This window comes from Megalops cyprinoides, chromosome 7, assembly GCF_013368585.1.
Source record: "Megalops cyprinoides isolate fMegCyp1 chromosome 7, fMegCyp1.pri, whole genome shotgun sequence".
NCBI lineage: Eukaryota > Metazoa > Chordata > Actinopteri > Elopiformes > Megalopidae > Megalops > Megalops cyprinoides.
The window spans coordinates 21,452,020-21,523,260 of NC_050589.1; the positions used below are offsets into that span (position 1 = coordinate 21,452,020).

General features: G+C 47.3%; 2 protein-coding genes across 2 annotated transcripts in view; one reads left to right on the forward strand and one right to left on the reverse strand.

The window, feature by feature from the left end:
• The first annotated feature begins 642 nt into the window (after positions 1-642).
• On the forward strand, positions 643-41,597 carry sema3b (sema domain, immunoglobulin domain (Ig), short basic domain, secreted, (semaphorin) 3B). Its single transcript, XM_036532515.1, has 18 exons — positions 643-731; positions 22,602-22,934; positions 25,331-25,488; positions 28,130-28,192; positions 33,613-33,732; positions 34,362-34,455; positions 34,723-34,842; positions 35,059-35,201; positions 35,412-35,526; positions 35,716-35,785; positions 36,139-36,283; positions 36,527-36,746; positions 37,023-37,114; positions 37,275-37,316; positions 37,811-37,968; positions 38,430-38,485; positions 39,250-39,389; positions 39,732-41,597. The coding sequence occupies exons 2-18, from the start codon at positions 22,757-22,759 to the stop codon at positions 40,230-40,232; spliced, it is 2,415 nt and encodes an 804-aa protein (XP_036388408.1). The 5' UTR covers positions 643-731; positions 22,602-22,756; the 3' UTR covers positions 40,233-41,597.
• A 15,982-nt stretch (positions 41,598-57,579) lies between these two features.
• The window catches only part of sema3bl (sema domain, immunoglobulin domain (Ig), short basic domain, secreted, (semaphorin) 3bl), a 38,107-nt gene continuing 24,445 nt past the window's right edge, over positions 57,580-71,241 (reverse strand). Inside the window, exons 5-16 of the mRNA XM_036532577.1 lie at positions 69,719-69,809; positions 67,883-67,999; positions 67,362-67,504; positions 65,126-65,240; positions 64,919-64,988; positions 64,622-64,766; positions 63,233-63,464; positions 62,075-62,166; positions 61,738-61,779; positions 61,389-61,614; positions 59,327-59,460; positions 57,580-58,555 (exon numbers count right to left, since the gene is read on the reverse strand). Coding sequence (XP_036388470.1) covers positions 58,061-58,555; positions 59,327-59,460; positions 61,389-61,614; positions 61,738-61,779; positions 62,075-62,166; positions 63,233-63,464; positions 64,622-64,766; positions 64,919-64,988; positions 65,126-65,240; positions 67,362-67,504; positions 67,883-67,999; positions 69,719-69,809 — 1,902 coding nt within the window. The 3' untranslated portion in view covers positions 57,580-58,060. The remainder of the gene's footprint in view (positions 58,556-59,326; positions 59,461-61,388; positions 61,615-61,737; positions 61,780-62,074; positions 62,167-63,232; positions 63,465-64,621; positions 64,767-64,918; positions 64,989-65,125; positions 65,241-67,361; positions 67,505-67,882; positions 68,000-69,718; positions 69,810-71,241) is intronic.

Genomic DNA, 71,241 nt, shown 5'->3' on the forward strand with positions numbered 1-71,241 from the left:
ACCAGAACAGAACAGAACCGATGAACAGGGAACGCACTGTGCTCTCTACTGTACTGATGGGCAATGGGAGAGGCAGGGCTGGCTGAACAGGGCTAGATTAAAATGATAGAGAGTGAGAGAGAGTGAGGGAAACAGATTGGGTGTAGAGAGAGAGAGAGGGAGAGAGAGAGAGAGTGAGAGAGTCACCTCTGGACAGTCTCCACCCGTTGTAGCCTACTGCTGAGGAGGGAGGGGCCGTGAGAGAGGGAGGGGGGAGAGAGCACTGTGCAGTTTGAGAGAAAAAGAGAGAGCCAGAGAGAGAGGGAGAGGGAGGGAGAGACAGTCAGAGAGTGAGTCGCTCTGGTTGAAAAGCTGCTTCTGTGAGCTGTCCCACCACTCAGAAACCCTGTTCTTCCCCCTACGCAGCAGCCTTGAAGAGCCAGAGAAAGAAAGTGGAAAGTGAGAGAGAGAGACAGAGAGAGAGGACACTGATCTTTCACATTGGGACCTGGAATTCAGAAATTCGGGAGTCACACTTACACGGGTGTTCCAGTATCAGACACGCCTGCTCTACCCCCCCCCCCCAACACCCACCACCTCTGCCAGATCTTTATCTGTTATCCTTCCCGTGACGAGAAGCAGGCAGAGCTGCCGTTTGTGACTGCCAACAGACAGCGTTCTCCGGAAAGAGCCATGGCACCTGTCGGAGAGAGGGGGGCAGAGTGCTGAAGACACAGGGAGAGAGTGCAAAGGTGAGGGAGCCTGGCTGCTCTTGCTTCTCTTTTTCCTCTCAGCGGGTGTATCGGTGGCTGATGTTTTGGTTGAAGTCCTTGCTTGCAGTGGCACTGCCTGTACCTGAGCTGGAAGCGTTGTGGAGTAAACGTGTTGTCAGAGCAGAGAAAGTGATGTTTTAGGCTGGTTTCTGAATTTTATTTTACTTCCACCCTGTGACCTAGTCTAGCTACCACAGGATTCAACATTTTTTCTATACTCTAGGACAAGACCAGTTTTGCATTTACAGAATCCAACAGAGTATTTATTTTGTCAAGTGAAGATTTAAAAAAAAAAAGGTTGTACCCAGAGAGATACATTTTTAGTCTTTTATGCCAGATCCGTCTACAGCATACACTATTGGTTGTACACATTGAAGCCATCTGATTCATTTAGCATTAGCTCTGGTTTTAGATGTAAACAGCAATTGTTGACTGGTCTCTCTGTCAGCTCCTCATATGAAATCTATCAGCCATCAGCACTTCCCAAGTGTTCCTCTCCCCGTTTCTGCTGTCATGAGTTCCAGTTCCTGTGTCACATCTCTCCTTGGCCTCTGTGAAAAGATGTATAAAGGCAAGTTTGAGGCTCACATGGCCACTGGTGGAGAGCTTTGTGGAGACATTGAGTCTTTATGATCTGGGCTTAGTGGGAACCTTTCGCAGCTGACCGAGGGAAAAGGCTTCCCTGAGTGAACAGTGATGTCAGTTTTCTTTGTTTGAAATATTTAATCTGTGCTGTTGTGCCTCTGAAATATTGACTTTGTGATTGCTGGAGGGAGGGGGGCTGGTGAAAGAGTAAAAAGTCTCTTTCTCCATCTTGTAAAAAGGAAAAGGATGTCATCATCAACATTTCATGGGGCTTTTTTTTGCCAGGCAATTGAAAAGCGATAACCGTCATTGTATGATTCCCTAAAGCACGGCACATGTTATCCTTTCGAATCTTGCTATGCAAACATTTGTTCATTGGATTTATTTCATTTAATCTAAACTAAAACCACAATAACTGCTGCAACTGTTGTATGTTGAGAGTGGGTGTCTATATGGAGAATAAGTGTAATCAGCCTCTCCACTGTACTTTATAATGAGACTGCAGAGGCCACTGAAGAGAAGAGGCCATTTGTTAGAATTCAAGGACTCCATCGCATTTGCTTTGAGTGGCTTTACTGAATCAAAATTCACAACAGCGTTCTCTATAAACATAGCTGACTGTGTGTGTGTGTACCGTTAGATGTGTGCCTTTTGGTGTGCTTCTGTGTGTGTGTATACCTGTGTACCTGTGTTTGAATATATGTTTGTGTGTGTGTGTGTGTGTGTGTGTCTGTGTGTACATACCTGTGTTTGAATATATTTTGTGGTTGTTTGTGTGTGTGTGTGTGTGTGTGTGTGTACACTTGTGTGCCTGTGCACCTGAATGTCTGTGTTTGTTTGTATGTGGAGTGTGTCTGCGTGTTTGTGTGTTTGTATGTATGTGCGAGCATGTTTGTGTGTGAATGTATGTGTGAGTGTGTGTTTGTGTACATGTTGGTGTGCGTGTTGCATGTGTGCATTTTTGTATATTGCTGTGTGTGAGCAGTTGTCAACGCATGGAGTCTTTATTCTTTGATTCTCTCTTTGCAGTATACCATCTGGAAGTGCTGTTTTCTGTAGATTTGAGTGGTGGCCTCTGACAGCCAGCCTAAATCAAATTATGAGTTACATAATATGTATTACATGGTTTTTACTCATAACTATTGCATTACCTCCTTGTTTAAACTTTTTTTGTAAATAAATGTTTTATGTTTTAGTTTTACATGTTTTAGTTTTTCAGCATTACATGTAGGTAATGTATGCATGTAATGCTTACATTACCTCTCTCAGGGAGACGTTAACAAAGCTAGTCTCTTGGCTTCTGGTGATGTTCTTATAAAGGATTTTCTGAAAACATTCCAAACTAGTAAAACTGATTGCAATGGGACACAGCTTTTTAATTCTGGCTTTTATATCAAATTTGATGGATAAAGACTCTGGGTTAATAAAGTGCAGATCTGCTGATCAACAAAGGCATTACTCGAGACAAAACATTGGTTCTTACCATCTTTATTCAATGTAAATTGTGGTGAGAGAGTATACATCTGTCTTCATCTTCTTAGCATCAAATAAATTCAACATGAGGGTGAGTACTTTCACAGAGGCGTAGCACCGATTTTAATGGATCTTTTTACTCTCAAATCTCACAGAAAGATCCAGTCTGTTGGAGCGCAGTTGAGCGTCACGCACAATGGCAAATTACTTTGACACAGATTTATAATCCTGGAAAGCAGTGGGTGAGAAATTAAACCACCTTGGCATGCTGGATCCCCGTGCCGGCGGCTCCCCTGGTTGTCTTGGACACATTCAAGGGCTTTTTTTTTTTATCCCTGCCTCTTTTCCTTCTTTTCCATAATGCGGGGAGCTGTCCATCACCAGCAAGCCAGCCAGCAGTGCTGTAATTGTGCATTTATTTTTCACTCTGGGGGGATGTCAGGTCACTGTCTCAGTGGCACGGGCAGAGCTGAACTGGGGGCGGGGAGTGGGGGTTGGGGGGGCTCCATCACCTTGAACTTGGAGGAGTGGAAATGAAATTACTGAGGCCTTACAGCCGGATTGGGGGGGAAACAAAACCCCCACCCACCCACCCCCCAAGCCCCTCTGTTCCCAGGGGGTGCGCTTACCAGGATTCCCGGGCTTAGTGGAAACGGATTTGGCATCTGCGGCATGCGCCAAAGAGATAACGAGACGGGGCCCCTGTGACGCGCTGGTGAGCACATTCCACCTGTCATGCCCCCCGCCTGGGTCACCAGCGGGGCTGCGGGTTTGAGCTCCAGGGCTGTCACACTCAGGGGCACTGAGCTGCTGGGTCGCCTGTTCTAGCCCACGGGCTGGTTTAAACCCACATGCATTAAGGTTGTCCACACATTTAGAGCTGAGACAGGGTTACAGATGCTTCTATCTAGCATGTATTTATGCAGCTGCTGCGTCTAGATGTTGTGCATCCAACCTGCCCCACAGAGGACCTACTGGCACCATGTTCACACTGTAAGTCTGGAATGTCATTTAGTGAGAATTTAGAGATTCTCTGCAGCAGAATGCTTTTCCTCCCCATTACACATTCACCTGCAATCTCTCTGCCATGCCTTAACATGCAAATCCCAGTCGGTCTTCCCTGGATTACTGACAGCAGATGAAGCAAGCTGCGGGTCTCTGAGATCTGGGCTTGTATAACGATTGTTCATTAATTCTTTATTCAAGTGCGCCGTCACTTCTGTCCACCGCGCTAATCGATGCAGTGTAATTACTCTGTGGATCTGAAACAGGGAGGCGCCGGCTGGAACAGAGCACCCAGGTGTGGGTCTCGTGCTGGTGCCCACAGTTTCCTCGTTCTCCCGGAACACCAGAGGAGAGACGAGGTGGTCCCGTTTGCCCCTGCCTGCCACGCACCGCCTGCGCTCCACATGCTGGCTGCCGCCCCCCTCTCCCCCTCCCCGCCCCCCTCCCGGCCCCTCCTCCGACGGCTCCCACGCCTGTGGAATCCCTGCCAGAGGTAATCAGCCTGCGGCCGGGCCTGTTCTGCATGGCATATCCTCTTCAGCGAGGAGATGGCTTTTAGCCGGCTGAGAGACTCAGCCCGCAAAGCCTGTTAATTGCACTGCTCCCATGGGGGAAGTGGAGGGGTATAGGGGGTGGAGGTAGTGCGCTGTGCTTCATTTCTAATTTGGTTTTGCTGTGATAACCCCCCCACCCCCACCTTTCCCCCCCACACACACAGGCGCTTAACGCTGTCAGTCTCCCAGCTGCTGCCAGGGGTAACAGAATCTGAGTGAAGGTGAACCCTTCCATGTAGAGTGGGGGGCGGGGCAGGGATTGGGCATATAGAGCAGGAATGAGACAAGACTTTAAGGGCTTATCAGATTCCCCTACAACAGCAATAACACTGGGGATGATACTGTATTCGTATGTTATTATGCAGCTTTTTTGCAGTTGTATCTGATCAAATTACTAAAATATCATGGCGGTTTGTTTGACTTGGGATTTGCGTGTTTGCGTGTTGTGGTTTGCATTTCTCTGGTAGTAGGTAATATATTGTAGATAGCTCTGTTTGGCAGCCATATCAAACCTTAGATTAAAAGGCACAGTATGCACCGACTCTCCTAATGTGCTGTGATGAAACCAGTGTTATGGGTGCATGTAGAGAAATTAGATCTGACTCTGCTGGGGAAGGTGTGTGGAAAGTATGTGGCAGGTTGTGTGCGGGGGACACTGGGCAAGGTGTTTTGAGGATAGGGGACAGGCTGTGTAAGGGGATGGAAAAATAGGGAGGGTGTGTGGAGGGATGGACAGGTGGGGTAGGAGAGAGGGGTGCTGGCAGAGTGATCTTAATAATTTGCACGCAGAGATATGTTAATCTCTGCAGCAAAAATGAGAGCGGCAGCTGTGATCGGTGGTCTTTGAGTCTCAGGAAAACGAGTTGATCCAGTATTGGTACCTGCGGGGAAGAGTGCACGCCGTTCCCGAACCCCTCAGGAATGCACCCCGTAATGGCCGCCTTGGAGACGGGAGTGAGAGAGAGCGAGGGGAAAGCTTCAGAGCGTAGCAGGACCTGTGCTTGCTCTGCTTTAAGCCTGCGGCGGGCGGCATTAGTGTCGTATTGTTGCTCTTTTGTTATCTGTTGGCCGCGTGGAGGAAAAAGCATCGCAGGTATGTGCGGCCTTATTTGCGGATGAGGGCTTTTCTGGAGCGGCCCTTTTTTTGGAGAGGCTCTTGATTGGGATGTGTGAAAAGAACGCTGACCCGTGGCCATGGAGGCGAACAGAGGGCGCCTTTGTCTACCGTGCCGTGTGTCCGCCGCGCCCCTATCCAGAGCCCGGCTCATTAACCATGTTGGGACGTCGGGGCGGGGCGTGGAGGGGCGGACATCCTGGCGAGCTCTCCCTCGGTGATTAAAAAGAGGGAGTGCGAGCGGGACGCCTGCGATTGATTGCCTGTCCGCAGAATGTGATTGCTGATGGGATTACGAGGTTTGCAGAGCTGGGGGAGGGCAGTGACGGATTACCTGGAGATGTGTCGGAGCAGGCTGGCGTGTTTGGCTTTGCTCGAACGTGACGGCAGATCGCGCCGTCCCTTAACGAGGCTGGATCGGAGAGTGAGTTGATCTTTGTCGCTGATTGAGCGGAGGTGGGGGGGCGGGGGTGCAGGTGACCTGCAGGCTCCCTGTCGCGGCCAGGGCCAAAGCAAATGTGTCCCCCCTGCCCCAGAGAAGCGTTTAATTATCCAATGAATCACTTACTGCAATTGATGTCACACCGTGGACAGATTGAAGCAGTGTGACTGAGGACCTAATAAGTTGCAACACACAATGCTCAGAAGCCTGTCTGCGCAGCACAGATGCATTTCCTCTCTGCAGAACCGTGCTTTGACCTCTAACAACCTTCATTAAAAAAAGGAGCGAACCTAAGAGACGGACCTACACTTTTTTTTGACCCGATACACCACACAGACAGCCATACGTACCGGCACTATACATACACACCTCAACGCTCACTCACTGACACAGTGAAGCAAAGTGAAGATTCCTTTCTCTCCTTCTGTCTCTGAACTGTGCTGACCCCCACCCACCCCCCTCACCACAACAGAGATCAGCTCGTTCTTCATCCCAAACCACACACGCATGCATACATTCACACGAGGGAGGGAGGAATGACAAAGCTGTGAGCCGTCCTTGCATTGTGGGGACGAGGGCCTTGGGGACCAGTGAAGGCCTGCCTGTCAGGGTGATTGGAAAGTATCCTTTTCTCATCTCCGAGTGAGAATAAACACCCTCGGGGGGGACGCGGTCACACAGCCGGCTGCCGCTTAGTGGGAGCTGTCAGATTTTGACACTGCTGCCCATTTTATCATCCCTCCATCTGACCCACCTGTAGGGGTATCGTTGGGGGTTGGGTTAAAATACAAATCTCAGCGGCTCCCATTAAACTGTCTACTCCCCCTCTTCAGAGTGATTATATCAGTGCCTTCTCTGGTCAGAGATAAAACTGACCAGTGTTGCCCAATTATGCAGCATGTAAAAACTTCACCTGAAGCCTCTTACTCCTCATTTACCAGTGTGACCTTAAATCTCTTTAAGCACCTACGTTGCTTTCATGCATGTGCGGTATGCCTTGCAGTGCATACAGAGATAAAGTCAGAAGTAGGAAAGATGAGAGAGAAAAAGAGAGAGAGAGATAGAAGGAAGGAATATGCAGAAGCAGTGGGTATTTAAATCTGGCCCTGATTTTTGCACTGCATTACCTGACATAGAAAAGTCATTAACTATTGTGTCTAATGGCTCTCAGATGTCCTTGTGAATTAGCTAATGCGCATCAGTACAGTGCAGCTCATGGGACTGTTCACACAGGAATATCACTGACACAAGGCCATTCAGAGCTGCATTTTTAAGGCCCGCATCCTCAGACAGCTTGTAACTAATAGAATATGACATGTAAGCGTATGATGCCTGGTACACAGTAAAAGCAGTTATGCCATCCCTTCCTCAAAGACCTAGTTCTTGAAGAAAAAAGTATTACTTAGTTTTAATAAGCATGAAAGGAAAAGTTGTCTTTCACAATTTGTTTCGCTCTCTGGAAGAGTGTTAATAGTGCTGTATGTGTACAGTATATGTGCTAGACATAACTATTACAGTAACAGGGAAAAGCAGTTACCTGCTGAAGTAAATGATTACCGTTTGGAGGAGATTATGCGCAAAGTGGTGGAGAGCCTCCCACGCTGTGACTGGAAGTTCTCTGGAACTACAGCCTTGATTCCGCAGAAACTGAAATCAGCAGCACCCCAGGGTCTGAAGTAACCCAATACGCTACAATCACCACATCTAATCTCAGAGAGAGTCCTACTCTAATGGATGGAGCTGGGAGCCCCAAAACCCTAGGGTGCTGAGAGGGGACTTCCACACAGTGAACAACCAGGGGAGGCAAGACTGGGCGAGGATGCAGAAAAAAGGCAAGACAACAAAGAAGAATGCAGTGAATTTTTATGGAGGAGGTGGGCAGTGAGGCATTCTGGAGACAGGCTAAATGGGGGGGGGGGGGGGGGGGGGCTGTACTGCTGAGGCGGAGATTGGACAATAAAGCAAATTCCAGGCGACAGTTTTTCTAAAACTTCCTTGAATAACTTCCTTGAAGAATTCTAGAAGGCCTCCAGCTTCCTCCCCTCTCGTCTTGTGGCTTGATTTTTTTTAAAGCTGTGTTTTAATTTGGCTATTCTGTTTCAACTAACAGATTCAAATGTGTGATCATTGTGCGTGCATGCATGTGTGTATGAGTGCATGTGTGTTCTTCATATGTATATGCTGGTGTGTGCTTCTGACACTTTTCAGCTACGATGCCTCGTGTATGTCATGTATACACTCCTGTTCTTTTTTTGCCTTAGTTCCTTGGCTTTAATTTGATTGTCAGTAATGGGAGCTGTAACTGTTATCTTGTTACTAGAGCAGCCCTACCACAGCCAGAGAGTTGCTTATTATACAATAACATGCAGTGCTTTCCCCCCACTCACAGTTATTTAATGGAAGTGTCCGAGGTTCGTCACAGTGCAGAGAAAGTCCAATCCTCCTCCACACAAACCCATCACAAGGACACGTCCATTATCTTACAAGGCCACACCCCCTCAATGTAGACGAGCTCCACCCACATCTTCAAGTGCCACCAGCTTCATCATAGTGATGGCAAGAACACCATGTGCTCTTCGTGGGGTACACCTTTCACTGATCACATCATTGACCAGGTCTTATAAACATTGCAATGGGCCCAAAGGTGCACATGTATATATATCGTGCTGTGCTGCACACCAGTACACTACAGAACTCTGTGTGGTATTGTATATGTTACATGTATGAGAAGTAACACGGGAACTGTTAACGTCATTACGTTATGCAATGGACTAATATACTTGAGAAAAATGAAAGCACGGCTTTGTGACTATGCAGTGCTTGTTGAGGTAAAAAAGGGCTTCTTTCAGTATCAGTCTGCGAGCTGACAGCATCCCCTTTGTTGACTTGTCCATTAGGGGACTGTAAAGCCCTGTTTTCACAAGTGGTGAACAGAGGGTGTTAAAGCGGGAAATAAAAATGGTTTTCATTTGTTGTGAATGGGCTCACTACCAACGAGCAAGGGGCGGAATGGCGGAAGAGGCCTGTGGGCAGATTTCAGAGTGATTTCCTCTGAATTTTTCGTCAGGTCTCCCTCTAAGGCAATCCTCCCACAGTGTGACTGAAGCCATGATGTCAGCCATGCTTTGTAACTCTGAGCGGCCTGGAATCTGCGAGGGTTCCGTCCGCTAGCGCAGTCTAAAAAAGGTCTGCTGCGTGTCTTGCTCTCCACTCTTAACATTTATGGCTTGTATAAACAGGGTGCCAGAGCTCTGTGGTCAGTAGTGTTATAATGGGGTCATGCTCAGGCTGGCTTGCTTCTCGGCCTTGTGGGTATCGGTAGCAGAGCTATTCTGTTTCTCCAGCTGTGAAGAGCTCACCATCTCCTTCGCCGTGTCCAAACGTGTCCATCACCCTCCTCATCTTCGGTCAAACTGAAATTTCACTTAGTGTTGTGGCCTTTGCTACAGGGTACTTTGCAGCCCATATCACAGAGGTGATTCACAAATAATAATTAAATGTATTACAGGAGGAAAGGATACAGTAGTATTCTGTAGCAACGTCAAAGATAAAAACAGCTGATTGGATGAGATAAACATAATAATAACATAAATAGAACAGACAGTAACAACAAAATTAACCCATATTTTATGAAATGATAAAACAATGGTAACGTACAAATAAATAATACATTTCATTTCATTTCAATTCCAATTAAAAATGCAATTACAACATGACAGACAGTTCAATAGGTTTAATTAGTCTGATTAGATCCTCTTTGTGGTTCTGTGCACGTTCATTTAGCCGGCACGCTGTAGCTTTAATTAGCCTATTTAGATCCCATTTGAAGCCTCCTCTTTGACAGTCTCTCAAGGGTCCCTCTCTGAAGCTGGAAACTCCCAGTGCTCTGGGTCTAATACAGAGCCCGTCCCATCGGGGGTTTGAACCAGCGACCTTCCTGACTGAAATGCAAATAAGTCAGCAACAGACATTAAAGCTCACTGTGTGGAGGTCCTGGGCCCTTGCAGAAGACTAATCAAACTCAAATAAAGCAGGCTTGCTGTGGATTGTGATGGAGGGGGGAGTGGCTTAGATGTGTGAGCTGTGGGGTTTGGGAAATTGGGAGTGGCCTTTTTGTGAGTTGTGATGGGAGGGGTTGGTGTTGCTTTGTGAGCTGATAGCTAGGGGTGTGGTCTTTTTTGTGAGTTGTGATGGGAGGGGTTGGTGTTGCTTTGTGAGCTGATAGCTAGGGGTGTGGTCTTTTTTGTGAGTTGTGATGGGAAGGAGTGGCATTTCTTTGTTAGCTGAGGGACAGGGGTGTTGTCTTTTTGTGGGTTGCTATGGGAGGGTGCAGGGGTTGCGGTTGTTGTGAGGAGTGCTTGCATGTGCTGTCAGTCTGTTGTAAAGAGTAGAGTTTGGACTTGCAGTGTGTCATTACAGTTCCAGTCTCTGGCAGGTCTACTAATACATGGGAGACTGACTTCAGGGGGGTATGTGTTTTTTATGAACCTAAGTCTTCAGAGAACTTGTTCTCAAGGACAATATGAAATAGACACAGTGCATCAAGCCAGCAAGTTGTCATTTTGTCAAGCGAGTAATTAATTTATTGAGCCAGCAAGGTAGGGTGCTTCAGTCATCTGCGCTCTGCTGGTAGGCTGTGGTTGATTTGTTGTGAACAATGTGGAACATCGTTCGTTCATATTTCATGTTGGCCTATTTGTTTGACAACACACACACTGTTTTTGTAGTGCTGGTATTATGGTCATCACTGTTTGTTTTGACAATGACTCCCAATGCACAGGAGGGCCACAGAACAGGTAATAAAGCACTTTTACGTTGGCCTTGTACCCGTAAAATCTTCATCACTGTGGCTCGCAAGCTGAATCCCCCCACCTCGCCACCCCCGCCACCCCAGCCACCTCCGCCTCCTTCTCTTGTAATGACAATGGCACGGTTCCCTCCTGTATCCAGGACTCTGGAATGCACGCCTGTCTTTGTGAAGTGCTGACGCGCGCACATTGTTTTCCCCGTGCCCCATTGAGGAGGGCCCGCGTCTAATCCAGCCTGTCCCGCACCTCCCTGGAGGCGCAGGGGCTGCGGGTTCGAGGACAGGGGCATCAGCAGCCCTGCTGGCGCGCCACCGGATGCGTCACGGTTTCCAGTTTGCTTTTCATTTCCCTACGTGACTGCGCGGCCGCATTCCGCCCCGACCACCGTGCCCCGTGGTGCGGATCTCGGAACGGCAGCTTAAACACCGTAACGCAAACACGCCGTTCCGCTGACGGGGGTGGGGGGTTTGCGGGAAAGAAATGACTGCCGCTTTATTTGGTCCGTTCGGCCCCCCCTGCTCTTTCCTTCCCCCCTGCTCTGGGAAAGAGAGCTTCCCGAACAGGCCCTAAGTGTTTGTGTTAAACGGTTCACTGCCGTCAGCAATCAGCCTTCCGGCCCTCTGGGTAAAGTCAGCACAATTTTATGAGGAGCTGAATTCCGGCCTCTGATTGGCTGCGGGCAAGAACGGTTTGACTTTCTCCCAATGGATAATACAGGTGAATGAGTGTTCATGAACCCCCAGTTTGCCTGAAAGCTGAAGGGAGGAGAGGAAAAGAGAGGAGACAGAAATAGAAGAGAATTGGGGAAGCTGACTTCCTCCACACCGTAGCAAGGAGTATTTCACTGGCCTATCTCTTATTTCGCTCTCTCCATTTATCATTCCCATCCAGGCCCCCGCAGTCCCATGGCTCCTTGTATGGAGATCCCATTTAGGAGATGTCTCTGAGGCCTCCTTATCCCTCGTGCAGAGCCCCAGTACCCTTTTGCCCTAGAGGCCCAGGCCCTCTCTCGTTCCTTGAGTGGCACAGGTTTTTTTTTTTTCAAACGTAATCATTTTTCCGGCATCCACACAGTGCAGCGCTCTTCTAAACTCTCTTGGGACTGTCCAGTTGGGGGAATGTCCTGAGCTGCTCAAAGGGCGGGTCTCTCAAAACCCATCACTCGCTCCTTCAGCTCTGTAATTCCTAATGAGACCCGAGTGACCTCCGTGCAGAGGGGTGACAGCCGAACCTTCACTCAGCTATGGTCAAATTCAGAGCCTCGTGATCATGTTATGCAATGTTTAGACTGAAGTATAAATACATTGTCCGAACATAATTTGCGTCACTTTTTTTTCCTCGCAGAAATGCCAAGGTACGAAAGAGCACATTTTCCACTGTTACTCCACTGTGTTTCCATAGATGGTAGGGCTATTCTGTTATTCTAAAAAGAGAAAGTGAGATACAGATATGGAGAGAGAGAGAGAGAGAGAAAGATGGAGAGAGAGATGGAGAAAGAGAGAAAGAGAAAGTCACACACAAATGGACAACAGCTGTGAGAAGTGACACATCACCCGGCCCTGAATCCAGGAATGTGCTCTCTTTTGGCCTTCTCAGAAATGGCATTCTGCTCCAAACAGCTGTGGGATAAAGAGGCACCCATCAAGATTTTGAAATATCTGTCTTATCAAAACTGTAACTTAGCCTTTGGACACTTTGGTTTTTATTTGGGCATTCTCTCGTCAGTGTTGCATCAGCTTCCTGCTCTCTGCAGTCCAGTGTTTAAACTGCTTTGTTGTTCCCTCTCAGCTGTCGCCCTGGCACTCTGAAGATGTGAGGTTAGCCATGTGCGGAACTGTGGCAGCACTGAGGGTTATGGACGGGACTTTGAATGAGATAGTTTGTTGTTGATGTGCGTTCACTGGCCGGCTACCTGTGGCTGCTGTTGCCAAAGATAGCGGCCAAGCATGCAGAGTCACTTTGGAAACAATGAGAGAGTGCTGAAATGGCCTCCTGGCTTCTCCTGCCAATGGGCTTGGTGTATTTGTGAGTGTCAGGTCTGATTGTGCATCAGTGCATGTGTGTGCGTGTGTGTGTGTGTACGTGTGTGTGTGCGTGCTCATGTGCAGTACGTGTATGGGAGCGTGTGTGGTTGCACGTGTCTGTTTGAAGTCATTTTATCGGCTTACAAATTGGCAGCAGATAAAAAAGTTTGCTGTTTTCGGTACAACTTTACATTAATTCCAGACAAGCTGTGGTCCTGGAGAAAACAAGGCAATGTGCTATCAGTCAATGTCTGTCCACACCACCCCTAATTCTGGCTTGTGCTCTTTGATTTCAATGCAATTTAATCATAGCTGTTCCTGCGTTGATACAGGGTGTTTTCCCAAAGGGTGTTTCCCAGCCGTAGTATATCACACACCTTCTGTCAATCTTGCGTGTCAGCAAAGCAACGCAATAAAAGTGAGCCGAGGCCTTCTGAAGGCACTTTGGTGAGTGGCTCTGCTTTGATTAGGCTGCAGCGCGGAGGGTTCGGAGGCAGCGCGGGGGGTCTGGTTCCTCTACCCCCAACTTCTCAACCATGGGTGCGCCATCCATCACTGTCCCGACCTTCAATTGCCTTTAATTATGTTTTAAAAGAGGGGATTTCTGCCTCTGATACCTTAGCCAGCACCCCAGTATTCTGTGTGGCTTACAGAATTTACAGCTCTGTCTGACCCTCCCTCACTCCTTTTATCTGGAAAGCAATAAATAAAAAATAAAAAATACATATATAATAAACCATTTTTTTCACACACACACACACACACAGATACACACGTATATGTGTGTGTGTCTGTGTGTGTATATATGTGCATATGTGTGGGTGGATGGGTGGGTGTTGCATAATTGTGTCCCATTAGTTACACCATAAGAGGATGAGTAGCCCACACAGTGGAGATGGCTCTGCGTTTGTACTGTAGTGCAGCAGCAGGTACCTCTCCCAGGGGATGGGGACGGGAACGCTGTACTGAAATTCCCTCATCGCTGAGCGTGGCGGGGGCCTTAGGAGCTGGCTCCCTGGGGGGGTCGGCGAGCCTTCAGCCCACACCGCTATTCATTTCATTTTGAGTGTGCTGAGTGAAACTGTCTGTTTGGATCAGAGGCGTTTGGAAATAGCTGCTTTCCACCACCTTCCTCTGGTATTCCCTTAACAAGACAGCCCTGTGGCCTTGGCACAGTGTCACCTCAATGGCCCTCATCACACAGTCATAACATCTGAGAGCGTGTGCGTCTGCTCCCACCTCCCCCCTCTATATGACGTACAGGCAGCCCTCCAGAGCAAGCCAACAGGGAGCACACAAGGGTTTACACTGGTGTCATACAGAGCAGTGCGCTCTGACACTCCCATAACACTCCCATAACAGGGCATTGTCACAAGCCCACCTGTCCTCCCTGTTGCTGTGTGACATGCATGTGTGAGTGTGTGTGTGTGTGAGAGAGAGAGAGAGAGAGACAGAGAGAGAGAGAAAGAGAGAGATAGAGAGAGAATGTGTATTTGCTGCCTTTGAAGGACTTATATATTGACAATGTTAAAAACATTTCATATTGTATAAACTGTGTAATAGTAAAATTTAATGAATATGAAATACATTTTAAGCCCCAATGTTCTACACCTAATGAAGTTACCATACTATACGTGATCCACCTTCTCAGTCAGTGCACACATCATTTAGCCTCTGTGTCTGGTTTCTCTATTAGACTGAAAGGAAAGCCTTGACTGAGCAGGGGCGATTGTAAGCATTTGGCAGCTTGTTTTAACGTGGCCTCCACACCGCATACCCTTATCCCCTCAACAATGCAACGTATGTGAGAGAGAACTGACACTGTAGCAAAGTGCAGGGGGATCAGGGACTACATTCATGTGTGTGGGAACAGGCTCTATTGTGTGAGGGAATAGGCACTACTCTAGTGTGTGAGAAAACAAAATATATTGGTGTGTGAGGGAACAGCCACTACCTTAATGTGTGAGGGAACAGGCACCATATTAGTGTGTGAGGGAACAGACACTACCTTAACGTGTGAGGGAACAGGCATCATATTAGTGTGTGAGGGAACAGACACTATATTTGTGTGCATGGGAACATGTTCTATTGTGAAAGGGAATAGACACCACATTAGTGTACTGGGGAAGTAAGATTACATAAGTGTGATTTGGTCTGGAGTTGTCTTGATCTGGAGCACTCCAAGAGCCGATTCCTCCCATGTTATTTCTACCCTTGTGACCCCTGCATTGTGGCCACGCCTCATTCACAGAGGCTTGATGTAAGACGATATTGAAATCACACAGGTCTTCAGACTGGGGAGGGAAACCGCATTCCCAGGTGACCGCGGCTCTTTGCGACAAGGTGAGCGTGACGAGCCGTTAAGCTCCTGCCACGTTTAAGGGTGCGGTAATCCCTCGGCTGTGACCCCATACCTGGCAGACGGGTGGAGGAGCAGGCTCCAGTCCCGGCCCACATCAAAGGGGGGAGCAGATTAAGGTTGAGTGGACCCCAGGGCACACCTCAGCCCTCCATGGGCCCCCTCACTTGGAGGATTATCTCTCCGGACCCTGCTACTCAGAGGCCAGTGGGTCACCCCTGCAAGCTCAAGCAGGCCTGGGCAGAATGGTCTGGCTATGGGAGGGAGAAATGGAGAATCTGGGCGTGACTGAGAGGAGAAAAAGAAAGTGAAGAGAAGGGGAGAGAGGAGAGAGAGTGAGGGATGAGCAGAGGAGAGGAGGGAATGGCAGGGAAGGGAGACAACTGGGGAGAACAGGGAGGGAGAGACAAGGAGGAAAGATTTTTTTTACCATAAATGTCTTGATTTTTACAATTCATAAAACATATGTTGTGTATTGTTTGCCAGCTCTTCAGCATACAGGTTATTTCTTGCTTCTGAATCCATGCTTAACCCAGTGAAGTGTATCTTTCTTATCATGCCCTTGTTTATTTTGCAACCCTTGTATGGCAGTGACCTCATTGCCTTTACTCATTTATCTATTTATACATGTAAGCATGTAATGAAAAAAAAGGCATAAATGTCAGATGTAGTTTATGATGTGACTCTGCCTTTTGGAATTACAGTCGCTTATCAAATCACTGCTGTTGCTTGTTTGGGGTCAATTGGATTTGGGGGTTAGATGAGATTAGACGTGGGGTGACACAGCTGTAATGTAATGGATCTCCTCGCAGCAGTGCTAATGATCTACTTAGCCCTGGAATTTATTTTATGTCATATTTCTGTGTCTCAGCTCAGTGCAGCCATCCCTGTAATTACATTAATGTCCCTACAAGATCAACTGGTCTTCGTGATTGGCAGAGAGGGCTTTGTCACTCTCCTTCGTTGGTGCTGTATCGGTTACTTCATAATTTATGTACTCAGGGAGGGCAATTTATCATTGGTGCTGAAGCTATTTATGCCTGAGTGATAGTAGGTATAACAGCAGCATCCCACATAGTAGTCAAACAAAAACCCTTATGCTCGCCATCCATTGCTGCTAGCATTCCTCCACACAGCTGCCCTTCTGTGTGGAGTGGGTACAATTAATAGCATGCTGTTGGTCTAGGCAGAGTTATGGGTGAGAAGGGTGTGTGTGTGTGTGTGTGTGTGTGGTCAATGTACCATCTGCAGATGACCCCCTGGGGCAAACAGAGCTGTTACATCTGACCTGGGTTTGACTTACAAAAACATCCCAAAGGATAATCTGATCAACTCATGTAACATTTTTTCAAAGCATGGTAATCAGGCCAGCCACAATGTGCTCAGTGCTCATGGGGCTGTAGCAATGCAGGCATGGTGGTGACGTTGTCTTTGACCTATCCGTTGTTATGTCTACGCAGTAGTTTGCGGCGGTGTGCAGTTTTGTACTGTACACTGTGTTTGGGTTCTGGTTTTATAATGGCTGAATTCATTGAGGCAACCATTTCCTGTAAGTGCCGCTACTCCCCTGTCCCTCCCCACCACAGCATGATTGATGTGAATACAGTCCGTTGAAATGGTTTTTCCCAGAGGAACAGAGGTAGGGAGGAAGCCCTGTGTGTGGCGCACAGTAGAGGTACCACAGAGAAGGCAGGAAGCTGCTGCTGGTGACCAGTGACCTCTATCCAGGGTGGCGTTGTGTCCCCGCAGCGTCTGTGATCCGCTGCCCTGGGAGGTCTGTGTGGACTGGAGGTCTCAGAGGCATGCAGACGTTACAGCGGAGTATTTGATAAAAACAACAAAAAATGAGATTTTGTAAATAATGGGGGGAAGAAAGGAATGAAGCATGATTGTAAATGCATTGATTCATGTGGCTGTTCATTTCCTACCATACCTACATTGCCATGTTATTTCTAATAATGCACAATTTATATTCTAGTAGGTTTTTTGTGCTTTTTGGGTATGTTGCAGTTGTTGCACATGCTGCATCAATGGGCCAATAAAATCCATCGGGGGCCGAATATGTTATTGAGAGACTGTAAGGTACCCTCAGCAGCTGATTGTTTTTCCTTTCAGTTTTCAGATTTCGTTACCTCCAGTTAATCCACTGGAACCACAGAAGGGTCAGAGGGTCCCTCCCATGGAGGTTTAATTTACTTTGAAATGCTCAGTGATGGAGCTGGGGGTTTCCGCAATGTGCCTGACCAGCCTGGCTCTTCTGCTCCGGCCATCCCTGGCCAGCAGCCACCCCTCCCTGTCTGCGCTTTTGGACACGGAAGGGGTCCGAAACAAAAGGCGGCAGTGTAGCATAGTGGTAAGGAGCAAGGCCGGTAACCGAAAGGTTCCTGGTTGGATTCCCCACTGGGGCACTGCTGCTGTACCGTCAGGCAAAGCACTTAACCCAGAATTGCCTCAGGAAATATCCATCTGTATAAGTTAACATAAAATTTAAAATTTGTTGCTTATGCAAGTCATACTGCATAGGAACGTTTGCTAAATGAGAGTAATGTAATGTAATTTAAAGGGGCCGGGAGCGGCCAGCGCGTTCGGCTGCATGTGCCGCTCCGGCGAGGACACCGGGGCTCAGCTGGTGGTTAGCGAGGGGATGCAGGGAGGACTCGCTGCCATCTGAACTGACAAGGGGCGCGAGCACAGGGCCCGTCTGATCCGAGCTGCTCGTTCCACCGCTCAGCGGACGGCAGCGCGAGAGAGCGCCTGCTGAATGGAAAGGGAGCCTCTTACTGCCCTGGGTGGTGTGTGCATCATTAAAACAGAATACCAAGTTTGTCACCTTCCTGCCACGTTCATTTCCCAGACCTGTGCAACCCAGGCACAGAGAACCAGTGCCGCAGGCGAGCATATTTACACTCCATTCCCAGACGCGTAATTTACGGCCCTGAATTTCTGTGGTGTCAAGTGGTGAATGTTATTTCTATCTGTCTCTTTCTCTTGCTTTATCTCTCTCTCTCTTTCCCTGCCAATCTGATGCTCTGGCCTCCCTTCCAAACCTGCAGATCCATAGCACCTCCTCCCCTGCCTTCCCAAAGCATGTTTGCCTGTCGCCTGCAGTCAGAAAGGGTGGGATTAAATATCCTGGTAAGGGGGAGCACATTGCCCGACCCCCCCCTCCCTCCCTCCCTCCCTCCCTCTCTCTCCCTCTCTCTCCCTCTCTCTCCCTCTCTCTCTCTCTCTCTCTCTCTCTCTCTCCCCCTCTCTCGAGTCTCTCCATGCTCTTGAGTTAGGCTATTATTCTAGTCTCCTTTCACTCCGTGACTGGGTGCACCGGCTCTGCTTCACTTTAGGAGAAGATTTTTTTTTACAGTGAAGTGCAGGCAGCTGACCTGGGAATTCTCCAGGTTCCCTGTGGAGTTACTTCTTTACATACAAACTTGGTTGTGGATTTTTCCATTTTGTTTTTTATATTTTTGCCTCCTGTGCCTTTTTCCAACGGGTTGGTGGGGAGACCTTACTGGTGTCTGTGTCTGCTTGTGTTTAAGTTGTGTCACGGTGCAGAGCAGGTTGGGTGACTCTGCCCTGTGTGTGTGTGCTTGTGTCTGTGTGTGTGTTTACGGTGCGTACTGCCTGTTGGAACAGCGTAGGTGACTTGGCCTCTGGATGGCGGTGGCCCCTGACGGTGCTATTGCTGGGGCCGTGCGCTGAGTGGATCGGAGCACCGAACGAGGTGAGTTGCTGACTTCCACTGGGTGTCAGACCCCTCCACCCCCTCCCTGCAGGGGCTTGCAACCGGCTGGATGATATTCACTTTTCCTATTTCATTCATGGCAGGAAAAAAAAGAAAAGAACCAAAAGCCGCTAATGACTTGCAGTCAATTGTGCTGTTTGTTCTTCTGAAGCACTTCAGATGAGTGTTCGCATTTTTTTTTTTAACTTTCTCTTCCTTCTTTTTTATTCCCTCCATTGCAGGAGGCATTGTCTGTTGATCCAAAGCCAAGCCAAGGGTGTTCCACAGAACAATCAGATCCTTTCTCTTCTCTCTTCTCCCCTTATTACCACGCACATGTAGGAGGCACTGGCCAAAATAGGCTTATGACACGCAGAGACCCGTGGAATTACACTCTTTCTTTTCAGAGTGCATTTTCTCAACACAGCTATTATTCATTGCTGTTAAATTCCACAGGTTAGTTGCTGTGTGGACTGCTTGTTTGTTTGTTTTTCATTCAGTGCCGTTTTTACAGGAGGGTCAGCCAATACAAGGAATTTTGCAACATTCTTTTTCAAAAGGATTTTTTATATACCATCCCCATTACAGTGTTTTCTCAAAAGCAATTTAATTTGCTGCTTTTGAAACAGACTGCAATTTAACTGTTGAAATTAAGATAAACTCACCTGTCAAGCCAGCAAATACCCTTTATTAAGCTGTATTACAGCGCATTTGGAGATTGCTTTAAATATTCAGACAGCGTGCTTGGTGCTTACATAGGGAACTGACAATAACAGCCTTCAGCTGTTGCGGGCTCAAGAAAACATGGACAACAATGCAGTTTCAGCTTTTCTTTTTCTCTGAAGATGTTGAAGCATTTCATTTGGAACGTTTCGCAAATAGCAAGTTGCCTGGATACTCATTCCAATCAAATAACTGAGCAGATTTGCCTTTGAGTAAAATTAGTTCTGTATTTGATGGGGAATAATCTGGTGTTTATTGATATCAAGCAAGAGGGAAAGCAAAAGGTAAATTCCATAGCCTTATCTGTTATATCTCTCTGTCATATTTAGTGGGAGGGCAGTATGATGCTGCATACTTTGTTGAACTCTACCATGTTGTGTTTGTGGGTGTGGTGAACTCCTGTGCTGGGTCAGTGTGTTTTTGTCTTTGCTCTGTTATGACATGCGTTTATGCGGCAGTGCTCTGGGTTTGTGTCCTGTGGTCTGTGTGTTTGCGCTGTGATTTGTGTCTGTGTTCTGATCTATGTTTGTATACCGGTGCTCTGCTTTTTTTTGCACTTTGCGGTCTGCGCCTGTGTGTTGCAGTCTGTGTCTGTTACTTGTGGTCTGTATCTGAGCATTGTTCACTGCTGCTGTCTGTTGCTTTGAGCGGTGTTGTGTGCTGCCGTCTGAAGTCTGCTGGGGAGGTCGGCCACGGGAGACACCATTCCTCGTATGGTGTTCCTGGCCTTCTCGATTTTGCTAAGGAAAACCAAGACAGGGACACCTGCCAGCGCCCTGAATGTTTCTCACATTAACAAAACTTCCTTGCCGTTCCTTACCTTATCCCCATAAATTCCAGTGTGTTTTCAGTCTCCCCTTGGCTCTTTCCGTTGGTAATTGTCCTGGGGCAAATTGATTGATACATTTTTGTATGGGGGTGTTGATGGAGGAAGGGGCTGGGTGGTACAAGTGTCCTTTGTGGATGCCATTATAGGAATGCTCCAGCTGTGAATCATCTGTCCAACAAAGAAACCTGTGGGCTCCTTCCTTGGCTGCATGGTTTTGGCCTCCCCTGCAGTATTCTACATAGTTTATAAAACCCGACCGCATTACTGTAAAAACAGAGGCCCTAAAAATAAATGAGGAATGCACTGGATGAAGCGGTGCTGAGTACAGGTGGTGGGCGTGAATGGAGAGCGCTGTTCTCTGGGCTCCGGGGACCTCAGTGCAGCGCCGGCCCGGCTGCCTGTAGTCTCTCCCTCATTACCTCGGTATCAAGGCCGCCCGAGAGCCGACCCGGCTCTGCGCTTCTGGAATCTGCCCGCTTAATATTCATCGCTTCGGAATGCGCATCGTGCCGCGCAACTGGATAACGCATTCACACGCCAGCGTTGATATGATGCGGTGCGGGGTGGGTTTGAGGCCTCGGTAGCCGAGCGAGGGGATAATTGGAGTTTTCACAGCTCTTCTGCTCTCCTCATGGAACCCCCATGCCTGCCACTTCTCGAAGCAGCTGCTATGTGTTAAGTGCTCTGTTGCTGAATACTGCGTTCCATACTGTGTTGGTCCTGAGTGCGTGTGGGGAAAGCCAGGGTGCTCCTGCAGGGCTCATGATAGAGGAGGCTATGATACAGGGAACCCTGCCAAACCTGCACTGGCCGAGCATGCACTGGTTTCCTTAAAAGAGCGTTGATGGGTCGCTGGCACTGGTGTGGTGGCTGGTGAATTGACCAAGGACACAGATCCCGTTGCGTCTTCCCTCCTGAGGCTGTTAGGAGGCTCAGTGTGTTCAGAGCCATCACCTTCTATCCACGCTTACAGCACAGTTCCCATTTAGCCTGACTCCTGTAACATGCATGCCTGCTTATGTGTTTGCCTGTGCTTGCTGCCCAGGTTCATACATGCAGCAACAGTAGAAGTGAGTGCAGTATATATCAGAGTATATATCTCTCTACATTACACAATGTTTCTGCACGGTCATGGCTCAGATGTCAGCAAGATACAGTGGAAATGATGACGTTTTAGGTTGAACTGGTTGAGGAGACATTAATCTCCCTCAGGCAGTACTACTGTTAAGTTGCCTGGAACGGGGGGGGGAGGGGGATTCCCCACAATGATTTAGAACACCTGTGTCAATGCGACGCCAGAGACTCCTCACTAGTGCTGAGGGAGAGTTAATGGCTGGGAGCAGGTGAAGAGGCGCGTCCAATTAACAGAGGGGCTCTCCTCCCGTTCCTCTCTTCTGATGGCTTCAATATGTCCTCGCTTAGCTTCAGGGAGCTGGATATTGGGGGGAAAGAGCAACAGATGACTGCACTCTGGAAACATGAAGCCTCATCTCCGCGGTCCCTTTGTCCGCTCTGCCCGCTGACCCACACACCCCCTTCACAATGAGTGCCATTCAGCTCCCTGCTCCCTGGTTTTGGGCTACCTTCACCAGCCTCCCAGACTCCAGCTAGAGTGAGAGAGAGAAAATGAACTTACTGTACTGTGGAATGTGTGCCATTACAGAGGTACAATGCTTTTACTGAAAGGGTAACTGCTGTGTGGCAAAGTACTGAGCCTCTGAGGTGGTGACAATGGCTGTGGGGGATTAAAAAAGGATGGCTGTTTAGATCCACACCCACTTTGGCTCATCCTATTACTTTCATTAACGTCTCGCATTCTGTTTAATGCCTTTCTGTAAATACAACCAAATATTGACGCCGCAAACAAAAGGCACATTGACTGAAGGGAGTGAATGAATTTAGGACTGGCATGGTCTGGGCACTGGATTTTTGTGTGGGATTTAGGTCTGGCGTGACACAGGGCCACACATATTTCCGCCGGACGGCTGTTTGTTCCGCCCCCTTCAAGGTGACCACGGCTCCACGCTTTATGATGTTTGGAAGCCGTCCCGTAATGCGATGCCATTAGACTTCTCTTTTATAGTGGCCGGCGTTAACACGTTGAGCCTGGGCACCATGGCTGCCCCCTTCTCATATGGTCAGGGGGGTAGCACCGTGCCAGCCAGCCTGATGCCTGCCGTGTTTGTAACGTTTCTCTCTGGGTTATTTTTAGGTCCTGTGTTTCCCCCCTCGCAAGAGCTGAGAGGTGCGACCCCAGAGTAACAGAATTCGAGAGCTGAGAGGTACCTGGCGAACTTCAGAGGGAAGAAACAAGAAAAACAACTGCCCCTGTGTTACGACAAGCCTGTCCCAAAGACAGCCGCCAAGATGATGATGACGATGATGATGATGATGGCGATGATGGTGACGTGCAGCTCCCTGCTATTCCTTGGACTGACAACCGCGCAGGCCTCGTCCAGCGGATTCCCCCGGACTAGTGGCTCCTCCTCCTCTTCCTCCTCTTCTTCTTCCTCTTCATCTCCTCGTATGAAGCTGTCCTACAAAGGTAAGGCTGAGCATAGAGAATGTCTGGAGGTAATAATACTCTTGTAGAGCAATATTAGTCTAGCATGGTCCAGTTTCCCTGCAGGAAAGATTTCCCCAAGGCAGCTCCTTTTTTTGGCTCAGAATTTGCTGTTTGTGGAGAAATGAAACATTATGGAAGGTTCAATAGGTGAGATGTCTGAATGGTTTTTGCCTGCCTTTGTAGTCAAAAGGCATAATTTGTGAGGAGATTAAAACAAAAGGAAAGCTTTTTCTTCTCAACCCAGGGAGACATGAAAGAAAGTACTGTAAGCTTATGAAATATTTCCCATGCCCCAGATCATGCTCCTGCATTTGAAACTGCAAGCGAAACGGTACAGCAGATACTATAAATCTTTAAGTTTCATATGTATATTTTAAGGGTCTCCTCTGTACTCCATTTGTTGTCACTTTGACTTGAAGTGCACCAGTGAAAAGCAGAGAGCTTTCTTCATGTTAGTGTATGATGCGCAGATGGACTGCCGCTTATTCCCAGATCACCTGATAAATTTTCAGATAACATTGTAAAATTGGGCTTGTCTGCATGGTTTAACTTTTTCCCAATCTTGTGCACAGCGCAAAGCAAGGTCAGTGTACATCGGTAGTCGTCAGGGTAGGGTGTTAATTCTGTCCAGAGGGAATGGGGGCTCCATATTCTCAAATAAAATCAATTATTCATCTGAAATGGAAAAACGCACTGAGGTGTGCAAATCCCTCTAAAATGGAGGTACCAGTCAGCAGCGAGACCCATCTTTGTTTGCAAATAAGGTAGCTGAAGCAGGTGCACTTATTCCACAAGGCTTGGCACATTTACGTTTTTGTAAGAGACCAGAGGGGCACTGGGTGTCACACATGGCCAGAGACATGAGAGCCCCTTGTCGTGCCCGTGTTTGTGGAGCCGTCACGAGGATAACAGCGCTCAGTCCTGGGGATGTCACGTTGTCGGTCTCATAAGCTGTCTCCCTTAAATATGCTTTAGTTTACCCCTCCGAAGTGGCTGGCTGATCCATCCAAGTCCATTTTTACATTTAGGTGTCTCAGGATTGTGAGATACAGCTCCAGACAATGACAAAGACAGAACAATGTGCACTGAAATGAAACTTTAGAGGAGATTCATGGGCTTGGAGAACTGTTCTTATGGTCGAAGCCACACACCACACTCCCCAGCCGCTCCGACAATGTAGCAATAAAGGCTCTGATTGGAACATCTGTTGCCCCGGAGAGCCCCAGGATTCCCCTGTCTCCACGGCAACTGTGGAAGGCAGCCATAGTGCCACAGTAAGAGCTAGGATTAGAGGGTTGAGAGGGGGGCATGAGTTCTCCACATGAACAGCCAGCGCCCCTCAGATCCCCTAAGAAATGGGTTTGGATGGTCCTTGAATGGGAGTGGCATCCTTACGTTTAGCTTTTAATAAGTCTGCCATGTCCCCCATCGCTCCTCTTGCTGGGAAACAGTGGCCATGCAGAACTGTTGTAATTAGTGCTGGGATGTTCCAGTTAAAAGAAAAAAAAATGTGGAACAGAACCAAGAGGAAAAACGTAGTAAAGCCTGTAGAACTGTGGGAGTTGGAGAGGAACAGTTCCACACAGGAAACAGCCCATGGCCAGCTGAGCTTTGTTGACAATGGCATCGTGCGCTGTACCGTCTGTGCGCGGAGCTGACGTCTTTGAGGGGAATCTCCTCTCTCTGCGCAGGCGGTGTGAGCAGCACAGAGCGTTGCCGTGCCAGATGCCTGTCCCACCGCTGCCTCTCTCATGTCGTCTTTTTATCCCAAGTGTAAAGTCCGCTGGCGACGGCGGGTCTGCTGACGTGTCTCGGTGATAAGGCCCCATTGGCGGAGGGCTGCGAACTGTCTGAGATTTCTGCACAGGATGGGGAGATATGTTCGGAAGAGACTAGGGGTCTTAAGAAAAGCGTAAGGATGGACGTCCCCTATGACAGCATAGGCTATAAGGTGCTGGGATCTAGAAGGGGTCAGGAGAGAGGCACTTCTCACTGAGGTGACGGCAGTTTCAGTCGGCCTCACGCCATGCCCTTATTCTGTTTCAGCCCGCTATTTTAGTCCAGCAACGTCACTGCAGCGCTGAGTTATGTTCCTGATACTTACACCTCTGACGTTGCTGGTGTGCTCTTATGAGTTTGTGTGTGTGTCTGTGTAAAATATGTATGTTTGCATGGGAGTACGTACAGTGTATGTGAATGTGCATAAATTTCTGTAAGTGTGTACAAAGACTAGGTGAATGTTTATGTGTGTGTTGCAGTATGCATGTGATTTTGTCAGTTAGTGTGTATTCGTGTGTGTGGCTGTGTGTATGCGCATATGTGCGTGTGAAAGCATGTTCCTCCCATGTGTGTTTAACTGAGCCTTCTCTCTCCAGAGCTGCATGCCTTCCACGGCGTCCGGCGCTTTGAGCTGGAGCGATCCTGCTGCTTCAGCGCGCTGCTGCTGGATGAGGAGCGGGGGCGGCTCTTCGTGGGCGCCAAGAACTTCCTGCTGTCCCTCAGCCTGGACAACATCGGCAAGCAGGAGCACAAGGTCAGCCTCTTTATTAACAATCAATCAATCCATTCATCAGTCCATCGATCAGGATCCATCAGTAGTCCATGAATCAGTCCATATCCATCAATCAGGATCCATCAGTAGTCCATGAATCAGTCCATAATCAACCAATACTTACATACCTGTGTAAATGTCTTTCTGTCTAATTGTCTGTACATCAATAAATACAGTATAATGTGTATACTCCAGGAGTCAACTATGTCTTATTGTTGCATGCAGTGCTCGCACTGCAGTGAGATGGTATGGGGCGTATCCTACAGGGAATCAGTTTATTGTGTACGCTCCAGTGAGCAGGCCCTGTGTAAGTGAGCAGTGATGACAGACTGATGGATCCTGGCCTTATCTCTGCACGGTAGATATTGGGGATTTAGAGGTCAGTGCACAGGGCTGAACTGGTGGGGAGGGGATCAGTTCATCTTTGATTAGCTGTCATCAACACGCCCCCCATTCCCCCTCCCCTGGGGTTGAACCCCCTAACCTTTGACACCCCCTGTGCGCTCCACTGCCTCCTCCCTGACACATCAGTGAACTGGCCTCAGCCCTTTATCCGTCAGGTGCTGAAGCCAGAGAGTGACTCCTTTCACACCATAGTCTGAACTGTGATTTACTGGGTAATTAGAAGGTTTAGGTACTGAATTACAGGGCTGTTCTTTTTCCCTGTTCTTTTTTCATAGTGGGTTGAGGAATCCAGACAATGTGAACAGCACTTAGGTTTTGAACAGGAAGGCAGCTTCCTCTCACATTTCATCTTTTAGTCGTCTTTCAGATGAGGTATGAAAGTGAGGTCCAGATTCACTGTGACTGTCAAGATACCATAGGCATTATGGCAGCCTGGGGTTATTAACCCATTATGTCTCTCCAAGCTGATGCTCTGTGTGTGTCTGCAGACGACTTTGCTGGTTAAACAAACTTGAAATAAAAATAGACCTTTCCTGGATGCCTGGTGTCGAGCTGGAGCACATCAGGTGATTGTAGTCTGAATTTAGTCTGGTGCTTCCTGGAGCACAAAGAGATTGAGCAGGATGCCGCACAGAATGGATTCTGTGACCATGCGGTTGCATTCAGCAGAGTTTGCTCAGGAAGCAGCTGCGATGGTGGCACCAGCTGATCCTCCTCTCCCATGCAGTCTGCTGCTCTCTCGCTTCCCCCTTCACCCCCCCCACCGGGCTCGCGCCTCACTGCCAGCTCACAGCAGGGGGGACTTTGCCCCTCTCATTTCCCAGGCTGGAGAATTCCCCCAGCGTCTCTGGTTGAGCAGTGCGTATCAGGTGCGGGTTGAGAGGGTGAGCGTGGCGTATAGAATGTGGGTTAGCGGGGCGAGAGGTGCGTGCTGAGGACATTGCCGTGGGGCGCATGGGGGAGCTTCTTAGCAGTGGAGGAAGGGTCTCCAGCCCTCACCCTGTGACTGCACATTCCGTCTTTAATGGGAAGAGGCGGCGTGGGGCCAGAGGGCGCCCATTTACAAGCCTCTCCTTGACAGTGTCTTTCACTGCAGTCCAGAGCCCCCAGGCCCTCCTTCCACCATGCTACACCCTCCGTCCAAAGCTTCCAAGGCTGCTGTGATCCCAACAGCAGACTAGAGCCTTCCCACAGTTCTACCCCAAAACCAGGCTGCCCCAACACCTACTTCACACCTAAGATGTCAAAGAGGAAACCCCAGGCCCAGGCTGTCCCAAGGTTCCAGTGCATACCCCAGACCTAGGAGGTCCCATTGCCTAATACACACTCAAGTTATAGTGCATAGCCCACTAAGTGGGGGTATGCTGTCCTGTTGTCCCACTACTATAATCTCTTCCAGTGCCTTCCCCAGACCCAGGCTGTTCCACTGTCTGCTCCAGACCCAATCTGTTGGAGCGCTTACCCAAAGATCTAGGCTGTTCCAGTGCCTAATGCAGACCCAGTCTGTCTCAAGTGCCTGCCCTGGACACGGGCCTTCCCGACCCATTCCCCGGAGCTCAGCCCTCAGAGAGTCCTGCAGTCATGAACAGCCAGGATGTCTCTGTCAAGATAACACCCAGAACAAGAGCACTATATATCTATGAAGTGACTTCCACAGAGAATATTCCTTCCATTCATGCACAAATGAGAACTAATCCTCTGTTTTCATTTGATTAACAGATCTCCCACCATTTGGGATTACTGTGTCTGATCCCATTACAATGTGTGCAGCATTCTTCTCTCTTACTCAGTGATCTGGAGTCCAGAACGGAGGGATGCTCGCCCAGGGCCTTAAACTGCAGCTCACTGTGGAATTCTCATGTCTGTCACAGCTTGTTTGCTTAACTATGACAAATCTACTTCCTGAACTGTGCTGTTAGTTTGTTTTAGCTCCGTTTGATTGGATTTATGGTGCTGCTTAAATATTGATTGATGACTCTGGAAGCAGAGCTGTTTAAAACGGCTGTTTTCTTGCTTGTGGTCAGGCTGCGCGGTTAAAATTTGTTGAGTTTATGACAGTGTATGAGGATTCCTGCGTCCGCAGGAAGCAGAGTCACTGTGATGCCCCGGAGGGCAGGCAAGTCTGTCCCTGTGGGGTCACAACCCCTGACATACCTCTGTCCTCCCATCCGTCTCACCTCTGACCTCTGACCTCTGCCCCGTCTGACCTCTCTTTCAGATCTACTGGCCGGCTCCTGTGGACTGGAGGGAGGAGTGTAACTGGGCAGGGAAGGACATCAACGTGAGTACCTCCTTGACCGCGTGGGTCTGGTTCTTTAATTGCGTGTTGACCTGTGCCTGGCCTTCCTGATGCCGATGATTCAGTTCCACTCTGCGCTGTTCTGAAAATGTGTCTTCCTGCTGATGAGTGGAACTCTGGGATTTCCCTGGGAGTGGTTTGGGGGCGAGAAGGTGTGACCTGTCGTGGAATGAATCTTCCTGTTGTACGCCCCTCTCACTTATCCGGCCCCTGAGACACTGACCATTGCAGAGAAACAGCAGACGCTTCCTCTTCCCGTCATTCAGAGTGCAGCTGGATGCAGTTGGGGCTGGAGCAGGTCGGCTATTTGCCATTTGGGTCCTGCTCCTACCCACCCAGACTGCTCTGGGGCTAGCGGGACCACCCATGTGTGTGTCCGATGATTAAACTCCCTCCCAGGTAGCCCGGTGGCTGGCGACTCCTGGCTGTGTGCGTCTGTGTTTGTGTTTGGCGGGGAGAGGGGACCCGGGGACAGAGGAATGGCTCTGGAGACCAGCCACACAAACACCAAGCCCTCATCAACCTGATTATACAGCTGGAGCAGGCAGACAACGGCCTCCATTCATACTGCAGCCCTGGCTCCTGTTACACCTGAGGAATTGTGTCAGCTGTGTGTGTGTGTGTGTGTGTGTGTGTGTGTGTGTGTGTGTGTGTGTGTCTGTCTGTCTTTCTCTGTGTGTATGTGTGTGTGTGTTTTTGTGTGTGTGTGTGTGTGTGTGTGTGTGCACATGTGCGTATGTGTTTCTCAATTTGTTTCTTTGTCTGTGTGTGTCTATGTTTGTATGTGTGTGAGTATATCTTGCTATGTCTGTGTGTATCTTTGTCTGCATGTGTACGTGCCTGTGTGTGTGTGTGTATCTTTGTCTGTGTCTGTGAATGTACCTCCGCAGCCAAACCGATATGTCAGTCTGGCGCGTTTCTCAATTAATAATTGAGCAAGTGTCCAGAATGCTACATTATACAGGAGGAACCCTGCTGTGGCTGCAGAGAGAGCCCGCTGTTTTATTTCACCTCCTCTGTTATCTCACAACTGAATAGTCATCAGAGTGTGTATCAAATGCAGTCGATCCGATGACTCACTTATCTGGATGCAGAATAAACTTTTCATTTTTTTCGGCGTTCGTCATGGGGTTTTCTTGGCATTTGTCTTTGGCATTTTTGTAAAATAAAACCACACAAAGGCAGTTGTGGTGGGCCTTCGGTGTCTGAATAAATTGGCGGGGAGAAAGCGCAGCTGCTTACCGGCTCCTTCACCATGTGTGGTAAAAGCTGTCGGTTGCAGGGTTTGACTCACAATTCACGGGTCCTGCCTTTGAGAAAGAGATTTAGAATAGCCAGACAGGACCTCAATAACACTAGCATGTATCCAGACACAGAACAGTCATGCTGTCTGGTGGAAGAGCCAATCAGCATGTTCCTAGGTGAGTGTGTTAATGGGCCTAAAGAGAGCAGACATAGGTATTGGATAAGAGACTGCTTCTGGACTGGTTCAGGCTGTCCCAACCTGACTGGTTCTGGGCAGTTGCACAGGCTACTTTGTTATGACTCCTAACACAACCTCCCTGGACCTTGGGCCAAGGCTGAGGCCCAGAATTTCTTTGTTGAATCAGGGCTCTTTGCCCTGACATTAGTCCCACAACTCCATGTTGGATCCCAGCTCCTCTTGGCTCCTCTTGGTAAAGGTGGGCGGTCAGCAATTACAGTCTTGGTTGGGAGAGGTGGCCTGCTGTGTCATGTTGTGAATGTGTTAGCCTCTCTGCAGGTCAGGGGCAAAACGGTCATTTGGCGGTGGGACAGTGCTTGTCCTGCCAGGGCAAATCTGCCTGCTGTTATGATATGTATGTGTGCTTTTATGACTGTGTGTGAGAGAGAACCCAGTGTTCATGGCCCATGTCAAGTCAACCAGTGTTGTGTGTCACCTCCTCCCATCTCCCCCAGGGTCATGAGCTCCCCATTGTCCCGGTAACAGGAGAAAACACAGTGACAGGGTTAACACGGCTCCACCTCATTCAACCTCTTCCCACTCTGCCCTAAAAAACCCTCGCAGTGATATACAGCCCTGCTACAGACTGTATACTAAGGAAGAATGGGACATAGCTCCGCCCCCAATTCCCAGACCTGAGCAATCAATCCCTCAGTGGCCACATACTTGTTCCAAGAGTTATAGGACAGTCAGAAGTGGAGGAATGTCAATTGTCTCCAAGAGTGTTGCTTGTTCAGAACACAAGTCTGTGTGAACCTAGTATGTACTCTTTAGTGTGAGCGTTTGTTTGTGTGAGACTTTGTGTTTGTGCATACATGTGTATTCGTATGTGTGTGTGGTGTGTGTTTGTGAAAAACTAGGTAGTAGGAAACTGGTTTATAATTGTGTGTGTGTGTGTGTGTGTGTGTGTGTGTGTGCATGCATGCTAGGTACTGAGTAATTAGTTTACGCGTGTGTTTATGCGTGCGTGTGTGTGTGTGTGTGTGTGTGCGCGCAGAGCTAGGTACTAGGTAATTGGTTTACATCCATTTTGGTTCTGTGCTGACAAGCTGGGTAAGAACTCCCCAGGCGCTGTTGTTGTGTAGTGGGTGGCTCTACCTTCCATTCAGGGTCAGCTGACTGTGAGGTCCCCAGCAGCACCTGAAAGAGATTTACTTAACCTCCCCCCTCCCACACACACACGGGTCCTTCCCTCTGCTCAGCGGAGTGACCCCTCTCCTGACCTTAATTACCGTGCAGTGTGTCGCTCCGCGGGACGAGGGCTGGGCCGCCATGGGAAGGGTCATTAATCGGATTGTACTGAAGGGTTGGGCTGTGGGACAGGGGTTGCCCTCTCACTGTTTCTCTCTCTCCTTTCTCTCTCTCTCTTCTTTAGAAGCAGAAATGCTCTCCCTACTTATTAACCATGGCTCCCTTTGTATTCCTTTTTTCAGCAAGTGTCTCTTTCCTTCGCATTCAACTGGCAGGGTCGTATTTCTTGTAAGGAATTGACGGGGTGATCCTTCAAGATTTCAAACTGCTTTAGGGAAAGTACTTCTGCTCTTTTTCTTTTTTTTGGAGGTGAAAGGGGGCTTAAGATTTTAAAAGCATAACTTAGTGACAGGATTTTACATCACACAGAAAGAGAAACAGAAAGAGGAATGACTTGTTTTTTTCTCATGAATTTATTTAGTTTTGAAAAAAAAAAAAGAAGTGTAGTACACTGAAAGAACCATCCCAATAGCTCTGAATGCCCAGAACAGGGGCCAAATAAGCAGGGGGGTTCTCTGAGCAATCAGAGCTTTCAGATTGCTGCACTGTTTTGGATCTAGAGTGACAGAGATCTGGTGTCTGGACCAGAGGGCTCTGGGCTGTGAAGGATCCAGATCAGCACAGTGGCCGGTGGCTCTGTGTGAAACTGCAAAGGCTCGGCCCCCTCTTGGCCCTTTTTCCACGTGAGATGTTCATTTTTACAGCAGAAGGGTGGGAAGGGGGCTTCTCCCGGTCCCCGGTTCCACGCTGCGGAGGGCTGGGCTCTGTGCAAGCCCTGCAGTCCGGTGGGCCCAATGCTGCGCTCAATACAAAGGGTCTCTTTGTCGTTCCCCATGATGAATGCAGCTACGCCGGTTTGTGCTCTTTTCTCATAGAATTGTGAAATCGCTGTGTTCTCAGCGAAGGGGAGTGTCACTACCGGGGCTGGGCCTGACGCAGCGCCTGACCTGAGACAGATGGATTCCCCCTGCGCTCTGTGACCGGCAGAGAGACCCCGAGTCCAGGGGACCGCTGCCTGCATGTGGTCAACGGGGCATTCATTTAATGGGATCTCGTAAAAGTCAGGGGTGAAGCCTGCCATTGTGGCCCGGCGGAATCAGGGGCACAAAGGCTGTGATCAGTGACGCACGGCCCCGCAAAGGCCCACTCTTTACAAGCCCCCCGTTTATTTATTCTTTTGCCGGTCCCTTTTGTCGAGCCCCGCACATCAAAGCGCCTCTCAGCCTGACGGCAGCCCCCCAAGCCGCTTAACCCTCCTGCGCCCCTTCGCTAATTGAAAGTTAGAATGCCACTGGTGCACAGGAGATCCCGGGCGGGGGCCGAGGTCCCCCCTGAACAAACACGGCCCCTGCTCTGTTTGTCAACAGCTTAATTGGCGCGTATATGAATCCCCCATTAGCTTTCAAAGCTCCTCGTCCGGGAGGAGGCCCTTTGTTCCTGGCCAGGGCCGTGTGTGTCTGGATTAATGAGATGGAACGGGAAGTGGCGGGAGGAGCGACACTTGATGCAGGTCTCTGCCACCCCGAGGAGGGTGGCACAGAGACGGGGGCCAGATCGCCTGTCCCCCTTGCCCAGCCAGCGCCCCGCAGTGCCCGCACACACCCCCTCCCCCCCACCCCTTACATTAATGAGTCAAATGAATTATGACTCCGTTACTGCGAGTGCCAAGATGGACTCTGCAGGGAACAGCTAAGTGGCTGGCCGTAATGGCGGGCACAGACAACAGATGGATAGATCAGTGGCCTTGATTTATTTCGAGCTCAGGTCTGGGGGAGGTCTATAAATTACAGGAAGAGGAAAGACAGACAGACTCGCATGGACGGGTAGGAGAGAGAGATATTTGGACGCTATCTCTCCCAGTGCCCTTGCCTGGAGGCCAATGTCTCCCCTCACCACCCCTTCAGGGCCAACGGCAAGTGAAACGTGATCGGGGCTGGACAGATGTTTGCCACTCAGTAGCCCGTTTCTGTGGTAATTCCAGACGGTGTAGCAAATTATCTGCTCTAATGGAGATGGGGCTGGGGGAAATGGAAGGGGGGCCATATCTCTCCAGATAATTACAGTATAGGAGTCAGGAACAGCTGGTGGGGAAGAGAGGGGGGGGCAGTACCAGCTGTCTCCCCCCCCTTACAGAAGTAGATGAGGTGGTGTTATGGCGTGGGACGGAGGCTCCATTCCCGCTCTAGCTTTAGTCAGTCATGCATATGACGTTTTCATGAGCCCCAGAGTTCAGTCATTAACTCAAATGTTATTGAACCTGAGGTCCCCTCTTTTGGAGCACGGTGTTACGGTGGTGAGTCAAAGGCCATTTACAGCAGGATGTGACGGCAGGTTGTTTTGTCATTTGTCCCTTCTCTGGGAAGTTCTTTTCTCTCTAATGAGCTGTCATTGTGAAAACTCTTACGTCGTTGCTCCCCGCAAAGGTCACTCGTTCCGCTGGGACGTCAGTGGCACAGTGAGGCTGAAAACATTTGGAGACGTTTGAGTCTGGAATGCCTTGTAAACTCGAAACAGCCTGCGCTGGGAGCACACGGGAGGCATCGTTCTGCATTTTTGCACATAAACAAGCAGCTTAACTGCGTGCAGTTTGTGTGCATGTGAGTGTGCATCTAATTACCTTACCAGCAGTGTCAGTGACGGTGAGCTCTCCTCTGCCTGTGTCCTGCAGACGGACTGTGTCAACTACGTGAAGCTGCTGCACCACTACAACCGCACCCACCTGTATGCCTGCGGGACCGGAGCGTTCCACCCCACCTGTGCCTTTGTGGAGGTGGGGCAGAAGATGGAGGTGAGGGACCGACACACCACTGCACATCTTTAGCTGCTTTAGCTCCCTTATTTCCTCATTACAGTACAAAACATTATTAAACTGCACAACAGTCATCCTCGGCTGTTATCCATTCCTACCATCACAGTGGCTGAGGAGCACCTTGCTGAAGAATGCAATGTCTGCTCCACAGATAGGAGTCAAAGCCATGACCCTGTATCCAGAGGTCAAAGCCCTTACCGCTGCACCACATCCTGCAATCCTGCTTTCTCTGTGCTCCTCATATCCCTGTCATCTCTTATTCTCACACACACACACACACACACACACACACGCACAATGCAGTCCCCCTGCCCCTCATGTCAAAACTGTCTGTACACTGCTCCAATCACTCACCTTTGACACCATTTCTCTGAGGGAGGCACACTCCTGTGTGTATTATAGTCATTTATGATGCACTATATCTGTCCCCCCCCTGAACACGAGCTGTTCCACTTGCTATTTTTTTGTGATTAATGATGTATCTGTACTTTATTCTGATCCTCCAAACTCTCCATCTCACTGCACCCACCCCATCCTTCCCCATCTCCATCCCCCATGATACCCCTCTCCAACTGTAACGTTCTTTCCCTTCTTCCTCCCCTGTCCAGGATCACGTCTTCCGCATCGATCCCTCCAAGGTGGAGGATGGGAAAGGCAAGAGTCCCTACGATCCCCGCCACTCGGCAGCCTCAGTCCTGATCGGTAAGCTCAGGGAATCAGCCTTCGCCCTTTTCTCTCTCCCACACGCACATACATAAATACTAAAACACACATACCTGTATACACTTTCCTCTCTCATCTATCTCTGTCTCCTGCCCTTGCTTCCCTTCTTGACCTCTTGCTGTCTCAGAACTGATGATGCAATACTCCCTCTTGTGGTGGATTGGGATATTATCTGCTGACAGTTACACCTTCCCCACATGGAATTCCTGAGTCATCTTGTTATCTGTGCGTGTGTCCATCTCCCAGGTGATGAGCTATATGCCGGCGTGGCCACTGACCTTATGGGTCGAGACTTCACCATCTTCCGCAGCCTGGGCCGCCGAACCTCGATCCGCACCGAGCAGCATGACTCCCGCTGGCTCAATGGTGAGCTGTCAAGCTGAAGTGTGGGGGTTTTGTCTGCAGGGTCAGATGGTTGGGGGAGATGTCAATGATTTCTCCATTAGCTGCGAAACCACATTCGCATTGTGATCAGTGGATTTGCTCAAAGTTTACATTAATGTTTTTGTCCTGCTTCATCATTACACGTAAGTGTGGCTGCTTCCCTGTCTGTAACCATCTTGTTTTCCATGTACATTGCAGAGCCTAAGTTTGTGAGTGCATTCTGGGTGCCGGAGAGTGAGAACCCTGACGATGACAAGATCTTCTTCTTCTTCCGGGAGACTGCCGTGGAGGCGCAGGGCCTCGGCAAGGCCACCTACTCTCGGATTGGCCAGCTATGCAGGGTGAGCAGCCAACCACAATTTATGGTTGGCCTATGTTGTGTAATACTCAACACACTGCCTTTGGTGCCTGGATATAGTTACTGAAATATGAATCAGTAAACTGGATATAAACAGATTACAATGTCAAGATTTAACCTTAAAAGTACAATCAGACACAAAAGAGAAAGGTGGTGAAATGTATAGTGGATAAAGGTGTGCCCTGTGTTTCAGAATGATATGGGTGGCCAGCGGAGTCTGGTCAACAAGTGGACTACCTTCCTTAAAACCAGACTCATCTGCTCTGTGCCAGGCAACGATGGAAGCGACACATACTTCGATGAACTCCGTAAGAATCAGTCACATTTGACTAATGATGGCAATTAGAAATCTCAACATCCTGTGGCCAACAGGCCAGAGAGTATAAGAACTGGCACGAGCTATCACTTAAACAAAGACTCAGTAAGAAAAATAGGTTTTTTCTGTTTTTCTTTCTTCTGAACTCTGACCCATGACCTTTGACCTCACTTTCTCCCAGGGGACGTGTTCCTGCTGCAGACCAGAGACAGGAAGAACCCACTGGTCTATACGGTCTTCACTACTTCCAGGTTAGAGGACCTTTAGGATCTGTTTGGACAGTGCAATTGTGTGGGATAGTGGTTGTGTGTATGGGTCAGTGTGTGTGTGTGTGTGTGTGTGTGTGTGTGTGTGTGTGTGTGTGTGTGTGTGCGTGCGTGCGCGTATGTGTGTGTGTTTGAGTGTGTGTGTGTGTGTGTGTGCGTGTGTGTGTGTGTGTGTGTGTGTGTGTGAGTGCGTGTGTGTATGCGTGTGTGTTTGAGTGTGTGTCTGTGTGTGTGTGTGTGTATGTGTGTGTGTGTGTTCATGTGTTTGAATGAGTGTGTGTGCATGTCTGGTTCTGGCCCCCTGGAGCTAACTCTCTGTGTCTCCTGGCCCTCTGCAGTAGTGTATTCAAGGGATCCGCCGTTTGCCTGTACACCATGAGTGACATCCGGAGGGCCTTCCTGGGGCCCTTTGCACACAAAGAGGGGCCCAACTACCAGTGGGTGCCCTTCCAAGGGAAAGTGCCCTACCCACGGCCGGGCATGGTGAGTGCATGCTGCAGACATCGTGCACGTACACAGTGAATCTCCCCATCATTGAGAAGATAATATTGTGAATAGTTTGATATCAATGATATCAATAGGACCCATTTATGGTAAATGCTGTGGAAAAAATTGTGACATAAAATGGATGTGACGTTAATCCATGGGTTATTGATGAATTCTTAACACAGTGCAAGTGGCCGATAGTTTGTGTGACCCCTGCCTCTGTGTATGCTCTCTCTGCAGTGCCCCAGCAAAACCTTTGGTAGTTTTGAGTCAACCAAAGGTTTTCCGGATGATGTGATCCAGTTCGCCCGGCACCACCCACTCATGTTCAATCCAGTGTACCCGCTGAATCGCCGGCCCATTTTCCTGCGCAAGAACGTGGACTACAGCTTCACCCAGATCGCCGTGGACAGAGTGGGCGCGGCTGACGGGCAGTACGATGTCATGTTCATCGGCACAGGTATGCCATCCAACCACAGGAATCTCAGGCTGGCAGACCTACTGACACTATGTCACTATATTGGCATGTGCACATTCAGTATCCATTCATGAATGATTTACAGTTTGCAAGGTTTTAATGTTTTAAATTGATCCAGATCTATGTATGTTGTCAGTGAAAAGCAGGAATGTGTGATGTTACAATGTTGAGTATTAGAGTGCAGAGTGTAAGCGAAGGGGCTAAGTGTGTGATGTTATAGTAAGTAAGGGGGCTAACTGTACAGCTTTTTCCCTGCAGATGTGGGAACAGTTCTGAAGGTGATCTCTGTGCCTAAGGAGAGCTGGAATAATATGGAGGAGCTTTTGCTGGAGGAACTACAGGTGTTCAAGGTGAGACAATTTGTGTGTGTGCGTGTGTGTGTGTGTGTGTGCGTGTGTGCGTGTATGTGTGTGTGTGTATGTGTGGTTGAACGAGAGGGAGGGCCACTGTGTTTGTGTGAGCACTGAATAACTTGAACCGATTGTCGTCTTCTTTTCCTGTACTCCACAGGACTCAAGTTCAATCATAAACATGCAGATCTCCTCAAAACGGGTAAGTGACTGCTGTACATGGGATGGGCAGAGAGACAGGGATGGGGGCAGAGATAATGAAGGAACAGTTTCAGTAGTGATGTAACTACTGTAAGCGCAAATGATATGAGCAACAGAGAGACATTTCAACAGAACACAGTACGTAAGCAGAATAATTTCTGAGAAGTGAGTGGAGCCTAATCACCTACAGGGTGTCTTAAACTGCTTTCTGTATGTCTCTCTACACATCTCTATATGTAAAATCTTGTTAACACATTCCAGTATGTTAAAGTGCTCTCTTCCTCTGAACTGGATTTCTCTGCATACTTAGTTTAATGTTTGCTGAACCATCTACTGACTGTTGATCTCACTCTGCAATAGAGTGTGAAAGTGCTCCCTTCCTCTGAAGTGCACCTCTGTGCATACTTAGCTGAATGTTTGTTAAAGTGTTTACTGAGTGTGGATCTCACTTTGTACTGCAGTGTGCTAAAATACTCTCTGACTCCGATTCTATAGCAACAGCTGTACGTGGGTTCAGACACAGGACTGGCACAGGTGCCCCTGCACCGCTGCAGCATCTACGGCAAGGCCTGCGCCGAGTGCTGTCTGGCCCGGGACCCCTACTGCGCCTGGGACGGGACATCCTGCACCCGCTACCTCCCCAACACCAAACGGTACACAGCACACTCCCCTTCTCAGGCTACAGATTACAGCTACACAACAGATGGCTGCTTTGAGGGGCTCCTTGTGAAATGTACTGTAGAGGGGGCCTGAAGAGTGAGAAGAGAATGTGGTTGTCACAGTAAGATGACATCATGTTCCTTTACGTCTGTACTAATGTGACTCAGCATTACTGACCAAGTAATGGAAAGAGGAGAATAGCCTATAAAGAAGATATTCTGCTCTCCACTGTTGAGGAGTTTTGTCCTCACCTAGGCAAACAAGCCCCCTAAAGTGCATGGTCAATACCATATTATCTTGTACAAACTAGAGCTGAGATAGAACAACTGGTCAATAAAATCAATTTCACTTCAAAGGGTTCCTGGCTGGAAGGCATTAAACATCTCTCAAATGTGTACCTATGTCATTTTCTGTGAATGCCCTGACTGTTTACCTCTGTCTTTCTGTCTTTCAGGCGGTTCCGTCGTCAGGATGTGAGGAATGGGGATCCCAACACACTGTGTTCTGGAGGTAAGCCCATGTGCCACCCCCCCGAGGCTCTGTATGGTATCTCCCACCACTGCCTCCCAGTGTCAGTCATTGCTGTGTTCCAAACACTCTATTCCCTGTGTCCCCATCCACAGTGCACTACCCTGACACTCAAACACAAATGAATAAGGGGAGGAGTTGGAGTCGAACACAATTACATCATATGTTCCATGAGGACATTGCGTAATGTGTTGAAATATCAGAAGGATTACTTCAGCTCTCAGAGTGGTGCTGGTGTCATCCTTACAGAGGGGGGACAGAAAGCTTCCAACATGATGATTTGGCACACGTACACATACCTTAAACACATACGTGTTACACACACTACTAAATGTTCAAGTACATACAAGCAGAACTGGATGTGCAGTTCCACCCTGCAAATTGACATGTGTTGCTCCCTCATTAATGATGTCAACTTGGAACTAGTCTGAGGGTTGTTTGGAAGTGGTTCTGAGTAATAGATTATGCTGAATAAGCCTCCCTGTGTTGCTATAGTGATTGTGTGCAGTATAGATCATTTTGAAAACACCTCCTGTTTTAGTGCAACAGTTGTGAGTGAGATAGATCATGTTGAAAGCACCCCCCATGTTGCTACAATGATTGCGAGCAAGATATATTATGCTGAAAACACCCCCGTGTGTTGCTGCAATGAGTGATACTGTAGAGGTCATGCTGAAAACACCTCCCTCTGTTGCTGTAGTGCATATGAGTGGTAAATCACTTTGATCTCTCCTCGCCCCCTGCAGACCACCACAAGCAGCGAGTGGCAGAGAAGAAGCTTTATGGGGTAGAGGGCAGCAGCACCTTCTTGGAGTGCATCCCCAAATCGCTGCAGGCCCGCGTTACCTGGACCTACCAGAAACACACAGACAGCCCCCGGGACGAGGTAAGGAAGAGAAGAGTGGTTGAAAGGAAACAAAAAGAAAGAGAAGGTTGTTCATGAGATCAAGCAGAAAAACAAGAACTAGAATGAAAAGTTTGAGGACAAACTCAGTTACAAGCTTTGCTCAAGAGACAGTCACAGGCCCATTGTCACTTTAAGTTGGCTTTTTCAGCCAAATTAATTAGTAATGTTCACCGTGGGATGTAGAGTATTAACATTTCATGAGGCAGTATTAATAGGACCCTGATGAAAATTTGTATAAATAATAATCTCTGGCAGCAGTGTAAATGTACAAGAGCACGATGTGTTCTGCCATGCGTGTGATGTGCCCGGCGTGCCCTGCAGGTCCGGCTGGATGAGCGCATCCTGCAGACAGAGCGGGGGCTTCTCGTCCGGAGCGTTCTGCGGCGTGACGCGGGTCTGTACCAGTGCCACGCCATGGAGCACGGCTTCACCCAGACCTTGCTGGGCATCACGCTGGAGGTGGTGCCGTCCTCCGCCCCCGCCCTGTCCCCCGACCCCCCGAGCCACCTGGACCCCCGCAGTGGCGGCCAGGGCCAGTCCAGCGCGCAGCGGCTGTGGTACCGCGACTTCATGCAGCTGGTTGACCACCCCAACCTGAGCACGGTGGACCAGGTCTGCGAGCAGGTGTGGATGCGCAAGAACAGGCAGCCGAGCAAGGCCCTGCCCGCCCCGCCCCCAGTCAAGACGCCCCTGCCCCTGGGCGCCGCCCGTGGCAACCCCAACAAGTGGAAACACCTGCAGGAGATCCGGAAGGGCCGGAACCGCAGGACCCATGAGACCAAGCTCCCCCTCAGGGCCCCTCGGAGCGCTGGAACGTGGTGAGGGAGGGGGTGCGAGAGAGAAAGAGAGGGAGTGAGAGAGAGAGACTGGAACAGAGAGAGACTGAGAGACTGACCAAGGAAAACCAGGTGTGGTGAAACCCATGCTCTGCATCTCCTTCTGTGTGAATATTTATCTTCCTGCACCTCCCACTCCAGGCACCTCCCCGCCCTGCCCACAACTGCCCCTTACCAGGTCACTTTGTCAAGTACTGTCCCCATGGATACAGCAGGTGTGTAGGACAGACTAAACCACTCCCCCTCTATCCTCATTGGGCAGGGTGTACGGGGCAGCGAGTTTCACTGAACTTTTCTCTACTTCTTTCAAAGCCTTCAAACTGGAATAACATTAGTACAGAAGCACATGCACACACACACAAAGACACATCTCACAGACATTAACAGAGAAATAAACACATTTCTTGGAAACACATGAACAGAATCTGTCGCACACATACGCATACACACATGCACAGAGCTCACAACACACTAAAGTGTGTGTGTTCACAGCACTGCAGTCACATCATCGTCAGCTTGAATGACTTCACCAGTCTTGAGGACAACGACAAGGCTTTCACCCTGGCAGGAAATGGGTGACATCATAATGACATCGTCGCAGTGGAGTGCAGATTCAAGTGAACGTCAGCACAGATGGACTTTACTGTTGACTTCATTTTCTCACAACCAACGCCAAGACCAAGCCGGGAGGGGGACGAGCAGGCTGCTAGTTCTGGGCCTTCACAGAAAACATGGAAGTATTACCCTGTCAATTACTCGCACAAACACACACACTCACACGCACACATGTGCACACAGCCTGTGACAGGCACGAAGATAATGATGATGATGATGATGACGATGGTGGTGTGTTAATTTTGCCCAACTTGAACTGTGGACTCTGCGCATACATTCATTAATATATGTACGTGGTTTCATGCCTTTTATTTAAAAGACAACACTATAAATGTATACTATTGCCCTTGTAGATGTAGGGTTTGTATTGTTTCCAACTTTGGCCTAAACCACTGAAGACAAGCAAGACCACTACTGCCATTCCAGAGAGCAGCCAGCTGGGTGTGCCTCCTTCCCCATGAGAACCAGGAGTGTCTGACGAGAAGTTAACCGTCTCACCATGTCACACGAGAACCACCTTTGTGTTTTTTTTTTTTTATGTATGTGTAACTAAATGTAATGAGGTATGCAACATGGGGGAATACATTCATGCCAGTGGGCTTTAGAAACATTTTTTGTTTATTTATTGTTTGCCTACAAACAGAATCTACAGATTCTTATTTTTTATTATTTGACTTCAAATGACATATGTTGTGCAATGACATGCATCCTCTGGGTACGATAGGAGTTAGACTGACTGGCACATTGGTGATGGTTGTGGTAGGGGTGGGTGTGTGGGTGGGGGTTGCAAACTGTGGAGGGAGGTCGACCCCCATATGTTAGAAAATATGACTGGGAATATTTTTTTCTTTCCCTTCAAGTGATAAAGTAACTGCCATGTTTGAAAAGTACATAAAGTCTTATCAAGGTACTAGCATTTTGCAACATTCAGAATGCTCTGATGAAAAGAGGGAAAACACCACTGTAGATTTATTCTATAGTCTCACATTTTGCTCTGCTGTTAGGAGCCGTGCAGTAAATCAAAGACATGTAATTACCTAGGAAACATTCTTGGTCCCCTGTTACATCATTGCTGGTCTTCTTAATTCCTGTTTGTGAATTACATGGTGTGTTTGGCATAAATGTGTTGTGCATGTGTGTGTGTGTGTGCATGTGTGCGTGTGCGCATGTGTGCGTGTGTGCTTGTGTGCGTGTGTGTGTTTATCTTTGATTGGTGCACTGCTTTTTATCGACCCACGAGGGGAGTCTCTGTGCAAGTCTCCTATTTAAATTCCTACTCCCAGGTCCCACCGATCTGGTGTAAAGACAACTGCTGACAAAGTGCACAGACAAATAACAAATAAACATGTCATTGTCGCCAGTTTCGTTTTCTCATTTCCTTTTTTTTTTACCAATTGACATAGCCAATGAATGATTTTGTTTTATATATAATTAGATTTTTCTATGGATATATTTTTTGTTATTTTTATTTTATCTTCGTACCATGTTTACCAAATCCCTGGATTAATCCCTGGAATGTACAATACAAATGCAACTTTTACAATACATAAAGATTGCCGCCTTAAACTTCTAGAAATTATTATTTTTTAAAAAAGGATTATTTAAGAAAACCAAGGGTATTGTCTGTAATAACGGTAACGATAAGCCTGGACTGGACAGCTGCTCTGTCGTCTGGAACAGAGATGAACTGAGATCCACTGGTGACATTCCCACAGAGAGTATTCTCCACAGGAGCCGATGGAAGGCCTGCCCTCAAGATTGACTTTCTTCTGAAGCTGTCCCTCTGTGGCCACTATGTTGTGAAGCGGCACAGTGTGGACATCTGTGGTGTGAAAGGCGCGACTAGGGCGCCATCTAGTGGCTGCTGCTCAGACAGGCCTGTTGTTGACCATCTGTGGAATGCTGTGAAAGTCTGTGGTCAGGGTGGTGTGACTTTGTAAAGCCTACATAAATGCATCTAACAGTGTATTTTAATGTATGGAATACTGTTTTCTATTTATACTTGTGTTGTCATGTTGTAATTTACTCATAGACTAAAGCAGTTGAATGGGTATTTTCGCTTGTGCTCATTAATTGCTGACAAACACTTGTGGTTAGGCATGGGACAATGGAGTGTGAAAGGTTTGGTAAAGAAAGCACAACTATTAACAGCGTTATAGAAATATTTATGTACAAAGATAAGCTAATATGTTGTGGTGGATTGTTTAATGTAGACTTACATTTGTACTGTCAGAATTCTGCTAGAGGAGAAAGATCATTTTAGATGAAAACGTATTATTTTTAATTTCTTAATTTAGTATTGTTGAGGTGAAATTACAGTAGTTATTTAACTTCCAATACTGCTAGACTTGGTGTTGAGTCCAAGGGGGAAACAGCATCAGGAAAACAATAATGGGATTGCCATCCATTCAACAGCGGCACATCCTTGATGCTGTCCAATCAGCAGTGACACCCAGCCTCCCCAGTATACAATCAGCAGGGGAGTTAATCTGCCATCTAATGGCTACCTGACACAGCTGCAACCTCTTGCTAAAATGGAAGACAGATGTAGTCCTGTTCTCTTCAGTGGTGGTACTGTCCAAGTGTGTGTTTGTGTGTGTACTACTGGGGAGGAGTTCTGTACAGTGTGGCTCCATTTTACTTTCTGCCTCCCACAAACACTCCAGGATCATGGTACCAACCCCTATTTCATAGCCCAACCGTTGCGTGTAAAAGCTTTACACTGATTCATAATTGGTGCTTGGGGGCAGGATCTTTTCACACCTACAGTGTGTCAGTGGTGAAAGGAAACAAGAGTTTACTGTGTAGAAAAGTCAAAGTTCAGAGGCCAAAGTTGATGTGGTGCACTGTAATAATTCCTTACTTCATTGTGGATTGTTGTGTCAGGTTGAGATGTATTTGATTAACACAATAAACATACAGTTACTTTATTGGCTCTGTTCCTGCATGAGGGTACTTTATTAGTCTGCATCTTTATTTTCTTCTGTATTTATTTATTCATTATATGATTTCAACCCCTCTCAAAGTTTGCTATGACCAGACACTGCTTGCTGCTGTAAATATCATTACAAAATGAGATACAACTGTGAAATCTGGAGGCCTGAAGGCTGAATCACTGAACTGGATTTGTAGACAGCTGTGCAGATGCAGTTCCCTGTTTCTGACACAGGAGCGCGCCAGGGTTCATTAGCTGAGGCATCAGCAAAGGTTTGTCACAATAAAACGACACGCACCCAGTCTATTACTACTGTGTAAAATTGCATTCAATCCAATTTCAGTGATTGATTGTTGTATCGTGCACCTTATTCCTGGCGATGTGGCCTCTTCTGTCATCAGTCTTAGGGCACACATAGCTGCAACTGAGGAAGCCGCAGAGCCCCAATGCCCCCATCTTGCCCCCTCCAGTCATCCACCCGCCACTGTGTGTGTGTGTGTGTGTGTGTGTTTTTCCAGAGTCAAATAAAGACTGCAAGGTTGCTCTCACCAATCCAAGTAAGGCCCTTAATTCAGGCGAGCCATTTAAACAGCATGACTTAAATCCCTCATTGCTTTCTTATTATAACCTGCCACCAGTACTCACACGCAGCCTGTGACAGCGGAGATATTAAACTGAGGGAATAATTAATCATACTGGCAACCAATTAGCGTTAGCCCCCGCTCCCCTCGTCCCCCACCCGCGGTGAGAGAGCCGAGGGGCTCAGGGCCGCAGGGTCCTGGGACCAGCGGGTCTAATTGAGCAGTCATTTCCTGAAGCCCGCGCTGCCAGCGGGAGCTTTCGGTATGGTCATGAGGAAAGAGTTGCCCTCTCCCGCTACTGCCTGTGAGAGACACAGTAAGGGAGATAAATGCAGTGACACGCAAGGACTCTTACAGGAGAAAATAATTCACACAAGGACGCATGAGGCTTGTAAACACGTAGGAGCACACCAGGGGAATCACACCCACCTACACACACACACACACACACACACACACACACACACACACACACGGGCATGGTTGGCGGGGGGTGCTAATGGCACACACACTCACACACGCCAGGGCGCACAGGGGACCCCACTGGTAGGAGCATCTAGTTAATCTAGATAAATGTCTGTTTCTCTGTGGGCCTGGAGGTGTGACCTCACCTCACCAATATATCATACTGCAGCACTCCCTCCTCTGCTGTGCGTGTTAACTGCTTCGTGTGTGTTTAGAAGGAACATGGTGAGCATGTATGTGGGGGCCGGGGGTTAACGTTTCCATGTGGCCATCCTACAGTTGTTCTCTACAGTTAGGACTGAAATGATTTACACTTCAGTCTTAACTGATAAAATGATAAACAGGATGCCCCCAGTCAGGCTTTGATGATGGTGTCTGTTTCAGATGGAAGTGAGCGGATGAAGCTTGCTGTTATGTATGATACAGTATGACTGTGATTATGGCACTTCATGTATCAGCTGCCCCAGGGCAGACAGATGGGAAAGTCTGTCTGTACCCTGCATATGCAGAGGCCATAGGAGGACCACCGGAGAGAGAGATCTGAGGGAGCCTTCTTCCCCCCGAACACCCGCCAGGCACCATCGCTCCAGTCACAGAGGAATCGACCAGCTTCCTGTTTAACCACTCAACCAAAAACTTTTCTCCCTCCACAACAACAAAAAAGAAATAAGACAAGACAGTTTGAATTCCAGATCGCATGCACACCCGAGGGGATAATATCTCACAATCGAGCCTGAAATGGTATGGCAGGGGTTTCCTCTCTCTGAGTGGCTGTGGCTGTTTGCCTTTTTAGCTCTTCATTTCTGTTGAGGCTAAGTGCTTGTGCTAAGTGCAGTGACTGCAAATCTTGGGAGCTGAGACCAAGACATGATAAGCCTTTGCGTGCATCCTAGGGACTAAATATAAGAGCACAGCGGCTTCAGCAAGCTAACCCACGTGCCAGTCTCTCCTGCAGTTAACAGGTGAGAGCGAGGGTTTTTCTTTTCTTTACCTGAATGCATGGTGTCCACCTGGCATTGACTGCGGATTGTTTTAAAAATCCACTTTTGAGAAACAAATACATTCTTTGCATCCACTTTCATTTCCTGATGTCTGTCAGGATGGGTTTGATGTCCTGCGCCCCTCCACCCCAAGACAAGCACCTGAGAACATCTTCTCACACCCACCTTCCCCCATGGCTGGGGAACGCCAAGCCCCCCCCCCCCCCCCCCCCCCAAAAAAAAACTCAAAAACACAGACAGGTCTAATGATTAATGGACCCAATTAAGCTCAATTACCTCCAGCCCGCTTAAGCAATTAACCCACAGGGTCAGAAAGGCTTGTTGATGTAAAGGAGACAGGATTTCAGTCTTGCTCTTTCTCCCTGGCCTGTATCTGCTGACGGATGGCCGGAAGTCTCCCGAGTGGGCAGGGCCGGCTCGCCAGGCAAACAGCTTAGCGGCGCGCAAAAACACAGAGCGGCGCAGCGCGGTGGAAAGGCAAGAAAACCAAAACAGCGCTTTTGAAAATAAACAGTCTGTAATGAGGGAGCAGCAGCGAGAACAATGCCCAGAGTGTATGGGCCTTTCAGGAGGGATCCTTTGCTTACACAGCCACTGGCTGTCTGTGCATTTTGCCCAAGTTCTAACAAAAAGCCATGGAGAGATGTGTCAAATCACAGCCTAAAAAAAAATGTAGTCTAATCGAGATTTACATAGACAAACATGAACCTTGAAAGACCGTCTCCATATCTGCTGTTCCTGGAGGGTGGCTTTGTGTGAAATGATACATCTGGATGTTTGGCTACTTTTGAACGTCTATATCTTGTTGCTCTCTCTGATTTTTTATGTCATGCAGGACAAGGCCTTTGATGTACCCACAGCCTTCTGGGGCCTCTGACGGCATAGGGGTTTTGGGAAAAACCAGGATGTGGATTCCTCTGAGGAAGGCAGGGAAGGAAATTGGGTAAAGACGGTCCGATGAGTGATCCATCTCCCTGGTGCAGCCCCACGTCTGAGCAGTCAACATTGGGGAGGTGAGACAAAGAAGAGCTGTTCAAGGAGAGTGGTGCTGTGTGTGAGAGAGCAGAGCTGTGTGTGAGAGAGAGCAGAGCTGTGTGTGTGAGAGAGCAGAGCTGTGTGTGAGAGAGCAGAGCTGTGTGTGAGAGAGAGCAGAGCTGTGTGTGAGAGAGAGCAGAGCTGTGTGTGAGAGAGAGCAGAGCTGTGTGTGAGAGAGCAGAGCTGTGTGTGAGAGAGCAGAGCTGTGTGTGAGAGAGAGCAGAGCTGTGTGTGAGAGAGAACAGAGCTGTGTGTGAGGGAGAGCAGAGCTGTGTGTGAGAGAGAGCAGAGCTGTGTGTGAGAGAGAGCAGAGCTGTGTGTGAGAGAGAGCAGAGCTGTGTGTGAGGGAGAGCAGAGCTGTGTGTGAGAAAGCAGAGCTGTGTGTGAGAGAGCAGAGCTATGTGAGAGAGAGAGCAGAGCTGTGTGTGAGAGAGAGCAGAGCTATGTGTGAGAGAGCAGAGCTGTGAGGGAGAGCAGAGCTGTGTGTGAGGGAGAGCAGAGCTATGTGTGTGAGAGAGCAGAGCTATGTGTGTGAGAGAGCAGAGCTGTGTGAGAGAGAGCAGAGCTGTGTGTGAGGGAGAGCAGAGCTGTGTGTGAGGGAGAGCAGAGCTATGTGTGAGAGAGCAGAGCTGTGAGGGAGAGAGCAGAGCTATGTGTGTGAGAGAGCAGAGCTGTGTGAGAGAGAGCAGAGCTGTGTGTGAGGGAGAGCAGAGCTGTGTGTGTGAGAGAGCAAAGCTATGTGAGAGAGCAGAGCTGTGTGTGAGAGAGCAGAGCCAGCCCTGACCAATTTGGTGCCCTAGGCAAGATTTTAGCTGGTGCCCCTTACATCGCAGCCAATTCCACCACCACAGCTAATTGTGATTTTATTCTTTATGGTCAGAACATGACAAACACTTGTCAAACAGCCTTCACAAATCTGAGATAGAACATTCAAAACAATTATAATGATAAAATCTTTTTTCAGCATCAAAATATGCATGAATAAAATTAAGTAAAATCCTTTTTCAGTCCTTTTTCCTCAACAAAACAAATATATTAATAGAAAAATTAAGTGCTGCAGTGTGATACAGCACACATGTAAGGTGGCTCAGACTACAAAGTTTAAAAGTCTTTTAAAGGATAATGTCAATAAATAAAACAATAAATAGACAAAGAAATCTTAATTCTGGTCAGCATGCCAAACCCTTTCTACAGATGGTTTGAAACATTTTGTAAGTGTTTTAGCTGACAATGTAAACAAAATAAATAGACACAAGAAAAATCTCAGCTGTGGTCAGTATCGTCTGTACAAGTTTTAAACAAGCAAAGCCATTACCCTACAAGTTATGGTCAAGAAAGACAATTCTGTCTACAGTCTCAGGTTTTAAAGCTGCCCTGTGACAGCTGATAAGCTTCTTGAATCCCTCATTTTCAACGGTGCTAATGGGAAGCATGTCTTCTGCGATGCAATATGCAATTGCATTTGTGATGTCTTTGTGTCTTTTCGTTTTTTTTGTTGTAGCGCACGGTACTGGAAAATGCTGATATGATTGTTTGCTGCTACGTAGTCGCACTGGGTACTGGACTGGTGCTTGTCGAGGGTCCACTAACAACACTCGTTTGGGACTGTAATTTCTTACTTTCTGCATGTTCTAACGGGTCTAATGGGTATTAAAACCGTATTAGTAAAAAATAATAAATCTTAAAAATTTTGAACTTTTTCTTTCTTCCCTCATTTGGGGCGCCCCTATGGATGGACCGCACCCCTAGCATTCGCCTATACTGCCTATGCCACAGGCCGGAGCTGTGTGTGAGAGAGCAGAGCTGTGTGAGAGAGAACACAGCTGTGTGTGAGAGAATGGAGCTGTGTGAGAGAGAGCAAAGCTGTGTGTGAGAGAATGGAGCTGTGTGTGAGAGAATGGAGCTGCGTGTGAAAGAGCAAACCTTTGTGAGGAGTAGCAGAACTGTGTGAGAGATTACAAAGTTTGAGAGCAGGTCTTTCTTAGATCAAGAGCTAAGAAACAAGATGTCTGAAATAAGCAAGCATGGCTATTGAAGAGAGCAGAGTTATGCCAGACAGAACAGAGCTGTACAAGAAACAGCAAAGTGGTGTAAGAGTTGTCCATCCCAGGTGCTCCTCAATGCAGCTCAGCACTGGCAGGAAAGCAGGGTTCAAGGGGACAATAGAGAGAGCTGCACGCAAAGGAAGGAAGCCACAGTGAGAATAGGGCAGTTCCCCTTGGATGCTTCCTGTGCGCACAATGAATGAGTGGAAGAGTGTTGAGTAAGCCCTGACGACAATGTACTGAAGTAAAACGGAATTTTACAATAATTCCACTTCAAAACGTGTTCTACGGGTCTGCTGTAGTTTTCTTGAATGTTGCCACCCCAAGCCGCTTTCTCTCATTATTCACACAGCCTTCACAAGAATTCCCTGTCTCTAGTCACAATCATGAGTGTATACACACACACACACGCACACACACACCCACCCACTCACTCACACATTCAAATTGTATCTCTCTTATACACATGAACATCTACATACCCACATGCAGTTACACACACACAGACATAAATGTCCCGTCCTGGAATGCAGCAGGCCCTAAAACCTGCCCTTCTTTTCACCCTCCCTCTGTCTTACCCTTTGCTTCTCTCAGAGGGAGAGTTAGTCTGTTTTCTCTGCTGAACCAGGGACTGTCTCCCACAAACCCTCCTGTGGTTTCGACAAATGAACGTTTTGTTCACTGTCATTCTGGACTGGTTAGCCCAGCTGAGCATTTTATACCCCAACTATTTAAAGCATGCAGGCCTACAATTTTACCCAGTCCATCACTATGAACGAGAGAGCTGGAACAACTTCTTCAGCTGTGTGTGCATGTGTTGTGTGGGTGGCATGATATGCAGGGTGCGAGCGTGTGTGTGTGTGTGCGCATGTGTGTGTGTGTGTGTGTGTGTGTGTGTATGTGTGTATTGTCTCAGGTGTGTCATTTCAGCAGTTCAGCTTTATTAGTCTGCTCTGTTAGTCTGTGCTGTAATGTTTCATTACATTGCCAGGTTCACAATGCCTGTTCCTGCTGTTTTTTGAAATGGTTCCCTGGGCGACTGTTTCACCCTCAGCTTTCCTTTTGAAGAAATCAAGATGCGCTGGACCTGCAATGTAGAAAACACACACAGGAAAAAACAGCAACAGTGCCATTAGTATGCAGAGGTAAACAAGCCGAGACATCCTGTTATTTCCTCAGTTTCCCAGTCATTCCGGTAATCAGTCTGTGGCTGCATTGGTCTTTCACGTGTCATATTATCTGTTTCACCACCATCTCAGCAGCAAGGAAATGTTTGTTAGGATCTGAGGTATGGGTTGCATTTAGTATTTATTTCATATAGATGCATGTCCTTATTCTGCTAGGTCACGTGCTATCTCATTATTCTTCTTTTTTGCTGACACTGGGATTCAAAGTGGGGTCAGACGTTTTCCAAGAGTACAGCTTGATTAGGTGGACAGCTTCTTTGAATTTGGTTGTGGATTTTGGCCACCATGTGACATCTCATTACAATGATGAGACCTCCGCAAGAACAGTTTCCCCCTCACTTCACTGTGACCTTAGTTCTATTTGGGCAAAAGGGAAGACTGCTGCACAACAGCCGACCTTCACCACTGCTAGCAGCAACTGGCTTTATAGAAGTCTTCTGTTCAAATACTGATCAGGCCCAGTTTTGGCTTCTTGTCTACAATTTGGCCTCATATGACCAGATATGGAGATCTTCAGAAGTGGAACATCAGGAATTCCAATAATAATGCATGCCACTACAATCATGTCATACAATACAGATGCTCAAGGGTTTGTTGAAGGCTTCAAAAGTTATGGCGTCCACCTTTGAGGAAAAGCACAGCACCTATGACGAAGAGATGATGAATAATTCAATTCAGCTGCTGTTGAGCAGGAGGAGGACATCAGACACTCTTCATGGAGCACCTTTAATAACTCATAGTGCTGCTGAGGACATGAGGAAACCAGGCCCCAGATGGTGAGGTTAAGAGAATAGGTGACCACAGGGTCAGAGGAGAGGGGGTGACCGCATGGTCAGGAAAGGAGATGACCGTGAGTTTGAGGGTGCAGGTGACCATGGGGCTGAGATTGTAGGTCACCATGGAGATGAGATCAGGGGTGAAAGTGGGGTTGAGACTGGAGGTGAGCGCCCTGGCCACACTCCCTCTGCATGTGACACAGTATAAACGCTCTCCCTGCGCTCCCATGGGGGGGAAGCTTAGTCCAGCAGCTCAATTAGATGAATTATTCACAGCCTCCCCTCCCCTGGTGATTAATCTTCATCATGCCTCCACCAGGCCTCTATGTGTGGCAGAAATATGCGGCAGTTCACTTTCGCCGACAACAAGTCGTATGTCATGGGATTTGAGTTTCTCTTTTCTTTAAACTCGGTCACAGAGCGCAAATGGAGTTACAGGGGTTTAAATATACCAGGATACCACTTTGCTAATGGAATCAAAAACATCCCCAGATGGAGATACTCAGGTTCGGGTTGGATTATTATTTCTTACAACTGGATCAACCCCCTGGATTGAGGAATAACAAACGGCGCAGAAACCTATTACCTCATCCCAGTTTTTTTTTGTCTGGACTTCAGCTACAGGCCAGAAATGAACCCACAATGCAAGCATCATGCTCCTCCATCATGTGAGCATGTCTTAGCTGAGTCAGTGATGCTGAAATGGCTCAGTGGAGGGCAGTAGTGAGTAATCTCCAGGTTGTACATGTGATAAACGCTAACAGGTTTATCAGGTGGTTAATGATCATCTTACTGATTTAAATTGTGTCATGCCATAAGATGATGAATAATTTAATGGCAAGACACGATAAAAGTACATTCTTTTAGATCGACATGTCTGTTTCTGTGGGCCAATCAACTTCAAATGCACTATCAATACTTTCCAGAATGTGCAATACTTCTTAATCAATTACATCATTTTAATGATGGATGGTTCTTGAGACAGTTTGTGTGAGTAGGGTAAAGACCTTGACCAAAAGTGTGATGAGATGTTTAATGACTACCATGAGTCAGGACCTCTATTTAATATTTCATTCAGAAAGCTGTTCCTCCTACAGCAGAGCATTCCAGTTTCTCCACTGAGACTTTGGATTTGGTAATGGGGGAACAGGGCCATACTGTTTGAAAACCACCACTCCTACCAGCAACATTTATTAAAATCACAGAGGAGACCCAGCCAAGATCAGCTTCTTAAATCTTACAGGAGAAACTTATGGCTGCTGGCAAAAGTATCACCACAAACTGGCACAAGTTTCATTAGTGATTCCATTTTGATTTCAGTATGTTTGGATGAGAGTTTGAATGTTAATTAAAACATGAACAATGTCTGTAAAGTTTGATGGGCTGAATCCAGCTGTGTTTGCGCTTGTATTTGAGTGTATGCTCATGCATGTATGCGTATGTGTGTGTGTGTGTGTGTGTGTATGTGCGTTTGTGTGTGTATACGCATGATATGTGTATTTTCCATTAGTAAAACTGGAACATGATGAAAAGATTGGCCTGGGCTGAAGAGCTGGGCTGTGAAATTTCAGTGACCTCAGTGAGGTGTTGCTGGACAGCGCTGTCAACATGGAAATGCCTTAGCAGCTGCCAGGTGTACCGTGTACGTCCCGGCATCTGCACTGGCACACCGCGCTGGGGCGTGTGGCCGAATGACAAGCCCGGAGCTGCGATGAAGACGAATCGGCTGCTCTGGCGCTCCTTTGGCGGGGGCTTCCAGAGGTCCAGCTGCGGCCCATCCCAAGACATGTCACTCCTCAGAACCCTGATCTCACAGCTCAAAGCTTGGTGTTTACTGGGTTCCAGCTGCTGTGTGCATTTGTGTGCTGTTTTATAGGGCCTGTGTTTTTGTGTGGTGTACGTAGCAGCCTCTTCAGCCAGTACATTTACCAACACCTCGCTGCTTTACCTGCTCTTCCTGCTCTTCCTGAGAATTGACATGGGAGTGGGGTCACCAAGGTCTGCACCATCCAAAGTCAATACCGGTCAGTGTTTGTGTGTGTGTTTGTGTGTGTGTGTGTTATAACCTCTGTGCCATTACCATTTAATTAATCTATTACTTATTTTAACGCAGGTAAATGCACACTAATTTTTTTACATTGTTATTTTTTCCCTTTCTTACATTTTATTGTTGAAACCAACATAAGCACGACATTTACTTATAAGAACTTATATAGTAGCATGCATACACTTTATCAGATGGAGGTAAACACATTTCATGCACAGATGGAAAAGCATGCTTACATGGATAAAAATGTATACTTTGGCCATTTTCTTCAAAGGTGTATATTAATTATGAATTTGTAAGGAATATATATGACAGTATACGTGATGCATACTGTCCACGCATTTGGTAAAGATCTGTTATGTATTTTATTCTGTTCAATCAGCTAACATCATGCACACAGTACAGAACCAACTACAAGAGAGTCACAAATGAGTAATATCATTTCAATAATTAAGTTAATGTCACACTTACGATAAACAGAAAGCAAAGCGTATGACAAAAAGTACATAATTATCAGTTGTAAAAACAATGATAAATAAAAAGATTGTAAAACATAATGGACATACTTGTTATGTTGCAGCCATAAAAATGGCACCATAACAATACCAACACAATTCCAAGATATATTCACACTATAGCCAAAGTTAATTAAGTCATAGATGCTATAAAAATAAATGGACTACAATAAACATAAGCAGAATGATTTTTTTTAGTTTTTTGGTTAATTAATTGCATTAAATCAATGCAGTAAGGATTGTAAGAATTTTATTTTTTCAAACTTATGTTACATACCAGTTGGAATACTTAAAATTTACTGCTTACCTAAGTAATTACATTAAAAAAATATTCATTTCATGGCCAAAATGTTTTTCATCCATCAAACTCTATAAAAGATTCATGAAAACTCAATTGCAGAATACTCAAAACTGAAAGCCAATGACCATGAAAATCATGATAGTATATGTACAATGAAGTATAATTATGTTACAGGTTTCTTATTAATTATAGCCTTTAATTATCAAAAAATGTAAATCCTTATGTTTTGCAGTTCTCATCTTTTAAAAACGGTCTGCATATTTGGGACTGTTAGAAACTTGGGTTTATGAGATAAAGCTTGTGTCCAATGGGAGCTTATAAATGAATATGATTCCAAGGGAATAAAAGTAAATGAGTGTTTTTGCATTATTACTGAAATGGAGATCAAGGAATAATGTTCAGCTGGAAGCTGTCTCTAGCTGCTAAGTGTGAACAGCATTCTCTTTTCATAACACGGCCAATGGAGCGAGTGAACAGTACCAAAAACTACCTGTCTGTTCTTGGAACTCAAGAGACATGCCGTGTTACAAAATATCTTTGCGTGTTACTCAATCAAAAACTCAAATGGAATGAGTTATATAATTTATTTTTTCATTAATAATGAGGCTATATGTTGCCTGGGTTGACTGTCCCTCCTTACTATTTCCCTGAAGAGTGTGTATTATCATAAAGGACAACAGATAGCATAGGTTCCCAGTGAAGAATGCCTGAGAGGATACGCTCGTTCATGAAGGCCAACTGTGGTGTCCATGTGGGTTCATCTGATTGGCTCTCCTTAATCCAGTTGTTATTGGTTGTGGCAGATACTAATTTCTTTCATACCATTAGAGGTTTATTTTACTCTTTTATTATTTACAACTCTTGATATTTACTCTGAACAGAGATCATTTGTGCCGAGTATAAACATGTGGGTCACTATGAATATTGGTGTCTAACAAACAAGTCTACAAAATAGAGGTGGTTTATAATGCAACTATAAGCACAACTTTATACACAACCACTACTACAATCTGTTTTCAACTAATTTTGACAACCAAATGTAATGTCACACTTACCATTACCTACAAAGTAAATATACATTGAGAAACATTACATTTACTGCACCAGTATAAAAAGTGTAACTAGTGTATAATTTAACACTTAGAGTTGGTTTGAAGGTTAGAGAAAGAAAATGGTTAACGAGATTACACAATTACACAAAATTGCAAGCTAAGTTTCAAAATTATTTCTTGTGTATTGGTTTCAGCTCAGGGTAAAGGTGTAATGACATTAAAAATGTAGTATGGCACTGTGATGTAATTACACTGTAGTAATTATGTTTTACACTGTATTTGTTTAAACGCTCAAATACTTGTACAGATGTAGTGTTACAAATGACAGTAATAATCCCTTTTTCTATCACGCTAATTGCTGTAGCTACAGAAAATAAGCACTGTATCATAATGTCCCTTGAGAGATGCACATTAATGCTTCCATCTGTCAGTGAGGATACAGGATACATTTTCAGAAGTTGCATTCAAAAGATACATTATGTGCTTTGAACCATTTTATTCTTCCAACATCTTATTTAAAACCACTTTTTGTCATTTTACACGAATGCCTTTATTGGCCCCATATGGCTACTACCATGTTAGATGAGAATTTGGAAAAATATGCACGTCTTCACTTCTCAGAAAAGACAGACTTTTGCTTTAGACTTCAGTTTATTTCAGAAATATTTCAGAACTCTTAAATGACGCTGTTTGCTGAAGTTTTCTGAGGAGTCCATTAGCCAGCTCTAAACATGGCACAAAACACAAAGGGAGGCGCAGACCACAGACAGACAGACTGACTGACATTGGCAGGGGGGGCGCAGAGCGGCCGGCGTGGGAACGCGGGTTCGATCCTCCGCGGGGGGATGAAAGGCGTCTGGCGGGTTTGGCACCCCTTTTTCCGATCAGCGCCCCTCTCTCCATCTGGGCAGCGTCCCCGTTCCAGACCAGAGGCGGACGCTTTTATTGGCTTGGCAGACGTTTTTACACAGTCCTCTCGCTCCGATGCAGGGGGGGGGGGAGCTTGGGGTTCTGCAACTTCAAACGTGCGGCTGCGTGCCAAGAAAGGCTAACCTTTGAGCTGCGTTCACCAAAGAAAAGCATTTGTATATCGGTTTGCTTGCTTAAAAACAAAAACAGAATGTACATCTACAAGGCATGCACAGAGAAAGGTCATTAAATAAAACATAAATACGCTGAACATTAAATTATACTCATCGCTCCAAAAGTGTTTCCTCAACAAGTTACACACAGCCAGAAATGGACTGGCATCTGACAGACAATAGTAATACAACTCTCCCTACTCGATAGATAACAAACAAAAAACATATTTAAACATAGCACAGGGTGCAGACTCATAAAGTATTGTTAGCACATGACGATTTAATGTTTTGACGACAGTATTACGGCAGAACCTCACAAGAAGGAAAAAAAGGGTCCTGCTCGGTTCACACACAACATTCACAATGATCTGTACATGGTAAGAAAATCTCATTTACAGACACCGAGGCCAAGGCTTTCCTGAGCCATGTCAGAATAGGTTTGGCACCAGGTAAAGGCATGCTTTGCATCAAAATATACTGGCAACACAAAATGAACAGTCCAGTCACGCACAACGGCTTTATGTCACCATGATTAGTAGTTTATCCCACTTTATGTTAGACTAACTAGGGCGTGTTTTCATGTTTAATAGACATATTTTGAGTTCTTTTTCTTACGAAATGTTCAACTTCCAGATATAGAACCCAGCGAGCATCACCTGCTTGTCTTCACACAGCTTGATCTTATAATATTCTTACAGCAAACTTTTGCCCCATCATTTAGCAGTCACTGATTTATTGTATAATTACCTACAGATTGGATGAGAAACAATATTTGGACTGCTTATCTTGTAAATTGTCTTCATAATTAGACCATAGCTTCTCCCAAAGTAAATACGGACTAAGAAATTAATGCATTTTTAATGCTGTATTATCATCATCACAAATGAGGGGAAAAAGAGCATGTCACATGACATTTAAATCATCACTGTCATCATAAATGAGATTCTGTAGGAGTGTGGGCGGTTTTTAAAAGCTCCGGTGATGGGAGACCTGTTTCAGGGTGTTTGTTCTGGCAGAAGCGCCAGACCACGTTCTCCGGCACCCCCCCCCGCTTGCTCTATCTCTATGTGGGCAGGGGCGAGCGAGTGAGTGAGTGAGTGCATGAGTGAGTGAGAAACTGCAACGGCCGCCTCCCCCTCCCCTCCATAGGGGGGGCTTTGTGGTTTGTCAGTAAAGGGATTATATTTTAACAGCAGAGAAAAGATCATGATAATCCTCCATTTAAATAATGAAGTGGTGTTTACAAAGCAAACTGGAACATTCCGCCGGCACCAATGACCTTTTTTATTATTATTTGTCAGGCGCGTTACTGCAGACAAAGGGAATTGTGGGAGCTGGAATTCCAGTGCTTAAAAAGAAAAAAACAAAAAGCAACAGGGCGTTTTCTTTCTCATTTTAAAGACCGACTCTCGTCACACAACTCCTGTTGAGCAACTCATTGCCACATTCATCCCATCTGCAGCTCGATGTCAAGCGCAGCTTGAATCGGTTTCTTTAAACTAAACAACCTTCTTTGTTTGTCTTTTTTACTTCCCCATGATTGTGAGGGTGAGGTGCCGCGGGGAGGGGGGGACCTGGTGCTGGCGGCCGGTGAAAGGGTTCGCTGTGTGAAAGACGTGATGGTGACAAGGGTGCAGGGTGAGGGTGACAGACACAGGCCTGTGGGGTGGGGGGAGAGGGGGCAGGGGGACCGGGGGGGGTACTGTCAGTGCAGTGAGGCAGCTGTGGGAAACACGGGGGGGAGAACGGGGGGAGGGTTGGTGACGTGGAGGGGTTGTGGGCACAGCCACCCAGCTGCCTATTTACAGTATCGTACTCGTCAAGAACGAGAGAGAGTGACAGAGAGTGCAAGAACAGCGCGGGTCTCAACGTGGAGCGAGGGTGGGGGGTGGCGTCTGGGAGGGCTGGTGGGAGTCCAGGTTGCAGCGGAACGTTGGAATCGCATCACTTGGCGAAGCAACAGCGAACAGCGCCGGAGACTGTTACAGCCTCAGACACACACCACTCTCCTCTCCTCCAGACCTCACGCATCAGCCTCTCTCTCTCCGGCATCCCTCCCCTGGCGTCTTAAATTACAATTCAGCTTCACAGTCTTTTGTCTCCTAACCTCTCTCTCTCTCTACTCTCTCCACACGCGGTCCTTCTCCATCCCTCCATCCCTCCCTCGTCCCGTCCTGTCACTCGCGCACGCTGACGTCCCGCGGGGTGCGGTTCCTCTCCCCGGAGCCCTTGTTTCGGGCCTTGCGGGCACTCTCCTGCGCTAGCCGGTACTTGTCCATCATGGTCTTGTGTTTGCGGCGCAGTTTGTCGCTGCACCACACCCGCTCGCAGTACTCCTCCACGTGGGGCAGGTTGGACGGCCCGATCAGCTGCATGATGTCCTTGAACCAGGAGCGACTGTGGCCCGGGATGCCGGGGCCCCTGTGGGAGTGGCAGGGGGGCCCCGTCCTGTACCCGCCTTTGTCCTTGCCCACGAACTCCACCCCCGCTTCCTCGCGGGCCAGCAGCTCGCCGAGTGTCTCCCCCTGCAGGACCTCCAGGGAGACGCGGGCCAGCGTCCGGGAGAAGCCGTGCTCCCGCGACCGGCACACGTACACGCCCTCGTCCTGCCGGAAGAGGCGGCGGAACAGCAGGCCCTGCTCCGTCCGCATCACGCGCTCGTCCGTCTTCACCTGAGGGAGGGAGAGACGGCGCTCACATTTTGTGCAGTCGATTTTACATTGGGTCAGAAAAGAAGCGTCTATCATGAAAGAATCTCCTACAGAATGCAGCAGTGTTTTCTCAGATGTATTTGGGCATGCCAAAACAAACATGGCGAAATTGTTTCTTGAATTCACCAGCTGCGACGGAATTGTTTACGTGGTGGGAAATAAAATTGCTGCAGTAATGCACAATTTAAGTAAATGCCTGGGTTAAACACATGGTTAAGCGTAAAGAGGCAACAAAGAATGGCACATGAAACATCCAATAGGTCACTCACCCTCATTCTTTCACACAGATTTCTTCCTCCTTCTCTTTCTTTCACCCATGTTCTCTCTCTCTCTCTCTCTCTCTCTCTCTCTCATCTACCATTCACTCTTGTCCTCCCTTTCCCAGACAGTCACCCTCCCTTCATTTCTCACTCCTTCTTCATCTCAAGATTATTTTTCTTCTCTCACACAAACATAGATACATGTACGAACACACACACACACACACACACACACACACACACCTCTCTCGTCTACCTACACAGCTTACAATTTTTATGTTTTCCATTTATACAGCTGGATCTTTACTGAGGCAATGGGGGTCAAGTACTTAGCTCAAGAGTACAGCAGCAATGACCCACCAGGGAATTGAACTGGCAACCACTGGATTCACACCCTGTTCCTTACCACACTGCTGCCATTTCCCTTCTCATTCACCCTCCCTCCGTCTTTCATGCCCTCTTCCTCTCTCACCTCCTCTTTGCGGTCGTCTCGCTGTACCAGCCAGGTGACGGTGGCCTGGGGGGAGCGTGGGACACACTCCAGGAAGGTGCTGTTGTTCTCTGTGCCGTACACCACTTTGTCCTCATTCATGTCCAACTCCTCTACTGTGTAGACACACATACACACAGACACTGGTTACAAATTACATTACATTACATCATTTAGCAGACGCTCTTACCCAGAGCGACTTCCAAGTAAGTGTATCACTATGCTGAGAGTTGTTATCGAGAAGTATTACAAGAGGTCAGTAAGATACTGACTTAAGTGCTAAAGTAGTGTAGAGTGCTTTTAATAGAAAATAGGGATAGACAGGATAGATAGAGATAGATAGAAAGGAAGGTAGACTAGAGATGCAGCTCAAAAAGATCAGTTTTCAGCTTTCTCTTGAAGGCACCCAGGGAGTCTGTTGTACAGATCTCGGCAGGAAGCTCATTCCACCAGTGTGGAGCCAGTACTGAGAAGAGGCAGGGCCGAGAGATGCTGCCCTTGTATTTCGGGACACAGCGGTGACCCGAGGTAGCAGAGCACAGCACTCTTACTGGCTTATAGGCCTTGATCATGTCCTCTATGTATTGGGGGCTGATCCATTAAGTCTCTTAAAGGTTAGTAGCAAGGTCTTGAACTTGATCTTTGTTGCAACTGGTAGCCAGTGGAGGGACTCAAAGAGAGGTGTCACATGGGCCTGCTTAGGGAGGTTGAATGTCAATCGGGCTGCTGCGTTCTGGATAAGCTGCAATCAGATGGCATGTGCCGGGAGGCTGGCAAGCAGCGAGTTGCAGTAGTCCAGACGTGACAGGGTAAGAGCCTGGATCACAACTTGAACAGTGTATTTGCCTCAAATGCCTCAACGGAAACTCCTAGTTCAATCTGAAGACACTTTCTGCAATATTTTCACTCCAAGGTATATATGATCTGTTGGTTCTTGTTTATTTGTATAAATTCTTGATATGAGTTGGAATATATAGAAAAACAACACCTCACCCCTCTGGTCCCATTACACATATTCCAGGACAAAAAGGACCTATCAGAAATAGCTAGCGTTCCTAAAAAAGGGTAGGCTACGGTGAGAGCATTTTGACCTGACTGTTCTGTCTCTCTATCAATGAGTGTTTGTGTTGAAGATTTGGAGCGGATCAGTGGTGCTCGGCTCCAAGTCTCTGTTCTTGAATAGGGATGGCTGTTTCAGCATTTGTCTTCACCTGCCAGGGGAAGCCTTGCCTTTTTGGCTCAGGTGTTGGTGTTGCCGGTCTCCTGTCAGCTCGGCACAAAGGCCTGCTCTCGTGAGATGAGAGGGCTGCCTGACCCCTCTCATCATCACTCATCCCCACCCTCAGATGAGCAAACACACATCCACTCCTCTTTCTTCACCCCTTTCTTTTCTTCCCTCTGCTCTCTGTCGCTGACAGACTGAGGTAGGTCTGTATGTACATCTGTCTGTGCCAGGTTCCATGGCTGCATTACAACAGGCCGTGGTGAAAGGTGTGACCCACATTCAGCCTTTCCTTGTCTTTTAAAAGCCTGTTATGTGTCTGAAGTATGCTACATGCCTGGGACACATCTGTGAAGCGCTGAGCTGAGTATGGAGGACCCTAACCGTCCAGCTTTTGTGTGAACACACAGTGTGTGTGTGTGTGTGTGTGTACCTTATCACAGTACAATCTCCAGGGCCTCACAGCCTCTGACTAGCATGTGTTTTATAGTTGTACTGAAGTTAGTTGGATGTACGTTACACTTTCAGTATAACATAGACTGTCCTTTATCTGATACAGACTTCCAAAAAATGTGCAATGTGTATACATCTATGTCAGACAAAGTAAATGATTGTACTTTTCTCCCCCAATTTTGTAAATTGTTTACTTTCATGGGCCCTCAACCACATTAAGCATGTCAAAAACTTAGGAAAATGTACTATTCCTACAGAGTACTATCCTTCCGCTGATATTTACATCAGATGAAAAGAGTGGTTTCCGTTGCATCCAGCGGCTCATCTGTACTTCCTCACCCCACCCCCCCACCAATCCCTTCCTCTTACCGCTGAGGTTCTGGTCGACACACTGCAAGGCAGGGTTGCCGTGGAGAATGTCCTGCCGACGGTAGCGGCGCTTGCTGTGGGGAGTGTAGCGAGCACAGGACGTCCCGTCCCAGGCGCAGTAGGGGTCCCGGGCCAGACAGCACTCGGCGCAGGCCTTGCCATATGTCTCACAGCGATGCAGCCTGACCTGGGCCACACCCACAGGGGAGCCCACGTACAGGGCTTGCTGGTAGGGAGGAGAAGATTGTGGAAGATATGTCAATAAAATTCAGAATGTGTTGTTTATGCACACTGTTTATTATATGAAAAAGTATCAAATAAAAAGTACATACTGAATAAACTGACTTACCCGTTTCACTGAGATGTCCATAGAGGTGATGGGTGTGGGTACCTTGACAAAAAAAGTAAGGGAAAATTTTACATCGCTTTCACATATAATTAAGTAATTTGGTCATACAGTACTGCACATGAAAACTGACTCAATCAGACCGAATACACACTGTATACATATGAACAGTTATTTAGGTTAAACACTACAGTAATAAAAGATGATTTAAAGTAGCACGGAAGGCATGAAGGTGAGGAGTTTTACGGTGTAATCACACAAGGAATGTGATGGTGGAGGTGACCGAGGGGCAAGAGGGAGGGGAGGAGGCGAGTGCTGAGGGAGGAGGTGAGCATGTTACCTTGAAGACCTGCAGCTCCTCCAGGGTGACCTCCTCCGTGTCCAGGGAGTTTCCACTGCGCAGGGCGATGACCTTCAGCACCGTGCCGATATCTGCGGCAGACACAGGGGGGGTCACGGGGGTCAGTGTGAGCATGAGCTGTCAGCAAAGCGCAGCCTCCAGGATTAATCATTGCGGGGCTGAACTCCCTGTAGGGAGTATTCTACTGTGACAAATACATCAGGATCCTGGGGGATCGGCTATTCCACTGAGTGTCTCCATAGGGGGATCGGCTATTCCACTAAGTGTCTCCATAGGAAGAGAGAGACAGTACACAAGTGTCTTAGAGTGCTTTCAGACAAGGCATTCAAATTCTAACCTATCAGCTTTTAATGTATCACTTTAGTGGGGAAAAACTGTGACAAATGTGTTTCGCACTGATAAGCCGCCACCTGTTGTGCTGCCAGCGCTTCAGTTTCCAGCACTGTTCTTTGCGTGAAGTTGTTTCCGTATTGAACTATGACTCTGAAAAGGCAAGCAGCCCTCTCAGAGTAATGTTATTCCCTTGAGAAGTCAGCTTTCTTGTATTGTTGAAAACTGGGACCGCAAAAACCCCAAGAGAGAGGAGTGGCAGCCAAATTATACATGTAAGCTCCTTTTCATATGTGCAGGCCATTGCAGTGCTGTTAGGTCATGTTACAGGCCGGTGCAAACAGTGCTACATTTCCAGAACTAAGCACATACATTGGTGTGCAATTACAAATATCCATGTATCTTTTATAAATTATTGAAAAACATGAAATATAGTCCAAATTATTCTGACACAGATTCTATCCTAATTTCCTATTATTTCTGACACAAAATTGTTCTTTAAGGGCAGCACATAGAAACGCATGTTATATAGCTACGTTTTTTTAACTGATTTATTGGAGAATCTCAAATGTAACCTTCTGTGAAGAATGTGGATTTCAGTATTTCCTTCCAAGACTTCCTTTGCTGCAGACTTTGTTTGCCAATCCACCTTTACAGGAGGGGGCTAGAATTCCAATGCCTCTGATTTGCTTCACATTAGCCCAAGAAATCATTCATATGCAAATTGGGTCCCATCTAAATTCTCATGGTATAGAGGTGGAGTTATGCTCTAGTTGGGAGATGGAGAGGGACTTTGGTGACTCTCACCGGTTCCGATGAACATGACGTCGTACTGCCCGTCCTCGGCCTCCACACGGTCCACCACGATCTGCTGCAGCCGGTACTGCACGTTGGTCTTGACCAGCACAGGCTGGCGCAGAGCAGGGTAAATGGGTCGCCACATCAGAGGGTGACTGCGGGCAAACTGCAGCACGGTGTCTGGGAAGTCCTTGGTGCTGGCAAACTGCCGCCCTGGCTGGTTAATGATCTTACTGGGGCACTGTGGTGGAGAGACAAGGGAGACAGTGACTGACAGACCATGCTGTGCTGGAAGTGTGCATAAAACAGAATGGAGACAGATTCTAACCAGACCTGTCTCAAACCAGGCTTGCTTTTTTAAATATACAGTACATGCTCACACAGTGGTGACAGTGCTGTAGAACTGTAAATAACAGAGAACAGGGAAGGAGTTTGGTTTCTAAACTCCAATGGGAGAGCATCTGGTGGAAATTAACATGGGACTGTTTAAATAACCCTCATTAAACTTAGAATAACAATGCGTAGGTGGGATGTATCGTGATCTGTGTTTCTGAATTCGGTGTGAATGACAGCAACCAGAAATGGGGTTCCCTCTTGCAGCAGCTGGGAGTAGGACACCAAACCTTCTCGGGCCTGTGTGTAGTTAGGAGAGCCTGGGACATGTTGTGTTTCACCATGTAAGGCACTGAAATCTGCCATCAATCAGAGAGCAGGTGAAAACTGGTGGGGTGCGCCAGTCTCAGGGCAGGGATGACGTAGCGGGAGTTTGAGCGTCGGGGCAGACTGAGAGCAGGAGAGTGGGATATCGAGAGATCAAGCGCAGAGAGAGCTTTCCCAGCAGATAATGACATGACAATAAGGCGGTGTATTGTTTCACAAGTCCATCTCCCTGCCAAGTAATATCTCCAGATGCAGGCAGCCTCTCTCCCTCTGACCACAGAACAGACAGAAGGCAGGGGGTCAGATTCGGCGGAATGGGACATATTCTCTCTGAAATCACAGCCTTTGAGCCTCAACAGCAGCAACACAAGCTCACTTCTCACGTTCAACCTCTGCCTCACTCACAGTCTTTACTGCTGGCTCTTGCCTCCACACTGGAGAGTGTGTCTGCTCTGACTCTTCTATTAGTCCCTATAGTCTTAATTAAACACACAAAGCTTGGCTTTAAATCTTAAACGATGTGTAATGAATGTTCTTGTCCAAAACGGTTGCCAAGCATCATCCAGGTGCACGCTCCACTTTGGTGATGGATGGGGTGAGTTACGCAATCCCGTGGGATCCTTGGATGAAAGTTCCTATACAAGTCGATTTGCGTGCATGATTTAGTATGGGATTATATGATACTGTGCAGAATGGTAAGGTCTGTTATAGTATGAGGTGACGTTACAGTACACTTACCACCCCAGGCCTGGGGTAGGGGACCCGTCCCTCATAGGCCGCCCACTGGTAGTCCGGCCCCTCCTTGTGTGCAAACGGTCCGTTGAAGGCCTCTCGGATGTCTGCCATGCGGTACACGCACACCGCATATCCCTTGAAAACGTTACTGATGGAGGAGAAAGTCAAGACTGAGTGGAAGCTCTGCCTCCAAAGTACAGGATACACAATTAGCATAATGTGCATCATAACCTACATACAGCCCAATCCATCGTGAGATGTACAGCCCTTAGAACAATGAAAATGAAAGCCCTATCGTACCTGATAGTGCTGAAAATAGCATATACATCTGGGTTCTTTTCATCCTTGGTCCTCAGCAGGAACACATCCTCTGCATTTCATTCAGGGGGAGAACAGGGGAATAAATTACTTATAGCAGTGTGCATGTTTGTGTGTATGTGTGTGTGTGTGTGTGTATCAATGCACACTTGAACATGCATAAGCATGTGAATATGTGCGTAGACTCACCCAGCTCATCGAAATGTGTGTCAATGCCATGAGGCCCAGGTACAGAGCACACCAGCCTGGCCTTGATGAAGGTGCTCCACTTGTTCACAAGCACACGCTGCCCCCCAGCATCATTCTGCTCAAGGGACAGGGAGGACCAGTTCAGCATACACAGCTACACACTGTATACTTCAACCATGACTTAACCACCTTCATCTGTCCTAGCACTGAGGATTCGTTTCTCATTTACATCGACACGCAAGCATCCCAAGACTACACTGTGTAGCCAACTAACTGTAAAAGAAGATCAGGTGGTTAGACTGAAAAAGTCAGATAAGGCAATTTGGCCAGGATCTTGTCATCAGTATTTTAGTGGCTGCTTTAGTGAGATCTTCCTCATTGAAGAGAGGCCTGTGTCTTGGTTTAAAAGTATGTGAAATGTAAAACAACGAACCACCTGCAACCCACTTTCTCACTGGAAATGTCTGACCTGTCATTTATAAAGAGCTACCGCATACGGAGCACCTGACACAGTGGCACACTGCCCATTTATTACAACCTAGATTTCCACCTGACTGCTCCAGACACGAAACTGTGGTGACTTTTTACAGAAATATAATGTAAAGAGATTCTTGAAATTCAGAGCACGAAGCTATTCTACCATTACAGATTATTTCAGCATATTAGCTGCTGTTGAGTGTGGTAACAGAAAAAATAATTATCTGTCACGCCAAGTGCATTAAAAGCATTAGACTGAGCTGGTTGAGTAAGCTTAGCTGGAAAAAGGTGTCAATGATAGGGAAGTAAAATGAATACAGCTCCAGCTCTATGTTACTGTATGTGCTAAGGTTGGTCAGGAAACTATGCTAAGTGAATGCAATAAATGCCTCCCCCAAATGTATTACTTGACACAGCGGTTTGTTAAGGCGATATACTGCATGCGTCTACTCAGAGATAATTGCTTTCTTGGCTGAATAAGCTCCTTCTGGCACTTGGTGTTAGGACGGAAAATAACAGCCTGTCTTTACTACATGTTGGGGAGAAAATGTGTCTCTCCGAAGGACACCTGCTGCCAGGACAGCGTTACGGTCCAGGGGTCCCTGGGGTGGTGTGCATGTCATCAACCCCTCATAACCCCTCACAACCCCTCACACCATGACAGTCCTGAGAGACAGAAACCCTTTCAGTGCCCCCATCGCTCTCCTGGCTTCTTTCACATTTCACACATCTGGTAAGACCAACAGTGGGCTGGGAAGGAGGTATGAGTGTGTATGTGTGTGTGTGTGTGTGTGTGTGTGTGTGTGCGTGTGTGTGTGTGTGTGTGTGTGTATAGTGTGTGTATGTGTGTGTGTGTGTGTGTGTGTATAGAGTGTGTGTGTGTGTGTGTGTGCGCGTGTATGTGTGTATGTATGTGTGTATGTGCTGTACGTGCCTGTGTGTTTGCGCACGTGTCAGTGTAGGTGTGTGTTCATGCATTTTTGTGTTTTTCTGAGTGACCGTACATGCGTGTGTGTGTTTTTGTGTACATGTGTGAGTTTATGCCTGTGTGTGCATGCTTGACAACATGTGTGAAAGTGCAAGTGTCTGAGAGAGACTGCGGTATGTGAGTGCATACCAAAGCACGCACAACAGCTGTTCATGTTTGATTCAAGACGCTGATTGTTCCACAGAGACTGTTTTGTACAGACACCCCTCCTCTCCACTGATTTTACCCCCTGTTAGCCAGACTAAACCATCAAACCCCATGTAGGGAGACACAAAAACCATCTTTTTCCGTATCGAAGCGTTTCCAACAGAGGCCTCTTTGTAAAAATAAAACGTGACGATGGTTTGGTTCTGCATCTACGGAATGCATGTTCTAATGCATATTCACAGTGGGGCCAAGAGGATAGCCGTGTAAAAGCATAATAAATTGGCGTGACAATAAGAGGTCAGCATGGAGCTACAAACATATCCAATAGTGTCATCCATTAAATGATTTCAATTCAGGTTTTTGGCTAGGGAATATAGGGTGGATTGCTTACATGCAGGGCAGGAACAAAGCAGGCCTCTTTTGAGGAACTTCAACTTTAAATTGGGTAAAACAACCCAAGGTCAAGATCCATGAAAAGGAGTAATGAGGGGTTAAGAGGGAGCTTAATGATGAAGAATGAGGAAAAGCAATGCTGGGTCGTGAAGAAAAGCAGTGAAGAAAGAGGAAGACGAAGAGTTCTAAGACATGAGAGGAGTGATGGGAAGAGATTGGGCGTGCCCTCACCGCACACACGCGGCCCACTCGGCTGTGAATGGCCCCCGTGCCATCCCCGGCCTCCATGGCTTTCTCCGTGAAGAAGAAGTACACTTTGTCATTGTCACGGTCGTCGTTGTCAGGGATGAGGTGTGCCGCCACGAACTTTGGATCTGAGAGAAGGAGGAAATGCAGACAGGGACATGCACAGTGCGATTAGACTAGACTAGACAAGACAAATAAGATCAGACACGCAGCAAGTCTGTGTAATAGACAGTGTCAGTTAGTCATGTGTTAGTTAAATCACTTTGTGTGTGGGTGTGTGGGTGTGTGCAACAGACATTTCATGTCACATACAGTACAATTCAGTAGGAAAGTTTAATAATCCCAAGTGAGGGAAAGGGAAAAGACAGAAATACAAAACCACAAAAACAGTAATCTTCCTCATCAGCAATTAGTAGTAACAGCTATGTTGGAACATTTTCAGTAGGTGTGTTTCCTGAGCTGCTGTTAGAGCAGGGTGGGTGGGGCAGGGTGGGGTTGGGCTGTACCGTGCAGCAGGCGCTGGTCCGTCTCTGTTCTCATGGTGGAGCGACTACCCAGGCTCCGGAAGATCACCGCATCACGCCCCAGGAAATCTGCTGTCAGGCCAGTATACAGTTCCCCGCCTGGGGGGGGCCAGGGCAAGGAGGAGAGAGAAAGGATGTGTGAAGGTGACAGACAGAGAGATAAGCAGCAGGAACAGAGAAAGGGAAATAAGAGATGGGGGACAGGAGAAAAAGATATTGAGAGAGACAGGGAAAGAGAACATGAGAAAACTACGGCAATCTTCATGGTGACTTATTCAAACCCCAGAGATCAGATTATGCTTTGGCAAAGTAATCTGCCTTCCGACAGAAAGCGTCAGGGGCTGAACAGGTGCTGGTAGAGGGCTCTACTTTTGCAGCTGTGTGTGATCAGGGCCTGCTGAAGCTGCTTTAAGAACGTCAGATGAACTGCAGCCCATGAGAGAATGGAGAGAGCTGCTGAACAGAAGGATTCTATTATGTCTTCTGAGGCCCTACTCCAAATGGGGCAGCCCACTCTGCAGGGAAAAGGCAGAATGTGTGGGAGGGTTTAAAATGGATCCATCAGGTACTGTAAGGCATTATTCATTACGACACGCTGGCTCCAGCTCCCTCCCAGAAACCAAGTCACTTTTATTAGGTCCCTCTCAAGATTATTATCAACCTAGCAAATAACTCATTTGTAAAAGATGTAGGCAGCAGGGGAGCCCGGGAATTTGGGTGAATGACCTTTAGCTCCTCATGCTGAAGATTTCACTTTACGTAAGTATGATACACAAACTAAAACTATTTTGTCGCTTTCTCTCTGTCACTCTCTCATTGTAGTTTGAAAAATCACATCCTTTAACAAGATCACTGTGAAAACTTGTACCTCCTACAGTGTGTCAGGAATCATGCTTTACCTCCTGACTGGGTGTGAGTATGAGAGATCTCAGCTCTGGTCTGGTGTGTATGACGTTGTCATCATGTAAGACGGATGAGAGTGTAGTTCAGAGTGTGCAATGTATATTTTCTCAATGTATGCCTGTGCGTGTAATTTGGTGTATGTGTATGAATGAATGCAAAATTCTTCTGATAGCATGAGCTTTTGGAGTAGCACGAGCACAGTGGTAAACAATCTGGTGATTCAATCTTGTGGCAATACTTTGCTGGAAACTGGTGGTATTAATATATAGTTGTGACTTATTCCCTTTGTGGCAATGTTCTCACAATGGTACCATAATTCAAATATTCATATGTCTGCTTTCCAAACCCTACAGAATGGACTTTTTGTAAGTCATTCTGGATGAGAGCAGCCGCCAATTGAATAAATATAAAATGTAAATGTATCTGTGTGTGTATGTATGTGTGTGTGCACTGTGAAACTTACGCGGATGGGCTTTTGGCCATTCATGTGTGTCTGTCTGCCAGAATTAATGCATTGTGGAATAGGGATCAACATGGGCTTTGTGGAGCTCAGCTAAAACTGAAAGGAGTGCTGGGTAGAGAGAGTGCTGGAGACCTCTCCCCAGACCCCAGCGGACTGACAAACATCACTGCATGGCCCCAGCTTGCTTTATTATGGGCACTGAGTGACGGACAGCCCACAGCGCACGCTCTTGGCCTGTTGTGAGAGGACTCTCTTGTGGTGTGCTGTCACTCCTCAACCTGGCTGTCAGTCCAGTGAATCAGATCATGGTTTCTATAACGGCAATGCCAAGCGACATTAAAAGAACAACGCCTTCATGGGCCATTCATTAAAAAAGTGATCGGGTTTCCACTCAAAGGTGAAATGAAAAACAATTGTGAAAGTGTGACAGCTGCAAAAAGAACAGGACATACCAATGAAGGTGCTGGCAAAGGGGTGGCTGGGGTCATGAGGACATTTCCCCCGCCCATTCTCCACGTTGGTTGGGTCCATTGAGAACACATGCTATTTGAGGGAAGAAGGCCGAAGAAGAGGGGAGAAGAACCAGAAAATATTATAATAATATCCACATTGTCATTATCTTAACATTATTAAGATCTCATCATGATCAGTCAGGTCTTAACATGAAGAACAATAGATTGTGGGCAAAAGAACCAATCCATTAAGAGAAGCGAGATCATTAGTGGAAGTGCCCTGTGTGTCTCAACTGGATGGTGCTTCATGTTACAGGGGCCAAAGATGAATGCAGTCTTTGTTAAGTATGGGGGCAAAGGCTGTGAGTTCCTCCCTGTTACAATAGTGTATTGTGGTTCAGCATGAATGGCAATAAAAATGGCACATACAAAATGAATAACAGAGGGATTCAAAATAAATTTAACTATGACTTCCTGCCTCCTTCAACAGAAGAGGCTGAACTTCCCTGATTTTGTAGATTTCCAGTAAAAGTCCCCCTCTCTCTCTCTCTCTCTCTCTCTCTCTCTCTCTCTCTCTCTCTCTCTCTCACTCTCTCTCTCTCTCTCTCTCTCTCTCTCACACACACACACACACACACACACACACACACACACACACACACACACACACAGTTACAATGCTGAATGCAGAACTAAATACAAACCCTTACATGTGGATATTTTCCAGCACAGTGACAAGCCCAGAAGTGCCTCACTGATGGCTGGCACAAAGGGGCCAATCTCTGAGTGTTTGGTGGGATAGGAGGGGTTTTGGGGTTTAACGCAGAATCCTGTCCCATTGCACGGGCTCTGCACTGTGTCAGGGTCTCTTGTGCAGAGCACCTCTGACTGAGTACACGCTGCAGGAGCCAGTGGTGCTGCTATGGGACAACACAGTGGCCTCAGAGTATCTCAGATAAGGGGTGGTGATTATGATTTGGCAAGGCCTGCTGTGTACCCCACCACCCCCAACCCCTGCAAACTGGTTCGGAACAGCAGGCCTTGGCACACAAGATGAGACCCAAGTCCCTTTTCTCAGCTTTCTGTACATAAAAGCACCAGATGTGGTGTTTTTGTAATCTGCCATCTGGTCTCTTTAAGACTCCCGGCAGCACACACAGCTCCCTTGTTAGAATAACATCGGAAATATTAGTGAGGGAAATCATCTACTGCACAGCAATCTCTTTTTGAACATTCAACACAGACATGACTTCCCTTCATAACTTCAGCCTGGAACAGACGGCCCATTTCTCTTCTGGAGACTCTCCTGTTTCTTTCTCTCTCTCTCTGTCTTTCTCTCTCTCTCTCACTCTCTCAGGGCCTCACTTTGTTAACCCCAATCTATAGTAATACATATAAATATTTATAATCTGTTTCAGAAATGAACATAAGAAGTTTTCATTTCACATTTTTAAGTGTTCTGAGCCCTTCAAAAATGTAGATTTTGTGATTTTGAAACAATTTAAATTGACATAAGATCAATT

Bases quoted from the DNA above. Each gene is read 5' to 3' on its own strand.
- sema3b (XM_036532515.1), top strand. From the start codon at position 22,757: ATGATGATGACGATGATGATGATGATGGCGATGATGGTGACGTGCAGC. The intron at 35,786-36,138 runs GTTAGAGGACCT...GGCCCTCTGCAG, and splicing joins ACGGTCTTCACTACTTCCAG to TAGTGTATTCAAGGGATCCG. The intron at 36,747-37,022 runs GTATGCCATCCA...TTTTCCCTGCAG, and splicing joins TGTCATGTTCATCGGCACAG to ATGTGGGAACAGTTCTGAAG.